Below are 72089 nucleotides of genomic sequence, written 5' to 3'. Positions count from 1 at the left end.
ATATTTAATGTTGTTTTGGGTCAAAAAGTTAGTAGCAAAGATTTGGACGGAAAGAGATGTTATTAATGACGATGATGGGTAAAGTTAGACAACATTGGTGATGTAGTTGTAGAGAACAGTGGTGAATAATGGATATTGCTGTGATGGGAGTGTGTGCAGGTGTGGTGTTGAGTGAGAGAATGGAACTATAACAATGTAGTTGACAGTGGATGTGGTGGAGGTGAGGTGAACAATTAAGGTGAGGAAGGTGAGAGAAAGAGATAATGATGAAGGATATTTAGTCTAAAAATTAGAGAAAGGATAATTTTAATACAAAATTAATATTAGAGATGAATTTGAAGGTAAAATAACCTTATTGAGCCGAAGACAAAGATACTTATTTTATTGCATAAACATAATATATCTTTTTTTTATTATATCCATAATTCTATATTCTAATTGATTAGATATATCTTATTTATTAGATATATGTTAGAGTCTAGAAATATAGAGTATATAAATAAATGAATATGGAATAATTAGATTGGAGTATTTCAATAAAGAGGACTGTTTTGATTTTCATCTAAAATCTTAAGAACAAAAAAATATTTAATTTTTTTAAAATTGTGTTTATTTTTAGTAATTTTTTAAATTTATCATTACAATTTTTTTGTATTTTGAATGAAAAATTCAGCATTTTTTTCTTATGCATTTTTCATTCTTTATAAATTTTTTAAAGGTTCACAAAGAAACATACAAATAAACAGAGAAGGATAAAATGTAGAAAATAAATAAAAAAAGTTCCTAGAAGATCCAAAAGAAAGAAAAAGAAGAGAAAATAAAAAAAAAAGAGAAGAAAAGAAAAAAAAAGAAGAAGAAGAAATGAAGCTCATGAGTAAGATAAATAAAAAATATGTTAGAGATATTTAATTGAATTTGGTTATAAAAATATCTTTCATCTAGTATTTTTATTAATTTTTTATATATTTACGTTCCAATTTTTTAGAGAACTATTTCTAACTAGAATTAAATTTGATATTCATTCATAAAATTTCTTAGTCATTATAATTCCTAAAATTAATGATATATTGGAATAATATTAGTAATTAACGTTCTATATTATTAATATATTATTATTATTCAACCATACTATTAGAAGTAAATTGTTAGAATATAAAATAATATAGAATTTAGGATTTAGAATTTTAAATTTATAATTTAATTTTTGAGAAATTAGGATTTCGAATGTATTATTTTTGTTAGATTGTGTGTTGTTTTAAATTTAAATGTAATAAGGAAGATTGATTTTCTATTTTAAATGTGGAAGAGAGAAAATATGATATTTTAAATCTAAAAATGTGTTTCTTGCATTTATTTAAATAATACAATTAGGTAATCAAGCAATAAACCCAACTTTTATCCAATATAATTAAGACTCATTTAAATAAATACAAGAAATACATCTTTAAATTTAATGTCTTATATTTTTCTGTCTTATACAAAATCAATATCCTTAAAAATTGGTATATTTTAATTTAAAACAAAATATAATATAAACAAAAAAAATAATAAAATTTTTAATACTAAGCCTTAAATTTGATATAAAAATCTTAAATTAAAAATTTAAATTTTAAATTTTAAATTATAAAATTTTATAATTTTTTATTATAACATTTTACTTTTAGTAGTTTGTGGTTGAATAACAATAAAAAAAAAGTTAATTAACAATACTATTTAGATCATTTTAAGAAGTTTGGTGAGTAAGAGAGATTTTAGAAATAAAGTCCAAATTTAATTGAGTTAGAAGTTAATTCTCTGAAAAAAAATTAGAATGTGAATATATAAAAAAGTTAATATAGTTTATATAAGATGTTAAAGGCTATTGCAGATAAACTGATTCTTTTGTAGAAAAGATTTTTATGGAGTAAGGAGGATGAGAGAAATGGTATGATTTTAGTTAAGTAGAAAGTGGTGCAGGCTCCTAAAAGATTAGGTGGGTTGGAAGTCGGGGATGTTATGATTTGCAATTCAGCTCTTTTGTTTAGGTGGTGGTAGCGCTTTTCAAAGGAGGAGTGTCCGTTGTGTAAGAAGGTAGTATGCTCATGTGAATTCAAATGAGCATCTGTTCACCCAGGAATTATCTGCTCGGGGGTCCGTGGAAGAATATTTGTTAGTTACAGTTCATGAAGCTGATAACTGGATTATCTATGAAGATCGGAGATGGGAGAGGAACTAGAATCTGGGAGGATGTTTAGTTTATTGGAGGTTCTTTGAAAGATCATTTTTCAAGACTCTTCTCAGTTTCAAACCAAATAGGATTTGTCACAGGAGATCGTGGATTTTGGGATGGGTTTGAGTGGATATGGAACTTCCAATGGAGGCGAGAACTATTCCAATGGGAGTTGGATCTAGTGAACCTACTATATGATACCTTAAGACTGGTCAAAGTTGCATATGTCAGAGAGGATAGAGTTATGTGAAAATATGATAAACAATGTGTTTTTTCTACTAATTCATTTGTGCAGGTATTGCAGGCGGAAATGGTCCCAAAGGATGTAACAAGCTACAATTTTACTAGAACTATATGGAAAGAGCTAGTTTCACCATGAGTGAAATTGTTTGTTTGATTTGTGTTAATTGGTAGGGTCAATGCAAAGGAGAGACTCAGTTGGTTTAGGGTTATTAACCGACAAGGTACTTTATGTATTTTATGTAATGAAGGTGTTGAATATGGTTACCACTTATTTTTTTGCTGTAGTTTTTTTTGACAGGTTTGGTGTGCATGAATATCATATGTTGGTAGACAATGGTCTTGTTCGGATACATTGAAGAAACATTTCTAAAGTTGGACTGAGATATCAAATAAGAAGAAGGATTGCAAGAGATAAGTAGTGTACTTCTGGGCGATTATTTAAAATATATGGTTGAAAAGAAACAAAATGATTTTTCAAAATAAAGAAAAAGAGATTGAGGAGATTATTAACATGTCTTTCCTGAACTACAAGGAGTGGTTAGATACATACCCCTTTTATTATTAATAGTAATGTGGGAGATGATAAAAAGATATTTACTTTTGTTCGATTTTTTTGTCTTTCTTTTATTTGTTTTGTTTTACCTGTGATATTGTCCTTTATGTTTTACTTTTTGTTTTGAACTTTTTTAAAAAAAAGTTAATATGGTTGATTTTTTGAATTTAATAACTGATTGGAAACTAAATATTTTTTGGTTATATACATTTTTTTTGAAGTAAAAAAGCTCAACATAATAAAGGGAAGCAAAAGAAACGAAACAAAAATTTATAACGCTAAAAATAACAATCCTTAGTTATCTCCAACATTGCCATCAACAATCACAGGGTTCACCACCAATCTACTCATCTTAACTTGTAAAGGATCTTTAATATTATCCACCACACTTGAACCTTGATTTTTGAAGATTTTATCATTTATTTTTAACCAAATTGTCCAGATGACCGCAAAAAAACTAACCAAGCACTGCTTCCATTCTATCTTTCTCGCTGATATATCCATCCAACTTTTATAGTGTTACTTGAGCGTACCTAGAATATAGTCCATATCCTTCCAAGAGCAAACAACTAAGAACACCACACCTGCCAAGTGAGCTCACAACCAATGAACAAGTGAAAAGTAGTTTCAACAGATTTATGACATAAAACACACATGTTATCATTCTGGCCAAAAATACCTAATCTACACAGTCTTTTCCTTGTATTCACCCTACCAACCAGTACAAACTAAGTAAACAACTCAACCCTTGGTAGGACAAATCCTCTCCAAATAGTACTAGTAAAGTTATAGCTTGTGATATCTGCCGGAAGTACCTCTACCTACAATACTTGCACAAAGGAGTTAGTAGAATAAACATTTTTTTATCAAAATTCCAGATCACTCTGTCTTCTCTCTCAGTTGTTAGTTTCACTTATTGCGGAGTCGCATGAGGCTGGTTTACTAGTTCTAGCTCCCATTGAAATAACTCTCGTCGCCACTGAAAATTTCAAATCCACTCTAACCCATCCCAGAACCCACAATCTCCTATGAGAGATCCTTGAAGATTTGAGACCGAAAAAAGTCTTGGAAAAGTAACTTTCAGAACATCACAAGGTAACCAGCTATCCTCCCAGAAGCGGATTATCCTGCCATCCCCTAGTTTCATAGCCAAGCCTCTGGTCATCTTCTCTCTCACTTGTGGCTCTCTGATTTGTAGTTGACAAATATTCTTTCAAAGACCTCCTCTTGTAGGTACAAGCTGATCACAAATCATCTCAAAAGGATTCATGATATTACAGGAACATATAATTTTCTTCCAAAGTATAAAACCCGGTCTAACCGTAATTAATTAAATAATAAATTAAATAGGATCGAATATGGTTAGAAGATTTGGCAATCGAAATTTGATAATTTAAATATGATATTTGGATTCAGTGAATTTTTCTGAGTCGTAAAACATAGTTTTCTGCGTAAAAACGCGCACTGGAATTTTGACCGCCAGTACCGGCTGAGATCTGTCTAGTACTACAGCTGAGAAAACTAATTATAATTAAATAAGGTTAAGAAATGAGGAATTATAATTAGGAAAGGTAGAAATATTTAAAGTGTGATTTAAAGCATTAATCTTAAAGGTTTTGGCTCAAAATTGAGCCAACGGACAAAAATAAGTGAACCAGACCTAAGTGGGGCCAAGACCCAACATATATAAACATTAGTTATGAGTATTTCAGCTCATTTACCCTAAAGAAGGGGGTGTGGGGCGCTGAAATGAAGAGGTGAGGAAGAAGAGAGAAAACCTAACTCTTTTTGATCTTCAAATCACCATAACTTGAGCTACGGAGCTCCGATTGACGAGTCGTTTGTGATCACGCATCGCTCTTTTCATCCTCTAAAATTCTATCTAAGTTTTGTGGTAATTAATCCACTTTCTTCTGCCCAGTTTTCGTTTTCCTTTTTAAATTTGAATTTGGTTTAGGTTTTGAGGCAATCTTGTGATTTTGGTTATTTAGAAGTTCTCTAGTATGAGCCATGGGTGATATTCAATACAAACTTCAGTAGGTTAAGATAAGAAATCCTCCAACCCTTGTGATTTATCAATTTCATGAACCCTAGGTTAATGTATATATGTGAAATTGGTTATGTTAGTGTAATTGGTGATTTTGGACTTTGGTGCACAATTGGGAGATTGGTGTTGCTTGAGGAGCTTTGGTGAGACTTGGAACTAAGGTTGGTGGAGACTTCCAAAGAAGGGGCTCAATTGGTTTGGCTACAAGAGGTACGGTTCAAGTTTCATTTAAGTACCGTGTGGTGTTATGAGAATTCCTAGGCTAGATGCCCCTAGGATTAACTTTGGATTGTGTGAATGGTTGGTGTTAATATGCATAGTTGATATGTAATGTAGATTAATGATTGGGTTGAGAATTGTGTGAATTATATGTTTAGTGTGTTGAGAATTTGATGAATTGGATAATGAGTATTGGTTTGTGGAATATGTATTTAAATTATGAATTTGGGCCAGAGGCCGTGAATTTTGGGCCGGAGGCCGGAAGAGGTAAGGAAGGTAAGTTAATGTGTGTATTACGTGATGATATAAGTAATTGGATGAATTTTAGATATTGAATGTGTGAATAATTGGTTTGGTTATTGAATAATAAGGTTTGAGGAATTGAAATGTGGAATTTGATGATTTTGGGTGAAATTGTGTAGATGAGGTAGGTTTGGTTTTGGTTGAGTGTAATTATGTGAATGTGATTGGTTATGGTCATTTGGATGAGTGAAAATGGATTTGGCTTGTGAAGATTGGAAAAATTGGTAATTTCTATGTTTGGGTAAGAATTGATTTTTGACCAACTTTGGCGGTCCGTAACTCGGTCCACGGAGTTTAGAATTCTTCAAAATTATATTTTTATGAAAGTTTTTTCAATGATCGCACTCCTACGCTTACACGTGGCCGATGCGCACGCGTCGTTTTCAAATATTCACTACCCACGCGTGCACATGGCCGACGCGTACGCATCGATGTGCTGATTCAATTGTCCAGTCAAAGTTCCCGAGAGTTGTGCGGGAATCATGTTGGTTTTGTGCGTGGGGCACAAAACGCACCCACGTGTACGCGTGGCTGACGTGTAGGCGTCACCTTACTTTTCTCCCATCCGCGCATGTGCATGGGTGACGCGGACGCGTCACTGGTACTTGCTGCATTCCACGCGTGCGCGTGGGCGACACGCACGCGTGACCGTGTTTTCACCCCAAGGTTGATTTTTGAGTTTTCAAAGCCAAATTTCAGACTTCTAAGTCTCCATTCTAATCCTTTATGTCCTAAATCTTTATAGTATGCCTAGTAATGAAAGGAAGCTAGGACACGTGATAACTTGCGAATGAAGCAAGTGAGATTAATGATGAGTTATGATTAATAATGACTGTATGAGTTGCTGAGGGTGATGATGGAAATGCGGTGTATGCCATGAGTAAAAGGACTGTATTTGATAGTGACTATTGGTTAGTTATGGGTTATGCCATGAGCCGGATGGCTGCGATAAGAATTGAGTTATGACTAAGTATGTATATGTGCATGATTAATGATCAAATGTGGAATGTGACGTGTGACCCCAGGTAGTAGGCAGTGGCGTTGTCCACTTGCTCCGGGTATGAGATGGGGAAGGAGGATTATGATAATGAGTTTAATTATGGAATTTGAATAAATGTGTATTTGTGATACCTGGATAGTAGCAAGGGGTCATTGTTCGTCCTGCTTGCTCCAGGTTAATATTGAGATTTGATAACAATGATGATTGATCGAGGAGGCTTTAATATGTGGCGATTATGCCGGAGATGCGTATATGATTAATGAACGAATGCGGTAAATGAATACTATTGGAAATGTTGAATGTGAGTATGCTTGTGTTTTCTCTCTGGTTGTAAGGGTGACAGGGCACCGATACCCTCTAATGGCGACAGTGCACCGATACCCTCTAATGGCGACAGGGCGCAGATACCCTCTAATGGTGACAGGGCACGTACTCCCTCTAATGATATAATGCACAACAGAAAGACTGTGCCCGGGTTAGCTACTGGACACGTCGGGTTGGCTTGATAACCGACAGATGATATCATCAGCCATAGGGCAGGCATGCATCATTTGCATATGTTTGAATTGCTTGGGTGTGCCTATTTGTTTTGAATTGCTATATTATATATGCTATATTACCTGATTATGTGCTACTTGTTCTACTTGTACCTTAATTGTGCATTAGTTGTCTATACTGCTTGTGTTTGTACAACTGAGAGGCCCCTCATGCTAGTATCGATAGACGCTGAGGGCTGTTCTTGATGAGATGAATTGATGATGCGATTGAAAAATGATGATAACAATTGAATGAGATCATTTAAGCTCACTGGGTAGAGCAGTGAAGTGAATTCACTTGCTACAGGTGAGGATATGATGTATTGATATATAACTGCTGAAAAAAATTACTGGTAGTGGTTTTGCTTATAACTCTGATTTTGATTCGTTTGAGAGTTAGAAAGAGTTGAGAAGCATGAAGAATAAGTACTAGACTTAGCATTTCCTTATGACAATTGCCTATTTAGGGATTAGCGAGAACATAGGGTGAACATTTGGTGAAAGGAAGTTTAGGATGCTTAGTGAGTTTTTGTTGCAGTGCATTGTATTTATTTGACACTTTTACCGTACTGGGAACCCATGGGTCGGGGGTTCTCATTCTGTATATATCTCTTATTTTTCAGATACAGGTCCAGGTGCTCAGAAGTGAGCTGTGGTTCGTCTAAGAGACGGCGAAGATCTTTATATTCTCTACTTTATATTTTGCTTATAATCTCTCCTCCTTTATTTTGGAAAGCTTACGTTATGTATTGAACTCTTTTGAATTTGCCTATAGAAGCTCTTATGTTTCTTTTAGGAGAGACTAGGAGATACTGTTGTCATCTACTGTTATATTGTACCCTACCCGGCCTGAACTTCGCGGGTTGCGACTAGTGGCTATTTACTTATGTTATATGTGTGTGTGTGTGTGTGTGTGTGTGTGTGTGTGTGTCTGTGTGTGTGTTGTCTATCTCTTAACCTCCTTTATGCCTTTATCATTGCATCGCTTTCAACTTCATGGTTTATCTTTTTGTTGTCGACACGTGAGTGATACCTTTTCGTGATTTTATTTTTACTCTTTTCAGACTTATCGATTAATACTCCTTTTAATTATACTTATATTTATATATTAAAGATCCACCTGAGAGTCGTACCACCGTAATATCATTGACTTATGACTCGAGCATAAGGATTTGAATATTAGGGTGTTACATTATAATATCAGAGAAGTTTGTCCTCGTGACTTTGCAGGATGGAACTGCTTATGCTTAAATGCATACTCTGAGTCTGTGCCTGTGCTAGTTAGGGTATCTAACCGATACATCTAGCATAAAGTCCATGAGTGTACCTTTAGTAATTTGAAGCACTTAATTTGAGATATTGAGTCTGATCACCTCGATATCGCTTGTCTAGTGTGGACAAGATCCAAAGGGTGTCTCATGGACATGAATGAAGTAATCAGAAAAAAGAATTCCCAAGTACGAATCGGTGAGAAAATGCCGTGATACAAATATTAGCAGTGGTATAAGTGGAAATGGTAAGCTAATTTTGGATTGATGAGTGGAACACTTGGAAGTGGATAATTGTTTGAATGATTTGTTTACTTAGGCTTGAATTGATTGTGACTTGACTATTTAGAGTAGAAGGGGCTTGCAATTGACATTGGAATAGTTGGATTTGAATGGGGATAAAAGTTTGTGAACTTGAACACTTGTGTAGGAATTGAGAAATGACTAATTATCAGGAAACTTATGCTATGGGCCTTGAATGATTAGGACGTGAATTAGAATAACATTGGGTAGATGACGAATTGTTAAGTGTTGAGGTATGTAGAATATTAATTGGGTTTGGACTTGGCTGAGTTTGATATTGATCGGCATGTACATGTAGTTATGATGAATGGGATTCATCAGATGCTTAGTATGTAAGGTCATGGCATTATGCTTAAGGAGGAATAAGAGAAAAGTTGCTGAAAAGTGTGTGAAAAAGGTGGCCGCAGAGAAATGAAGTCATAGGAAGCACAACCAAGGGTTCGCACCAAGTGGTCGAGAGCTTAAGAAGAGAGGATACACCCAACACTTTCTCCAAGGACGGAATAACTTTGCAATGAATGAGGAGTCCCAAGGGAACAGTAAGAAAAAATAGACAACGGCTACTTCAGATGTTTTGAGCTGTCAGAGATGTGGAAGTCATCACCCAAATAAGCCGTTCCGAGTGGGGTTAGGTGTATGCTACAAGTGTGGGAAATCAGGGCATATGTCTTGGAATTGTCCTTACAGAGAAGGTCGGGATGCAACCGAATTTGATTCTCATACCCGAGGTAATTGTAAACTAGCAGTTGAATTTCTGACTCCCTTGCATATCATTAATATGTAATATTCATTTGTGATGAATGACAAGTGTTGATAATCGTAAAGTCCAAGTCGACGATTAGTCGCGGACCATTAGTTGTTGAGACGGAGCGATATTTAGTTAACTTAGAGGAGTAGCTAGACTCTTAAAGGTTAAGAATAAGAGAGACACAGCAGAAGCAAGTTGGATTATATCTAAGGGATCGGAAGTGTTGAGAACTGTATGGAGTTATTGTTCGAAACCTAGTGACAGTGAACTACAAGAAAAGAGAATAGAGCTGATTTAACCTTTACTTACTCATCATTTGAAGGGCGAGTGAAGACGAGACCAAATCCCTACACGAGAGATTTTTCAAGACTATCCCCAAAGGAACAACAACAACAATCACCAAGGGATGAGGAATGGAAAGCAACCTTAGAGTGGAATGACTTTTAGGCGATGTGGGAGCTACCATTCGGGAACTCCGTGTTGAGCTGGATTGGGATTTTGCGATAGTTGTGGAGGCGTTGGACACATGTCTTGGAACTATTTTGAGAAGGCCAACCAAAATACTACCAAGGGCCAACAACAAGGTCGTGTGTTCACTGACGGTTTGAAAAGAGGTAAGTGAAAGATTGATAACAACGTGTTACGAGTATGATTAAGTTGGTATTTGGTTTTGGCTATCATAGATAGAAATCCAGTGAATGTCAGTCATGCTAACTTGTGGTTTAGTACTTGAGAAAATAAGTGATAGAACTAGTACTAGACGAGAAATCAGAGTAACGCAGCGAAAACTTGCGGAAGCAGTAACACAGGATAGCTACGAATAGGAGCTGTAAAAGTTTACTATAATATCCTAAGTTTGAATACTCGAAGGGTCTAATGAGTTAATGCGAGTAATGATTCTCAGGTACTTGAATTGATTGTGGCTATGAACTTTGATGTCTCTAAAATGGATGAGGAAATGATCATTGATACGTAATTGGATTTAGATGATGAGTGAGTGCAAGTCGCCATGTTTGAGAGATGAGTACTATGATATATGATCATGGTGATCTTAGATTTAGAATTAATATTTATAATGATTGGTTTCGAAAGATAAGTTTAGAAAACATTAAATTGAAATGCTGATGTTGTATTGAGATTAGTTTGAGGGAACCCGTGAAGGGTGGTAACCCCTAATTTTTAGGGGAGGTGCAGTCAAAATTTTCCCAAGACCTTGAAGGAGTGTTGGTTATGATGTTGAAAATGATTGTGGATTTGAGTAACTTTAACAAAAGAGATGTGTTTTGAATGCTTTTATAAAATACTAAAGAAAAGCGGATTCTTATGATTTTGTTAACCTGTTATTTCAAACTCATTTGATTTCTAAAAATGAAGAGAGTTTTGATTAATTAGTCAAAGACTTTAAAACAACAAGTTATATAGAAGTTCGAGGGTTTAGGAATAAGAAAGTAAGTTTGGAGGTTATGATCGGAGTTGAACTGCGATTAGTGGTAATTGACTTGACAGAGAGAGAGAGAGAGAGAGAGAGAGAGAGAGAGAGAGATAGTGATGGAGTATGATTAAGGTATGGTTATGATTTTTGGTTGATTATAGTGATGTAGGATGACGACTATGATTAATGATGATACTGATATTATTGATGACATGATTTGAGATTTAATAAGATGTGAGTTGATGAGATGATGAAAGTAATGAACGAGGTTGTTAGTCGGCGTTGGACGAATGATCGAGATCCTTGGAGATAAAGGAATCAGAGCGCGGCAACGGAAGCGCACTGAGTAAAAAGACCTTGGACCTACAATGTGTTGGATATAAAGGCAGACTACGCTCACGTACTCGAAGTGATGGATGGAATTTTCGAGTGCAAAAATTTCTGTTAGGGGGTAGAATGTAAAACCAGGTCTAACCGTAATTAATTAAATAATAAATTAAATAGGAGCGAATATGGTTAAAAAATTTGGCAATCAGAATTTAATCATTTAAATATGATATTTGGATTTATTGAATTTTTCTGAGTCAGAAAACATAGTTTTCTGCGTAAAAACGCGCATTGAAATTTTGACCGGTAGTACCGGCTGAGATCTATCTGGTACTGCAGCTGAAAAAATTGATTATAAGTAAATAAGGTTAAGAAATGAGGAATTATAATTAGGGAAGGTAGAAATATTTAAAGTGTGATTTAAAGCGCTAATCTTAAAGGTTTTGGCCCAAAATGGGACCAACAGAAAAAAATAAGTGAACCGAGTCTAAGTGGGCCCAAGACCCAACATATATAAATATTAGTTATGAGCATTTCAGCTCATTTACCCTAAAAAGGGGGTGTGGGGCGCTGAAATAAAGAGGTGAGGAAGAAGAGAGAAAACCTAACTCTCTTTGATCTTCAAATCACCATAACTTGAGTTACGAAGTTCCGATTGACGAGCCGTTTATGGCCACGCGTTGCTCTTCCTATCCTCTACAATTCTATCTAATTTTGTGGTGAGTAATCTACTGTCCTCTGTCCAATTTTTGTTTTTCTCTTTAAATTCGAATTTGATTTTGGTTTTGAAGAAATCTTATGATTTTGGTTGTTTATGAGTGCTCTAGTATGAGCCATGGGTGATATTATTCATTACAAACTTGAGTGGGTTAAGGTAAGAAACCCTCCAACTCTTGTGATTTATTAATTTCATGAACCCTAGGTTAATGTATATATGTGAAATTGGTTATGTTAGTATAATTGGTGATTTTGGTGCACAATTGAGAGATTGGTGTTGCTTGAGGAGTTTTGGTGAGGCTTAGAACTAAGGTTGGTGGAGACTTCCAAAGAAGAGGCTCAATCGGTTTGGCTATAAGAGGTACGATTCAAGTTTCATTTAAGTACTGTGTGGTGTGATGAGAATTCCTAGGCTAGATGCCCCTAGGATTAAGTTTGGATTGTGTGAATGGTTGGAAAATGAATAATGTTGGAAAATGTTGAATGTGAGTATGCTTGTGTTTTCTCTCTGGTTGTAAGGGTGACAAGGCATTGATACCCTCTAATGGAGATAGGGCACCGATACCCTCTAATGGCGACAGGGCGCACTAATGGCGACAGGGCGCAGATACCCTCTAATGGCGACAAGGCGCAGATACCCTATAATAGTGACAGGGCACGTACTCCCTTTAATGATATAATGCACAATAGAGAGACTGTGTCCGGGTTAGCTACCGGACACATCGGGTTGGCTTGATAACCAACAGATGATATCATCAGTCATAGGGCAGGCATGCATCATTTGCATATGTTTGAATTGCTTGGGTGTGAATATTTGTTTTGAATTGCTATATCATATATGCTATATTACCTGATTATGTGCTACTTGTTCTACTTGTACCTTAATTGTGCATTATTTGTCTGTACTGCTTGTGTTTGTACAACTGAGAGGCCCCTCATGTTAGTGTCGGTGGACGCTGAAGGCTGTTCTTAATGAGATGAATTGATGATGCGATTGAAAAATGATGATAACTATTGAATGAGATAATTTAAGCTCCCTGGGTAGACGCAGTGAAGTGAATTCACTTGCTACATGTGAGGATATGATGTACTGATATATAACTGCTGAAAAAGAATAACTAGTAGTGGTTTTACTTATAACTATGATTCTAATTCGTTGGAGAGTTAGAGAGAGTTGAGAAGCATGAAGAATAAGTACTAGACTTAGTATTTTCTTATGACAGTTGCCTATTTATAAATTAGCGAGAACATAGGGTGAATATTTGGTGAAAGGAAGTTTCTTATGGGTCAGGGATTCTCATTATATATATATATATATATATATATATATATATATATATATATATATATATATATATATATATATATATATATATATATATATCTTATTTTTCAGATACAAGTCCAGGTCTTCAGAAGTGAGTTGTGGTTCGTCTGAGAGACAGCGAAGATCTTTATATTCTCTACTTTATATTTTGCTTAGAATCTCTCCACCTTTATTTTGAAAAGTTTACATTCTGTATTGAACTCTTCTGAATTTGTCTTTAGAGGCTCTTATGTTTCTTTTAGGAGAGATTAGAAGATACTGTTGTCATCTACTGTTATACTGTATCCTAACCGGCCTAAACTTCGCGGATCGCGACTAGTGGTTATTTACTTATGTTATATATATCTGTATGTTGTCTATCTCTTAACTTCCTTTATGCCTTTATCCTTGCATCACTTTCGACTTCACGATTTATCTTTTTGATGTCGACACGTGAGTGATACGTCTTCGCTATTTTATTTTTACTCTTTTCAGGCTTCTCGATTAATACTCCTTTCAATTATACTTATATTTATATATTAAAGATCCACCTAAGAGTCGTACCACCGTAATATCATTAACTTATGACTCGAGTATAAAAATTTAAATATTAGAGTGTTATAAAAAATGGATAATCCTCTCTCAAAAATTTCGACCACCATATATTTTGAATTATCATGTCACCAACTCTCAAACTTCCTACCTTCTTGAAAGCCTATATAATTTTTTTTATTCTTAAAACGTCTCCGTACAAATATTATTTTAAATGCATTTCTCGGGGCCTTAACTATTGATGATCATTGGTCGGATAAAAACTCAATTTCATCGTTGACATATGTATTTTATATACAAGTAATTAATTTGATGATTACTTTTTTATAAGTGTATCATTTCATCTTTTGGGAAAAATATTGCTCGGTGTTATGGTCTATATCTTTTTTTGAAAAAAGAACATAAAGAATAATAATTTAAATCCTCACTATTCTTTTGGTCGGATTTTTATTCGTATTCTAAAATAATACATACTAACAATACGTTTATTTTTCCTAAAAGTTATGATAAATTGTTGAAGTCCTTCTTCAAACTATATTATCATAATTTTTTTGGGATTAAAATCAAATTATTATGGAATAGGTACAGCAACCAAAATTCATAATATTTACAAGAATTAAAAGCTTTTTTTTAGGTTATGGGTGATTATTAAAAGCTTATCCAAACCAAGAAAATATAATAGTTAATAACAAATAGGAAAAAGTCTTGTATCAAAATCCAAAAGAAAAAAGTCAACGAAATTTGCGTGAGGAGCATGTTTGCTTATCTTTGATTGGCTATTGCTTCAATTCTTTCCATGTATTTTGTTTCTTTACGAAATTTTTTAATTCGATAAACTAAGATTAATCTATTATTAATTAATAAATTATTATATATATAAAATAATATTTAAATTCACAAAATATTTAATTAAGTAAATGAATGAACTAATAATTCGATCAAATTTATATTAATTTTCGTTCCCATATTATTAATTCAAGCAGTGTTGGTAAGGCAATAAAAAATCAAATTAAAGCATCTAAAATTAATTTATTTTTACATTTATTATTTATTGTTAAAATAATCAAATAATATTAATAAACTATAAATATATAGATAGAATTAAGTCTCAAAATAATCATTAAGATTGATCACTTGCACTAAAAAAAATTTGAGATTCAAATTATACTATAAATATTTTTAAGATTAAAAAAAGATTAATCTTCACTCTTTTTCTTTCGAGTTACTCCTTAATTACATCATAAGTGATTTAGTATATTTTTTTTATATTAGACTAGACAAAATAACATTCTTTTAACTTGATGCTAAATATTCGATAAAATAACATCGTTTAACTTTAAGATTATTTTCTTACGCATAAAACGTTTTGTGATTTTTTAAAATTAAATGACATGTCATAAAATATTTAACGTCAAAACTAAAATATTGTCATTTAGTCCAGTCCAGCATAAAAAAATATGTTAAATTACTCATTACGTGTCAAGCAACTTGATAAAAAATAAATAAATACTAACTTAGTAAATTTTTTAATTTTAAAGACCTTTATAATACAGTTAAAATTTTAAAATTTTTTTTTGAGAAAAACTGACCAATTTCAAAAATCACTTTTAAATTTAACTCTTTATAAATATTAAATTAAATTAAGTAAAATAAGATATTTTCTTTCTCACATTACCGTTATTAATTCGTATTGGTGAAGACTTCAAGCATGAGATGATCGAAACTCATACCTTGCTTCAGGCGCAAATAAAGTAATAGATTAACGAAATTTAATATTATATTGAAACTTAATTCAGTGATGACAGGAATTGAATGAACGCGTATATCACATGCGGCGTAAACTTAGCACATAATTCTTTGGAATAGGATATTGCAATAGGATGGCAAATGCATATACTATTGCAATTCTCACCCTACATAGTTTATTATTTAGAGGTATTTCTTGCTTTGTAAGTTAGTTTTAGAAGGTGTTAAATTTATCTAACCTCAAATTCTAATATAATATTAAAATTTATTTAATTTAATATTGTTAGTGTTTTTGTGGTGATTAACCATGGTATATCTGTTAATAAATTTCTGTAAATTTTTATTAAGATGAGTTATACATGATAATAAGAGAATAAGAGAATGAGGTTCAATTTGGGTAAATAACTTAAATAAGTTTTTTTAGAAAAGGAGCTTAAAGTATAAGGACTTTTATTAATAGTAGCTTATAAATAAGTTATTTTGTGTTTGGATTTTTAACTATAGAAGTACTTATTTTAAAGTTGTAACATTTGGATAAATAACTCAAAAAATACAAATTTTTTGACATAAGAGAATGGATATTAAATTTTTTTAAATTGTTTAGACTCATAATTTAAACCAGTCTCTTTCAAGAATTTTATTTTTAAATTTGCCCAACCAACTTTGTTAAAATGTGTTCCAGGTCTATTTCGAGCCACCATCTCTTCTTTACATATTTTCATGAATATAACAGTATTTCGTTCATTCCAATCAACTTTAAATTTTCTTCCGGACTTGCCACTTTCATGAATTTGTTGGGGAAGAACATAAAAAAAAAGAAAATTATAAAACTAATTAAAAAATAATAGCAAGTTGTATAAAAATAAAATCACATATAAAAAAATAAAATTAAAACTGAGATTTCATAGCATACAAAATATTCCATACAAATTTAATAATAAAAATAGAATGATAAAATGATAAAAAAAAATATTTGGAAGGAATGTATGCTGATTCAGATGGAACAGAAGATGGTGGTGAAGGGTCAATACTTCCAGCAGATGAATCATTACGTGAAAATGGTGGTGGAAGGCCAACACTTCCAGTAGATGGAACATTGCGTGTGAGAATGATGGTGGAAGGCCAGTGCTTCTAGAAGATGGAACCTTGCGTGAAAATGGTGGTGGAGGGCCAATATTTTCAGCAAAAACAGGAAACATTTTTTTACGGAATCAAGAACGAAAGTAAATTTTTTTGTTTTGAAATCAATTTTTTTTTCACAGAAGTAATAAAATGACTTATCAAAAAGGAGAAAACTAAGTCATCTATTTCTACTTCTTCCAAAAGCTATGAATTAACTTTTCGGGAAGTTAAAAGCTCTTCTTAAAAATAATGCCAAACACATTTATCGTAACTTTTTATAATTCAAAAGTTCAAAAAAGTAACTTTTGTGCGTTCCCAAACGGGCTCTGAGTACTTACAAAAGATACTTCAATATTTAATTCATTAAATAAATAATAGACTTTGTAAGTTGTAATAATCTAAACAATATTCTTACTTTTTTTTTATATCTAAAATGAAAAATAATAATGATTGAGTCTCCCAATAATTTTGTCCTTAAACAAAGAATAATAATACATTTAAGCATTTTAATATATATTTTGATGATCATTATTGATAACCTATTTATAACATTCATGACCAAATTATAAAGTATAATTGATTTATAACGGTGATATCAATTAGATTATCCATTATGAATATTTATGCTCCACACTTCTATAGGATTTTATAAATAAAATTAATTTTAGAATATACAAATAACAAAGAAATTATTGAATAATTCAAACATATAACAAAAATAATTAAAAAATCATTATTTTTATAAGTAATAAATAATTTTTATATCTAATAAAATATTTGTCTATTTAAATATTAAAAAATATTCACTTCATCTAAAATCACCAACACTTAAAAATAAAAATATCTTATTTTTTTATGAAAAAGTTTAGGACCAACACTTTTTTAATAATTTGGGCAGTACTTAGTTATTAAAAAAAAAGTGAGTAATTTTTTATTATTGGATATAATCTCACACCATTAAAAATACTATTGATGACCAATTGATGATTATAAAACATAAAACTTGCTGGTCCTAGCACTCTTCTTTTTTTATTAATACTTGAAAAAAATACATAAAATTGATCTTATTTCTAAAACTTTTTTTAAAATATATATTTGATATTGATATTTTTATCACATTTTAAAATATTTTAGAAGCTTATTTTTTTGTGGTTATTTTTATCAGTAATATAAATTTTTTTATATCATTTTAGTAGTTTATCTTTTTAGATAATTTATAAATGTAAAAAAACAATATTACATGACTAACAAAATTTATTTTTTTGGCCAACATTTTAGTAAATTTAGTCATTATTCTAAATTCTATGTACTAAATTCTAAACCTAAATCTCAAATCTAATAATATAAAGATAAGGTGTTGTTTAAAAGTGTTGACTAATATAGATAAAAAGTACTAGTCTCCTGACATTTTTTTATGTGAAATAATTTTCCTCTCTTGAACTAATTTTTAAAATTAAATAAAATTCATTCGATATCAAGATTCAATTTCTTATCATACTTGAATTCTTTTTATTTAAAATAAAAATAATTCTCTAATTTTTGTAACTTGATGGCTATGTTGTTAGGGACGCATGTGAATTGGATAAGATATAATAAAAATATTGATCCAATTCGTATTAGAATTATTGTATCAAATTAAATTTAATAAATACATTTTTTAGACTTACAAATCGGATATAAGATATATATTCAAAATAAATAAATGTTTTAAAAATTTATTTTTATTAAAAAATCAATAAAGCACTTCTTTTTTATTCTTTTAGATATATTTATTTTTAATATAATATTAAATATTTTATTTAAATAACAAAAATAAAATAATATAACATATTAATAATTATTATTAATTAAATAAAATATAAAAATAATATTTTAATTTTTATTTGTTTATTTATTCCTTTACAGATCTACAGATCTGTAAGTACCTACTTAAAATTCACAATTTAATTTTATTAGTGTGTCAGGTCCAAATCAATCAGATCTAAGAAACCTACAAATCAGATCATATCTATAATTTTTAGATCAAATTTAAATAATTATCGCAGAATTATATATGAGATCCGCTCCATAAACAATCCCTTTCTGCATGCTGTAGGGTCAGGGGAGTTGATTTGATCATCATATCTCGATGGTTATACCAGTATGGAAGTGGGAATTTTTATTTTTTATTTTTAATAAGAAAGATCTATTCTTTTTGGTAGGTATATAAAAGAGTGATTAAAAGAAAAAAACGTGCAAACACGAAATATTGTGTCGAGGTTGCAATTTGAGACCATCGAGATAAAAGGCAGGGTTGGTTTGAAATGCTGTTGCTTTGCCCCTTTTGGCATGAAAATGGCTACTAATTAGTCAACAACGTTGCGCTACTCATATGAAGTAGACGGGTAGTTTCCTTTTCTACTTTCCAATGGAGCGTTCTCTACATTGATGAATAAATAAAAGCAGTAATAATTAAATACAAATTTGGGTTTAACTAGTCCATAGCTTACTACAAATAGTCAAATAGACTAGTTCAAAATTATGGTGATAGCTGTGGTGTTTAAAAAATTTACTTAATTAATTAAAAATATAAAAACAAATAATTATTAAATATTTAAACAAAAATTAAATACTAAATTATAATTACTATAGAATTTACCCAAAATTATATATTACCGTTTCACACATACACAGGACATTTTCCCACGCATTGTGCAAAGTGCCGCTTTGGTCAACACGTAGTTTGAGAGACATAAAAACAAATAGAAAAATGAAAAGTAAAATAAAATTCCAATTTGCGAATATCCTACCACCTGCTTAGTTTGACTTGGTGAATAAGACACACATCTTCTTATGTATTAGTACTCTATATATACAATAATATAATGGCCTAATAATATAATATAATATAAGTAGTAACATTAGCATTTATAGGCGGTATCAAATCATCACTATATTCATCACATACAACGCCAAAATTATTAGCAGTAGCAGTTCTAATTAGACTATACGTATATATATTTGGTCTCTAAATTGAGCTAAGAATCAATCTTCTATTCATCTATCTTAGAAAAATTAGGGGTATGCCAACTTTATTGGTTATATGGTGTATATTGGTTGGTGTTCTGGGGAATTTGCAGAAAGGTGAGGGTCGAATTAGACATTACAGATGGGATGTGAAGTACGAGTATAAGTCCCCTGATTGCTTCAAGAAGCTGGTGATCACCATTAATGGGAGATCTCCAGGACCCACCATCCAGGCAGAGGAGGGTGACACTGTGGTTGTTGAAGTTAACAACTCTCTCGTCACTGAAAACCTTGCCATCCATTGGCATGGGATTAGACAGGTACATCAACCACTACAAAAATATTTAAAGCAAAGTTCATCACTCAATTGTTATATTTGTTATAGTAATTTTGTTGCATATGCATGTGATGATAGATTGGAAGTCCTTGGTTTGACGGAACAGAAGGTGTAACTCAATGTCCAGTACTTCCCGGAGACACATTCAAGTATCAGTTTGTTGTGGACCAGGTATAAATGAAATTAAATTAAATTATATTGTTCATGCATGATACATTATTTTTAATTAGCTAGTAAGTATTTTTTGGTTAAATGAATGGGACAGGCTGGAACATATCTATACCATGCTCACTATGGAATGCAAAGGGAAGCAGGGCTATATGGACTAATTAGGGTGTCACCACGTCAGCCAGAACCATTTGCATATGACTATGATCGAAGTATCATTTTGGATGATTGGTTCCACAAGAGCACATATGAACAAGCAGCTGGATTGTCTTCAATTCCTTTCCAATGGGTCGGGGAACCTCAGGTATATCAATCAATTCAGACTTTTCTTTAAATATTTAGGAGTAAATATCTATTTCAAATCCTACTTATTTGCTCAAAGCACCAAAGCATATTTTCACAATTTAAAAATCTCTAGTCGGATTCTAATTATCTAAGTAATTAGTTAAAGTGGTCTTTATAAATAATGATGAGCAATGTTACATTGTAAGTAAATATTATTATTTTTGGTTAGTAAGAATTTATACTCATATTTATAAATGTTTTTTCACACAAAAAAATATAATTTATTTTTATATTTACTAAGATTCTACACACATGAATTAATATAATTTATACTCATATTTTTTAAAATTTGTACACATAAATTAATAAAATATATTTATTAAAAATAATTCAGTGTATAAACTAACTAAATAATGACAAAAAAAATACTAAAAATTGTTCGTCCTCAAAACTTTCTCAATAATAATATACTAATGTATCAAAAGTTATTTAGACTAATTTTTTAAATATTGAAAATTAATTAAATATTTTTAAATTATAAAAAAATATTTTGACCATCCATCACTTTGTTCTCTCATCTCAATGTCTCAAGTATATATTTGGGTTGCATTGGCACAGTCACTGTTGATAAATGGAAAAGGAAGGTTCAACTGCTCTTTATCATCTCCAGTAACTGGAATTTGTAACGCAACAAATCCAGAATGCGCTCCCTATTCACAAACGGTGGTCCCTGGAAAAACATACAGACTCAGAATTGGCAGCTTGACCACTCTTTCAGCCCTCTCTTTCCAAATTCAGGTAATCTAATTCAAACCTCATTTGTCAACGTCTTATTCATTTATTGCGTTGCTTCCATTCGGTTCACATCTACCACATGCATGAAAATTAATTAAATATATTGTGCTTCATATTTTGGCAAAAATATTTTTGTACGGGGAAAATTTGAGTGATATCCATCAAAATGAGGATGTTTTGTATTCTCAAAAATAAAAATATTATATGTATACTAAAATTAATTATTATATATTTATATATAAATATATATTATTAAAATTATTTTTGAATATATTTTATATTTTAATTTTTTACTAATATCTAATTTTAATAGCTAATTTTAAAATGTATAAATATTTTAATTAGTCTAAATTATATGAGTTTAAGATGAATTGTATTTTTTTTAATTTTTGGAAAATGAATTAGTTGGTGCAAATTGTAGTTTTTTTATGTTTTATTTCTTTTTTTTAATAAAAGCGATTCATTGGATAGAATTGTATTTTTCTTTTAATTTTTGAAAATGAATTCATCGAAAATGAGTTATAATATTTTAAAAAATCAAAAAAGAAATTTATAGAGGGTGAATTGTAAGACTTTTAAAGAAGAAATTTTAAAAATAGAATAGGTGGGACAAATTGTGAAAAATGAATAAGTTAGGTTGACTTCTAGATATCACCATATCTGAGTAATTCACATACTTGGACAATTTTTTTTCTGTAAAACATATTACCCAGAGTCGTATTTCCTCTGTTCTGATATATAATTCCATGAAATGTATAATAAGAATAATAAATAAATTTGAAATGCATGCAGGGCCATAAGATGAGAGTGGTGGAAGCAGATGGACACTATGTTGAGCCATTTGAGGTAGAGAATTTGTTCATATACTCTGGTGAGACCTACTCGGTTCTGGTTAAAGCAGATCAAGACCCTAAAAGAAACTATTGGATCACCTCTAACGTTGTAAGCAGAAACAGAACCACACCACCTGGTTTAGCCATTTTCAACTACTATCCTAACCACCCTATGCGCTCTCCTCCAACCCCACCACCAACACCCCCTGCTTGGGACGACGTTAAGCCCAGGCTAGCCCAGAGCCTCGCCATCAAAGCCCGCCAAGGCTTCATTCAAAAGCCTCCAACAACCTCTGACAGAGTCATAGTACTCCTCAACACCCAGAACACCATAAATGGTTATCGCAAATGGTCCGTTAACAATGTTTCTTTCAGCCTCCCTCAGACCCCTTACCTTGTTGCACTCAAAGATAATCTAAAAGACGCATTTGATCAAACACCTCCTCCTGAAGGCTATGATTCTGTTAACTATGACATTTTTAGTGTCCAAAACAACACCAATGCTACTTCCAGCAATGGTATTTACAGGCTGGAGTTCAACTCAACGGTGGATGTTATACTTCAGAACGCAAATACCATGAACAAGAACAATAGCGAGACACACCCGTGGCATCTTCATGGACATGATTTTTGGGTTCTTGGGTATGGAAATGGAAAGTTTGACAAGGACAAGGACCCTAAGAAGTACAACTTGGAGAACCCTATATTAAAGAACACTGTTCCGGTGCATCCCTATGGTTGGACTGCACTGAGATTCAAAGCCAATAATCCTGGAGTGTGGCTATTCCATTGCCACATAGACTCACACTTCTACATGGGTATGGGAGTCGTCTTTGAAGAAGGAATCCATAGACTTGCTGAGAAACTTCCTTCTTCTATTATGGGTTGCGGTGAAACCAAAACTTTTAGACCTTAATTAGTAATAATAACCAATTCAACCACTTACAATCAATATTGTTTCATCTCATTTCACACTTACCTGTATTCTTTTATACGTTTCAATTGTATTGTTATTATATTATTTTATCAATATTGCTTCATCTATTTTTTCCCCTAGATACTCTCAATAGAAAATAGGAAATAAAACGAAAACGAAAAGATCAGATCAACGCGTTTAACCGAACAAAGAATCAACGAACATATTATTACATGTGGATCAATATAAGCTGTGAATTGTTTATCTGAAATAATGCAATTAAAAATCTTGTTCTAATCACAGCACAAGTACTGAATATGATCGTAAGTTTGACTTAAAACTTCTAGATGATGTTTACTGGTTAGGATAATAAGAAGGTGGAAAACTTCCAATTAACCATGGAATTTACCGGAGTCATGGGTTGCCTGGTCAGGGGCATCTATCACTATCTCAACAATAATTAATTTGACATCTAGTTAGTATCACTGGCTATAATCAGATAACAACTTCAACATTTGACAATACAATACATACACCAAATTCCCCAACTACATTGACAAATTACAGTAACAAACTTCCACAATCAATGCATCAACTTGTTCAATCCTTGTCTACCTTGGCAAGCAGAGAAGCGGCCCCTGACTCAGCGCCAGGTGCTCGTTTTCGCTACCAAGACAGCTGGGAGAGAAGCAAGGTCTCCAGTTCAGAGAGACGGAGGATCTCTGAACTAGTATCCTCTGCATCTTTCATAGCCTTCAACCGAGAAGCCTCTCCCACCTCTAATTGCTTCTTCAGCTTACCAGACTCCGCTTGGGATTGACGGAGTTTACCATCCAAAAGAGTCATTTGAGATAGCATCGGCTCCGCCTTCCGAACATTAGCAGCCGAGCGAAGGAAAATGTGATACATGGACTTTGCCTAACTGGCAACGTTGCCATCATGGAAGAAGTCTTCGATGTCTGGCAGGAGGTGCTGATCAATGAAGGCTAGGGCGTCAAAACTCCAATCCATCACAGAAGGCACAGACCATTACTCTTCCATGTTCTCTCCGTTACTTTCTGATACGTGAGCATCTTTCCTATCTTTTTCTAGTGAATTTGTATTTAATTTGTTGAGTTTAATAAAGAATTAATTATCTTTTATCCAATATGGATGCTACTTTGAGTCTTTTGCAATTTTGTTTATTTTAGGTAACATTTGACTGGATTTAGTGGAGTTTCTGCAGCACAAGAATCAAACAAGATGGCAGCGATAAGCGACGCGTATGCGTGACTGACGCGTGCGCGTGATTTGGAGCTTTCCATGGCGACGCGTGCACGTGACTGACGCGTGCGCGTGACTGACGCGTGCGCGTGACTGACGCGTACGCGTGATTTGAAGATTTGCTCAGCGACGCGTACGCGTGACTGACACTTGCGCGTGACACGCGAAGAAGACCAGTGACGCGTACATGTGACTGACGCGTACGCGTGACATGCGTCACGTGCAGAAAATACAAAAAATGCTGGGGCGATTTCTGGGATGCTTTTGACCCAGTTTTCAGCTCAGAAAGTACAGATCAAAGGCTGCAGAGTGAAGGAATCAAGTGGTCCCCATCCATCAATTGAAGACTTGCTGATTGCTATAACTAATTCTGATTTAAATTCAAATTTGATTTTTAAAATAGGAAAAGATATGATTTTAATTTTAGATTTTTAAATTAATTAGGATTAGTTATAAAAGGGGGATTCCATTAGGGAATTCTAGACCAATTTACATTCCGCATTCCATGAGCAACTAAACCTCTACTGTTAAGGTTAGGAGCTCTATCTATTGTATGGATTGATACTATTATTTTTCTATTTTAATTCATGTTTTGATTTATATTTCAATAATTATTTTCGTTCTTTATTTTATAAATTTGGATGGAACAGGAGCATGACCCATGTTCTAATTGAATTCTTGTATAACTTGGAAAAGCTCTTTACTTGAACAACAGCTTGAAAACACATTATCCTGAATTTCTAATTGTTTGTATTTAACGGGATACGTGCCACATAATCCTCTTATTTTTGGATAATTAGGATTCTTGTGGCATATAAACTGGAATTTGATCATCATTCTCTAATTGGAATTAGTTGACCAAGGAATTGGTAGTTGATGAATTTTAGAGGAGACTAGGAAGGTCTAAGGAATTAGGGTCTAGTCACAAATAGTTTGCCATGAATTAAATCTTACATGATTAAAATAAATTAATAAGAAAAATCAATCTAGAAAATAGATATCTCTGAAACCTTAACTATTTCTCCATATATATTTCACAACTTCTTTACTGCTTGCATTCTGAAATTCTTAATTATTGTTTAATACTTTTTGAATACCAAAACACTCTTTTCTGTTTTCCTGACTAAGCTCATCAATCAACCATTGTTGATTGATCCATCAATCCTCGTGGGATCGACCCTCACTCACCTGAGGTATTACTTGGTACGACTCAGTGCACTTGCCGGTTAGTCTGTGGTTGTTAAATCACCGCACCAAGTTTTTGGCGCTGTTGCCGGAGATTGACTGTGATTAACAACTATCAGTTGTTTGATTACTTAAATTAAGCGTTTTAGTTTTAATTTAATTTAAATTTTATTTAAAAATTTTTCGAAAAAATTTTTTCTGTTCTGTCTTCTTTGCTTTCTTGTTTACCACATGGTATGTTTAATTCTGTTTGGTGTTTTGTGCTAAGGAAAAATAATGGAGAGAGATCACATAGGTTACTACTCACACCCGAGTAGTGATTCATATTATAGTGGATGGAGGAACTATCCAAATTTTGGTTGGAAAATTCAAAACCTAAGAAACTTCAATGCTCCATGTTCCAACTACCAAGAACCACCATCTCCATATTCATATGCAGAACCACCATCTCCATATTCATATCAAGAACCATCATCTTTCTACCCATATCAAGAGCCACCATCTTCCTATTTATACCAAGAACCATCCTCTTATTACTCTTATCAAGAATCACCATCTCCTTCTTATTCATATCAAGAACCACCATCAGATATTGAGCTCCTCATGAAAGAATTCCTACATGATATAAAGACGAGTGTCAAAAATATAGAGAAATATGTGCAGACGATTATCAAGAACCAGGAAGAGGAATAAGCAAATTTCTTCTCAAAAGATATAATGCAAGATCCTATGGAAGAAAGTGAGAAAATCATCAAAGGAGTTTATACTCCAATGAATTCGAGAACTTTCCACCCTCACATATGGAAGAAGAGGAAGATGCACAACCTCCCATGCCCTTGGTAAGCAATGAAGAAGAGATTGAATTAGAAGAAAGCTACCAAGAGGAAGAGGTTGAAATTGAGGAAGCTTGCAAAGAGGTAGAAGAATTCAAAGAAGAAGACAAGGGAGTGGAGCTTGCAAGACCTCTTCCAAAGCCATCACCATCCAATACAACATTCAAGTGGGTGAAATTACTATCCTTAACCTTTACTTTCCCACTTGAATATGGGCTACTGGAGACGGATGGTCAACTTAGATCTCTTTGTGGCATTAAGAGTAAAAGGAAGATGGTTAGCGGTAAGAGTTGTCAAGCAAGGTTCAATATGGTTGCATGCTCCAAATTGAAGTGCAAGGATTGGTGTAGAGCTCAATTGAATGGGTCTAGAAGGTTGTTTGGATGTCTCTGTGAGAATTCAGATCGCTTGCCATCCGGTGGGAACAATGGTGATCCACAAGAAGACGGGTGTAAAAGCAAGGTTTGGGACCTTGGAATTCATTCCCACAATCAACACTCTTGGGGCCTTGTCACTTGCTTCAACTTGCTCGAAGGCATTATGCACCTAGCTTGGAATCTCGGTGGCCATTGAAATTACAAACATTGGTGGAGATTCCTGGATCAGTACAAGCACAAGCCACCATGACAAGGAGTTCACCACATGTCCAACTTAAGGACTTTAACTAAAAGTGCTTGGTGGGAGATAACCCACTGTGGTATGATCGCTCCTTTTCATTCTTAATTGTTTTTCTTAGTAGTAGTTTTCTTACTTATTTTATTTTTATTGAGTTCTTAATAATTTTATGATCATGCAGCTATTTTAGAATAGGAACAAAAAAAAAAACACCCGACGCACGAGCGTCCTGACGCGTACGCGTCAGATGGGTGTGCATGAAAAATAAAAATGAACAGAGAGTTGCGCGGGAGTGGCGCAGGAATAATGCCTTTCGCACAAACAAGCCCAAGCGTACGCATACCCCACGTGTAAGCGTCATTCATGATTTTGGCACTCCACGCGTACGTGTCATCGACGTAAATAAGTGTTTTGGCAGAGAGTTGTGCTGGCTTAGGGCTGGAAGTGTGCTAGAAGCACAAAACTTGTTCATGCGTACGCGTCCCTGACGCATACGCGTCATTTGCACAGATAACCATCCACGCGTGCGCGTACATGACGCGCACGCGTCGTATGAAAATATTGGTGCCCAAGCCACGCAAACAGAGAGTTATGCGTGCGGGCGACTGGCTTCGCGCGAATCGCACAAAACTAAGGGCACGCGTACGCGTACCTGCGTCATTAAGAAAATTCCGCGACCCACGCGTACGCATTGCCTGCGCCGCACAACTATACTAGTTCGCCGCCCAGTTTTAATTTTCTTTTTCTCTCTCCCAATTCCTAATTCTCTCTCGTTCTTTTATCCTTTTTCCATCTTACTATTTGTTTTTGTTTTCAGTTCTTCTTTGCTTGAGGACAAGCAAACCTTTAAGTTTGGTGTTGACGCTTCGCTTAAGGATTTTCTGTTTATTCCTATGGCACCAAAAGGGAGGCGAATCATCTTCACTGAGGAGCACAACCTGAAGAATAAAGCGACTGCTAGGATAACTAAGGTGGTTGAGTTCCTTTCATTTTTTTATTCTTCTCCTCTTTTTCTATGTTATGTTCTGGTTTTCTGCTATTTTACTTTATTTGTTGCATGATCCTTTATTAGTTAGAATCCTAGGACTAGTTTAGCTTTCTCTTAATTGCTTTAATTCTGAAAAGATGTCTCATGTATTACTCACTGAGCTTGAATTCAATAAAAAATACAGAAGTGATGTATTGCATGAGAAATTGAGCTAATTTTAAGAGTAGTCTTATTTACTTAAATGTGGTGGTATTAATTGTAATTCTGAATGCATGACATGAACAATGCATATTTAAATTTGAATTAAAGAATGTTGATGTACAAGGAACAGGAATTTAGAGAATTATTATGATTTCTTTGAAATTAATGAAAGTTTAATCCTTGAAGCAGAAGAAACAGCAAAAGAAAAATAAGAGCAAGGTCCAAGGCTCTGAGCATCAATGACTAGGGAGGTCAGACATGATTAAAAGCTCAAAGAGTTGTTTTCCTAGTCACATGCTTGTGGTGTTCTTGTGTCAGGTAATCCTTGAGATAAAACATTTAGAGTCGAGATCAATTGCAGAGTACGCCAAAGGCTTTGAGCACCACTGTTTGGGAGTAACTGGAAAAAAATTAATAATAATGAAAATATTTAGAACTTAAAGAAAGTTCCCCAGTTAAGTACTTGTGGTGTTTCTGTGTCAAGTAATCCTTGAGACAAAACATTTAAAGTCACGGCTAGGCTCAAGGTACAAAGCACCAAAGAAAAATTATTGTGTTCAAGGATTAAATTGAGCTACAAAAGATCAGAGAATTCATAATATTATTCGGATTCTAATTCCAGATGACAGTAACATTCTTCTGATTCAAAGGAGAGTGAGATGCCAAAACTATTCAGGATTGTAGTTGTAAACTCCACTATAAGAAAAGACATGGGCTTAATCAAACTCTCATTATCATGCAAATTCACATCCTAAGCCTATATTAATTTTGGTTGCTTGAGGACAAGCAACAGTTCAAGTTTGGTGTTGTGATGCGTGAGCATCTTTCCTATCTTTTCCTAGTGAATTTGCATCTAATTTGTTGATTTTAATAAAAAATTAATTATCTTTTAGCAAATATGGATGCTACTTTGAGTCTTTTACAATTTTGTTTATTTTAGGTAACATTTGGCTGGATTTGGTGGAGTTTCTGCAGCACAAGAATCAAAGGAGATGGCAACGAGGAGCGACGCGTACGCTTGACTGACGCGTGCGCGTGATTTGGAGCTTTCCATGGCAACGCGTGCGTGTGACTGACGCGTACGCGTGATTTGAAGTTTTGCTCAGCGACGCGTACACGTGACTGACGTGTGCACGTGACACACGAAGAAGACCAGCGACGCGTACGCGTGACATGCGCCACGTGCAGAAAAATGCTGGGGGCGATTTCTGGGCTGCTTTTGACCCAGTTTTCAGCCCAGAAAGTACAGATTAGAGGCTGCAGAGTGAAGGAATTAAGTGGTCCCCATCCATCAATTGAAGACTTGCTGATTACTATAATTAATTCTGATTTAAATTCAAATTTGATTTTTAAAATAGGAAAAGATATGATTTTAATTTTAGATTTTTAAATTAATTAGGATTAGTTATAAAAGGGGGATTCCATTAGGGAATTCTAGACCAATTTACATTCCGCATTCCATGAGCAACTAAATATTTACTATTAAGGTTAGGAGCTCTATCTATTGTATGGATTGATACTATTATTTTTCTATTTTAATTCATGTTTTGATTTATATTTCAATAATTGTTTTCGTTCTTTATTTTATGAATTTGGGTGGAACAGAAGTATGACCCATGTTCTAATTGAGTTCTTGTATAACTTGAAAAAGCTCTTTACTTGAACAATAGTTTGAAAACATATTATCCTGAATTTCTAATTGTTTGTATTTAACGGGATACGTGACATATAATCCCCTTATTTTTGGATAATTAGGATTCTTGTGGCATATAAACTGGAATTTGATCATCACCCTCTAATTGGAATTAATTGACCAAGGAATTGGTAGTTGATGAATTTTAGAGGAGACTAGGAAGGTCTAAGGAATTAGGGTCTAGTCACAAATAGTTTGCCATGAATTAAATCTTACATGATTAAAATAAATTAATAAGAAAAATCAATTCAGAAAATAGATATCTCTGAAACCTTAACTATTTCTCCATATATATTTCACAACTTCTTTACTGTTTGCATTCTGAAATTCTTAATTATTGTTTAATGCTCTTTGAATACCAAAACACCATTTTCTATTTGCCTGACTAAGCTCATCAATCAACCATTATTGCTTGATCCATCAATCCTCGTGGGATCGACCCTCACTCACCTGAGGTATTACTTGGTACGACCCGATGCACTTGCTGGTTAGTCTGTGGTTGTTAAATCACCACACCACTTTCCTTAATCAACCTCTTCCGCGTCTTACCTGCCTCGGAAACAGGAACCTCCACGACTTCCACATCGACCTCGGCACCAGCCATTCTGGTTGCAATCACCTCCTAAGAGACTGTCCGCGAGTTCGGCTGAGGCACGGACTGAGGTGTTGACGGCAAGGCTCCACCACCCTCTCTCCCGACATCTTGGGTTAGGGCAGCCTTCAACCTCGCAAGAGTAGTCTGACTACCAGCCATCTCAATTGAAAGAAATAGGAAATTGCATCAAGTTTCGAACTAGGAAAAACATAGAAATAAAAATAGGAGAAAGTAACAAGACCCACCGACATAAGATCGACACACTACCGGATCACCTATAACATCCTGGGATTTAGTGGCATGTCCCCAAAAATTGCAACAAGCCGTCGACAAGATCTCTATTTTCGGGATAACAACCCATCATAGGTGATCCGATCGTCATATACGACGGGCTTGCGCTAAAATTCCAATGAGTGGCGAAGCGACATTCCTCTTAAAGGTCAACCAGAAGGGATGATGCCCCCGAGTAGGTCTAACTTTAAAATATTCCTCCTTAAAACCGTAAAAAGAATTTTTGAATAAACCAAAGATCCACCTATTTAAATAGACCCAGAACGACATGTAGCCCTTCTTATACTTCTCCTCCTTGGTTGGAAAAGTGCACAGAAAAAAATAACCTATACACGAGCAGAAAGCTCTAGATACTCATAGACTAGCTCGAAAGCCCGAATGGCCACCTAACTATTTGGATGCAATAGAGATGGCGCCACCAAACATTGATTCAACAGAGTTTGAACAAACGCAGAAAAGGAAAGCCACACCCTCCAACCGTGTGAACATAGACTTGTAAACTCACATTCAGTCGATGACTCGAAAAGTTAGGATTTATGTAACAAATCCTCTCATCCATCCTTGGAAAGTAAAAACTCATACCGAACCTCTAAATTAAAACCCCAAATTAGGCTTGCCAGCGTGTTAAAAATTTGTCTACATTAGCTTTTCAATGGCGTTTCATTGACAAAAATTATTTGAAAGACAATTCTGAATTTGAAAGTACAACTTCAAGAATAAATATAAATAACTAATAATTTAAGAGATTATTATGGAGTTCGAATATAATTTTAAAAATCACTTTAAAATTTAGTTCATCAATGATCATATTATTACATGTAGATCAGTATAAGTTGTGAATTGTTTATCTGAAATAATGCAATTAAAAATCTTGTTCTGATCACAGCACAAGTACGGAATATGGTTGGAAGTTTGACATAAAACTTCTAGAAGGTGTTTACTGGTTAGGATAATAAGGAGGTGGAAAACTTCCAATTAACCATGTGGACTTTACCGGAGTCATGGGTTGCCTGGTCAGGGGCATCTATCACTGTCTCAACAAGAAGTAATTTGACATCTAGTTAGTATCACTGCTATAATCAGATAACAATTTCAACATTTGACAATACAATACATACACCAAATTCCACAACTACATTGACAACTTACAGTAACAAACTTCCACAATCAATGCATCAACTTGTTCAATCCTTGTTAACATATGACATACTATAACATCTCTCTCTCTCTCTCTCTCTCTCTCTCTCTCTCTCTCTCTCTCTCTCTCTCTCTCTCTCTCTCTCTCTCTCTCTCTCTCTCTCTCTATATATATATATATATATATATATATATATGTATGGTGTGTGTGTGAATAAGTTGACAGAGGAGCTAATTATTCCATGCGACCTTACCTCCTTCTGTCTCATTCAGTAGATGAGAATGATTTAGAAGAAAAAAAATGCATGATATTTAGATATATTCAGTTTTAATTATCCTTCTGATTACTAAATATGAGATATTTATTAAGTATGATGAAAATAATTATTAAAGGAATAAATTACTAGATGTATTATTATTATTATTCTATAATTTATTATTTCCCCTTGATATATCCGCATCGTTGACGCAAAGTCGTCTCACATCACAATCCTCAACTAGGTTGTTATAAAAAGTAAAAAAAAAAAAACACTTAGATAAAAATATTAAAAACATTTTTTTAAAGATATCTTTTAAAAATTAAAATTTAATACATATAATTAATTAAATTATATTATTTTTATTAAAATTAGACTGACAGTTTAGTCAAAATTAATAAATTAAAATTTGAATTTATTTAAATTAATATTTTTTTTATAAAAAAATGACTACAATATTTTTATTATAAAAAATAACTAAAATATTTTTATTATATATATATTTAAAAATTTTAAATTCTAATCTTATGACAATGGAGAATAAAATGGCTAAAATTTAGGATTTTTAAAATTAATATATATAATAAGAGTATTTTAGTCATTTTCTATAATAGGGATATTGTAGTTATTTTTTATAAAAAATAATATTAATTTAGATTAATTCAAAATTTAATTCACCGTTTTTCGGTCAAATTAATTTGTTTGGCCTAATTTTAACAATTAAAAATAATACAATTTAATCGATTATATATGTTAAATTTTAATTATTAAAAATATCTTTAAAAAAAAGACGTTTTAGACATTTTTATCTAAGTGGCTCCTAAAAAAATGGATTCATTTTAATATTTTGAATTACATAAATTCATACCGCTAAGCATCACTTTATTTTGAAAAGAAAAAAAATACTATATCTACACAAAAAAATAATTATCAAATCAACTAGTATATATTTACGTATAAATATTTATATTATTTATTTATTTTAATTTATATTTTATAATTTAATATATATTTTATATAAATAACTGATTTAATAACTAATTTATTATTTACACTTAGTATAGTTGTATTTTTTTATAATATAAAAATATATATTTTATAAGTTTAATTCTAATGTATTGTGTAAAAAGTTATATATGATCGTCTAATTATATTCTATATATAGATAATTTTTTAAATAATAAATTTTAAAATTAGACATTTTTATTGATGTGATAATATATAATTAGCTATTATCAAATTCTGTAAGGAATACGAAGAGGCCAATATTTTTAGTATAAAAAAGTAAAATGTTAGCTAATGTTAATTTAAATGTATAATAAAAATAAGAAAAAAAATATTAATCACCAAATAATTTCCAATTTTATTAACAATACGTGAATATTAAATTTTTTATTTTATTATCGTCAAACTTTTATTTTTTTAATGTGCATTTTAAATTAAAAATAAAAATATATTACACGTGATACTTTTTACAAAATATAAGCAATTATTTTTATATAGCTAATATTCTAAATCAGTTTCAAAAAAAATTCAGTCAGATAAGCAATCAGTCTACTAAACTTTTATTTTATTAAACAAATTAATTTTTTATATCATATTGTTTGTCTTTATAAAATGAGTGATCTGAACATTTTAAAATTTTACAAAAACTATTATATCTTTTATTAAATAACAATAGAGATTGATCTATCTATTTTTTTTTATCAAAATTTGATGTAAAAATTAATTTATTTAACAAAATAAAAAGTTAAAAATTGATTTAATAATTAAAATTAATTAAAAATTAAATTATCTGACTAAAAATTTGTAGGAACCATTTAGAATATTCCTCTCTTTCTATATAAAAAGTTGTACAAGGGATAAACTGACCGGAAATAAGAATAAAGAATCCCATTTTAAAAGTTTCATTTGAAGTCTGGACACCAATTAAGGTTCGTTTAAAAAACTTTAAAAGTAATTTTTTTTAATTTTTAACTTATAAAAAGTAGTAGTATTAATATTTGGTATAATTTTTAAAATTAAATTATAACTTTCTAAAAAATTATTTAAAAGTTTATAGAAAAGTTAAAAAAAATAATTTTTCATAATACTTTTATTTTTTATTATATTTCTTTAAAATAAATATTTTTAGAGTTAAAAATTTAAATACAAAATAATTTATTTATAACTTATTTTTAACAAAATCATTTATTATTTAAATTATTTTATTAAAAAAAATTAATTAAGTTGGTTACCAAACTGAACCTAAGTTTAAAATGAGCGAAATTGTGAAGTTTCGCTAATTGGTAAATGGAGAGCGGAAACGAACTAATTCCGGTAGTCATCGTCCAAAGTAAAAGCTTATCTGTCGGCTGTAGTTTTTTTTTTTTTTTTGAAGAAAAAGGGTCCGAGTGTCCGATGCAGTCAATGCTTTATAGATGGATAGAATCACTGAATCAGACTGAATAAGAATATAAGAACGATTTTTTTTTGGGTCAGATAGAAGAACGATTATGAACCATCGCCCACCCCCACAAAAAAAGTAACAAAAAAGTTCAAAGGAACGCCAAAATATAAGTATAGAAGAACGATAAATTCATGGATGCATGGCCCATTAATTATGTTTTTTGACGGTGAAAAGACAAAGAGCCTTGTCCATAAAATGCGAATAATGCCGGTCACCCAGACCAAGTCGATTACTGTAGTACTTGACCTTGAAAATACGCTCGGGAATGGACCAGGCTCCTACTAGAGCAAGATCAATACTTACAGAACTCTTCTTTTTCCCAACTCCCAGAGCCCGAAGGAAAGACCTATGCTGTTCATGATGAATGATTGAGTGAACGACGTTGATGGATGAGATTTTTTTTGAAATTTGCTCCATTAACCAGATAGTTTTGTCTACCCAAAAAAAAAAAAACAGATAGTTTAAAAAATTCATGTAATAGTAATATTATATATATATATATATATATATATATAATTAAAACAAGAAGTAGAAATCGTCCTTAGAATTGTGTTGGTGTGGTTAAATATCAAGTAGAACTCAGAGATGTGAAATGAGTTTATACTTTATACGCACGGTGTAGTACAGTAACCAACTAACTGAATCCTGTTACTAACCAACTTTCTTGCTGCGACGTAACTCCCTCTCAGATACTACTAAGTCCTAACACTAACTGAATGATAAGTGCGGCACATTTTCAGTTTTTCACCACAACCTGATTTATGTTGTCTGGGGCCGGGAGTGGATCTCTCCAATGAAAAAAATTGGATAGTATTCAGTGTATAATTTCACCATTCATTGTTTTCTCTCTTGTTAATTTCTAGTCTCACTTATAAAATTAAAAGTGAGAGATCACACTTTATTCTCTCAAATAGAAAAAAAAATAAAGAAGATCCATTTCCTTTTGGGGCGTGGCCTCGCTCTGTTTATTAACTCAAGAAAGGCAAAAGGAACAATTCTAAAAGGGGTATTACCAATTTACCATTTGACAAATAGATGATTGTCTTAATTTCCCAACGAGAAACCGAAGCATAGCTATACATGCACCTATTAATTATTGCAATGCCAACAAGAATTTATTTTGTAATACCACATTTTCTCAGTCGCAAAATTTGTAATCATTGAAGATATCATAAATTATGATAGTTGACATAATACATATTTTGAAATAAACAGTAAGTAAAATTAATTTAAATCTGGCTTCAGGACAAAATGATACTACATTATCATGCATGATTCTAGGAGCAACTATATAACATCTGATTACAAGGGAAGAAGGGCACAGGCAGAGCACTGCAATATAATGAGAGCATATGAATAAAAGGAGAAACGTTTCTTGTTGGCAACACAAGATCTCCTGAATATGCATGTAGTATAGTCAAGAAAACAAAGATAATTAATAACAATGAGCAGGTAAGGCAAGAAATCTCCAGAATCTGAAATTAAATCTGAATAACAGCGTTTTATTCAAGGAACGTAACGTCATAACGAACATATCGAGGGCTCAAACTGATGATGAGCATTGGTTCCAATCTGAACAAACTAAAATGAACTAAGCGACACTAGATGTATAGCTGTGAGCAAAGAAAAGTGTCACAGACCAAATATACAAGTTTATTTCCTTTCACCAGAGAAACAAACAGGAAACCTACCTATCTTCAGCAATCTTCAGCACGCATCTCACGATCATCATGACAATCACAGTAGTCTCACAGGCCGTGGTGGTCTTCTATCTCCACCATTGGCTTAACCTGAACCTGAGGCATTGGTGAGACGCCACAAGCTCCGTGTCCATCAAGAATAGAACAGGTTCCTTCCGTAGTCTGAGTCTGACCACCAGAAGCAGCTGCATTACTCGCTCCTTCCGAAGCAGCTTCACCTCCTGATCCTAAGATACTGTCATAGGCCGCCGCTACCGGATTGATATGCGGAAAAGGCAAGTACACGCCGTGGATGACGATCTTGACGTTACGTATGACGTCAGCAACCTTGACCCTGACGTAGTTGATTCTCATCGGCGCCATGGTAACTCCTCCACCGGAGGTTGTTATCAGCAACGGCTGGCCACGTTCCAAGGTTGGAAGAGCAGTTCCTACTGGAAGCTTCTCCAGATCTGCGATCGACAAGTAGTGGTTCGGCACGATGTGAAACCTCACGTTGCTGATGTACGAGTGTGAACCAGAGAAGATGGAGAGGTCATCCACGGCGAACACGGTCATGTTATTGAGAGTTACCAGCTCCGCGTACTTCACCTTCATAGCTAGCGCTAGGATGCTGAAGCCGTTGTTGCGGAGCCTGAGCATGGCGTCCCTGAGCATGAGGCGCATCACAGCTGGCTGAACGGTGGCGCCGGGAGTTTGGAGATGCTGACCGGAGCGGTGATCCGGATGGAAGGGAAAGGAGAGCGACGTCATCCTCTCCACGTCGCAAGAAAACGGAGACAGAGGAGAGACGAAGCCTTGGAGACCGTGAACGACGATCATTCCGTTGTTGAAAAGATCCGGCTGCGTGATCTCTACGCCGCCGATGAAGACCTTGGAGGCGGTGGTGTTCGGTTGGATCGAATCGGAAGTGACGGTGATGCAGCGTCCAGGGCTCAAGGTTTCAATCTTGGTGCCGAAAGCGAGTCTGCGAAGGTAATCGATGGTGAACAGGCCTGGAACTATGTGCTCGCGGAGTAGGCTGGGAACGGAGCAAGAGAAGCATGTGCGGAGGGAGGAGTCGGAGGGAGCGAAGATAGTGGAAGGACCGGTCCAGGCGGTGGAAGCGGTGGTGGCAGTGTCGGAGAGCGACGGCGCCGCCGTTGCTAGCTCGTGAAAACCGAGATGTGAGAGGATCGGAGGCAGCAGAGCCGTGTGAGAGAAGAACGAGTGTTCTTGGAGATCATTTGGAGTTGGCGGTGGCGTTGAGAGAGTTGAAGGCGTGAATGATGCTTCGAGTCCTTCAGTAGCAGTGACTTTGGCGCCGCAGAGCATAGCGGCGAAGGAGATTGCAAAGAACAGTGCGAATCGCTTGGAGGAGGTGTTCATGGTCGAGAGAGAAAGGTGATGAATGAATTTCTGAGGTGAGTAGTGGAGAAAGAGTAGTGATGAATGGAGTTTTAAAGTGAGTGAAAATGGAAAAAATGAAGCAAGCGAGAGGTGCAGAGGTATTTATACACGCGGGGAAATGTGATGGCGGGAAAAACGGTTATGAGATGATTGTTGCTCGTTAGGGGAGTGTTGTAAGGCGTGCGTGTTTGTTACGCGATTGTTAGAACGTTCTCGAATCTCTGATATTTTAATTCTGTTATGCATCCTTCACTGCAAGATCACTAGCTCACTACTCCACAATTGTGAAATCATGTGCATTACCCAAACCGAAAATGCCAAGTGCCTTCGATTTAAGTTTTCTACAATAAGATTGAAAAATGGTGCTCCTTGTCAGATTATATATACTCAACATAAATATTATGGATTATTACAAGGCCACCTTATTACAACAATTACAATAATGTATACAGGATCCAAAATTAAATAAATTTGGTGAGATTGTATTTTTTAAAAATTATTTTAAGTGTAACCTTTATTATAAGTGCATGTAAATTTGGAGTTGGGAGTGTTATTATGTTGATAGAGATATGTTCGTCATTTTACATTATACGTCCTCCATTTTTCTTTTCTTTTTGAAAACGAAGTCTTGCATTCCCTTTCGTCTGCTAGCTGCTGCTGTCGCCGTGGGTGTGTTACAATATTTTCGTATTCCCCCAACTTGCACCATATTAATTTTTCATAATAAAGCCACCAACTTAAAATTCTTTCATTTGTTAACTATAATTTGACATTTGTTTGGCAATTTTTTAATGGATTTCAGCGCATTTACATTGATGTAACATTGATTTATAAACAAGTAATATGACGGAATAAAACTGGATTAAGTATATTCAACATACAGTAGTAAACTGATTTGTATCAAGGGTAATTGATAGGTTTTTACTATTTATTTTTTTTTAAATTATATTCATAATGTGGTGAATGGTCGTCAGGCTTTCGCTTTAGATTTGAGAGCATATGCAGTGTGAAGCAAGCTCATTATTATTCTACTATGTAAATGTTCACAAAATTTATTATTTTTTATTTAAATCTTAAATTGTAACAATATTAAAAAATATCGATCTAAAATGTTAATTATTAATATTGATATATTCCTCGTAAATTAATTAGTATCTAACCTGGAAGATAGTAGGAGAGTAGCAGTATTTGGTTTTCATTCCTGTTATCCTGTAGCTGTAGGGTGGGTAAAGATATTTTATATTATTTTCAAAAATAATATTATTAGCCAATTATCCAAAAGCATTGGTGTGATATTTCATATTTGGTTTTAGGTGGACCCAGTCCCGGGTTTGATATCCTGAGGGAGCCATAGAAAAACTTGGAGGTGGAGGCTTCATCTTCACTAGCAGATAACTGTAACAAAATGGCACACTCACTTTCTTCCGTTGCAACGGGTCCCAAACTGGGGTTTTCTTACACTTGTCCATCTTGTATTTGGAAACCGAAGCCTAACCCCAAGGTTACTTGTTCAGCACATAAGAGTAATCCATTGGCTGGTATCGGAATTGGGATTGTAGCATCTTCGGTGGTGGCCTTAACGCCCTTCAATGCTGACGCCACCAGAATCGAATACTACGCCACCACGGCTGAGCCCTTGTGCGAGTACAACTACGTTAAGTCCGGCCTCGGTTACTGTGACATTCTCGAGGGCTTCGGCGATGAGGCCCCCCTCGGCGAGCTCATCAATGTTAGTTACTGCTACCCTGCCATGCCCTCACTTAGTTGGTTAATTAGTTACGGTTGTTACTTGTTATTGTTGTTGTTGCTGCTGAGGGAATGATACCCTGCGCTGCAGGTTCACTATACCGCAAGGTTCGGGGATGAGAGAGTGTTTGATAGCAGCTACAAACGTGGCAGACCTCTCACCATGCGCATTGGTGTTGGCAAGGCAAGTCAACTTTTTTTTTTATCTTTTAGCGAAAGTTAAATTATTGATTTCACTATAAACATGGTTTAATTAATTAATTGCTGAGAGCTGAGTTGAGTTGGGACTTGGGACTAACTATTCAAGTATGTATTTGTTAAGGAAAAATATAGGTAACTAATAACATTTTTGAACAATGTGTGAACAATGTGAATTAATAGGGTTAAAAGAGTAAATTTAATGAGTAGCATTAAATTAAGGTGTAGTGTTCTTGTATTTGATTGGTGATTGTTCATGTTGTTTAAGATAATCATTATTCCCCTAGTACTCCCCATTTGTCAAGTGCAGGTGATTAAGGGGCTGGATCAGGGAATTTTAGGTGGGGAAGGAGTGCCTCCAATGAGGATAGGTATGCAATATTTTGAGTTTCTTATTTCTTATCTCACTTGCGTCTTATCCATTTTCAATGATTTAATGATTTACTTTTTGACCAGGTGGGAAACGCAAACTCAAGATCCCTCCAATGTTAGCTTATGGCCCTGAACCTGCTGGATGCTTCTCAGGTTATTTGTATTTCATTTCATCCCCTGGCTTACTTGTTTCAGAAAACGTTTTTTTTTTTTTTTATCATACTTACTCCATCTACATGAGATTTTTTGTGTTATTGATTGAGATTTTGACTTGGTTTGTCATTTTGTTTATAGGTGACTGCAACATACCCGGCAATGCAACTCTTCTATATGACATTAATTTTGTTGGTATTTATTCTGGTAATAGAAAGTGAAGGAGGTCCAAATTGATCAGATACATATATGCATACGAACTACACATGGATCAAGTGAGTTTCCTTCATCCTTTTAGAATACTAATTAACCTTAGATTAGATTTCTCATAAGAGAGTCATTGATAATTAACTGTGAGTGTATTGCTAATTGTCTAATTTTATCTTATAATAGCGTAAAACCTTTGAAACTATACATAAAAAATGGTGTTACTTCTCTGGTCTGGCTTATATCTAAAAAATAGGAATAGTTTTAACTTTTAATTTTCTGATAGTCAAGAGCAATGAAATGCCCCTTTTTTTTTTGGGCTAGAGAGTGTTGATCAAATTGTTTGGCAGAATCTCCTTCGTGATTCCAGCTACCTCAAGTTACTGTTCCTGGTTGGTGCTGTTGGACCCAACTGATCTCGATGCCCTTTTTTTGAGAGCAGCGAGCAATCTTTCCTGATGACATAGACTACACAAGTGGTGTATCTCTGCACATTACATATAATTTGAGAGAGAAAATTCATCAATTCTTCACATCTTGTCAATACTACTTAATATGCTTTTATGCATGGATGGAGCAAACCTTGAGTAGTTTTTTTTTGCACATCTAAAATAGCTAATTATAAAATGATGTTGATGGGGGGCTGGTAATATAATAATAATAAGGATGATGATAATAAACATCAACCGAGTAATGAATGCTGTCGGATTCTCCTTACTGGCCAGAGTTACACTTTGTTAGGATCTAGTAAAGGCTGAGGGAAATACAGAAAAGGCAAAGCAAAAAAAAGGTAAAGATGATTCCAACCTCACGTTGATTGAGAGAAAAGGATATGCCTTCCTTCTTCATTATTGTTCCAGTTCATTATGGAACCAAGATGGCTAGGATTTAGAAATTTAATTTCAAGTATGAATGTTTTCTTGAACACGAGCCCCAATGCAGTATCTCTTTCGGTGACAAGAGGGGCCGAATGCTCCAGAACTAGGCAGCAAGCAATCGTGCCTAGTACCCTAAATTGCATTTATTATTACGATTTTGGAGATTCAATCAGGAATTTGACTCGAATTTACTATTTTTGACTTCAACTAAACATGCTTATTTTACCATTTCAACCTTGCTGGCCCAATCTATTTACAAGGAGTGATTATTTTACACGCAAGCCAGGTCCATTGCAGTTAGAAAAGAAGGCCATTACAACACAATAACAATCTCTTGACTTCAGATCAAGGCCCACCAGAGCCATCTACTGCAAGAAAAGTAATAGAGTGCACTGTGAACAGTTCAGGACCATTGTAGCGAAAATGAGGAAAGCACTGATCATAATTCACAACAACGTCTCTTTGTCATTAAAAGAAAAGTGTACATACACTCGTCGAGAACAAAAATAAAAAGGAAAGAAGAAGTTATTTTTGTCTACATGATGGAGCAGGCATTAGGGTTGTCATCACTGAAGATGTTGATGTAAGGATCTTCATATGTTGCAACAGTTGCAGTGGCAGCAGTGGTCTCAAGTCTTCTAACATGGCCAGGAGGGGCCTTTTTGTCATAAGCATGAGCAGCATATGGCTGAGCCACCAAGTTGTAAGGCACATAAGGCCAAATCTCAGCTCTCTTCCCTGTTGACTTAGCCTTCTTCAGCACCTTGCTTGATTCCACATACCCTGTTACTGTCACCTTCTGCTGTTTACGGTTTATCTCCACTGACTTTACCCCTGCAATTCACAGTTTCATTTTGAATTGAACATGCAGTGGAAAACAAACAAAGAAAGAATGTAAACTCACCACTCATTGAAGAGAGGGCTTTCTTGACCTTGAGCTCACATCCATCACAGTCCATTCTCACCTTAAGCTCCACTGTCTGCAACTGCTTCTTCTTCTTCTTGTGGTGGTGCTGGCTACTGCTCACTAGATCAGACAAGTACTCCAGAGTTCCAGAAACTCCCATTTCTCTCTGTTTATTCACAACTCAAATATGAGAATATATGATCACAGTAAATAACTAGAGAAAAGAGGGGAAGTAAAGGGGGTGTGGTGTGGCAGGATACAGGGTAGCATATATATGCTATATTGAAAACAGAAAGAAGGTTACAAGGAACTTTCTTCAAGGAAAAAATGGATTCCTTCCTTACCTTGTAATAATGGTTGCTGCTCTCTGCTCTATGAAGAAGTTGTTTATTTTGTTTGAGATCTTTAAGACAGGACATACTTATAGACGAGTTTCATCAGATTCAAACAGAGGAAAGGTCGTGTGGCCCCCACCCAACACCAGTAAACTTAAGTGCCCTCTCATTTTGCTTTTCAGATCATATTAAACACCATAACATAAATAGTAGTATTACAATTTTGATAACAGGCCTTTTTATTTGTCAAATGTTTTTTAAGGTGGTGATTCAGTCCACAAGACTTTTTAACAGTTTCACTTCACAGTATAAACAGAGAAACGTCCAGCCTTAATCCTGTGACTATTTATGATAATCTTTTACTGTTTTAAGAAATGAAGAATTTTGATTTAAAATATTAAATTTTTAAGTAATTTGAGAAATGAAAGTGGAATGAAGATAAATCGCTCGTTTAATAGAAAGAATAAAAATTAGAATGAGATTTAATTCTGATACCATATTAGTCCATAGATTCTTTTTAATATTAAATCAGTAAAAGAAGTGTTGAGTTAGCTTTAACTTGTCATGCTGAACACAAGGCTAAATGGTATTTCTTTTTGGCGTTAAATAAGGCAAAAACGAAAAGACGAAAAAGAGTTTATATGTAGTGATATACAAATTGTTTTATCTCTCTTTATTCTTTAAAATAATCTCATTTTTGTCTTGTTTAAACACCAAAATGAAATGATATCAATTAACCATGTGTTTAGCGTGAGAAATCAGAACTAGCTCGACATTTTGTTCATTGACTCAATGTCGAAAAAGATCCAAGGATTAATACGGTGTCTGAAGTTGAACTTTAGGACCAGTATAATAATTTAAATCTAATGGACTAAAATAGTAAAAATCATAATTTTAAAGACTACTGTCGAGATTTAATCAAAATTAGTATAAAATAATTATTTTAAAAAAGAAAAATATAGATATCAATATACTATCAATTAATTTATTACCAATAATAATTAATTATTATAAAAAGACACATGTATAAGAAGATATATTAAGGAGATACATTTATAAAGTATTTTTATTAGACATATTCATAAAAAGGACATTTTTATTAGACATATTTATAAAAATACTTCTATTAAATACAGTTATAAATAAAAATTGACAAAAGTTAATAGAATCTTTGTTGGTTACGCAGTGGAATTGTTTTAAAAATATTTAATGAACTTATAGTTTCTTATATACACGTATAGAAACTTGTTGTTGGGATATAAAAGGTTTTCTATTAATAGATAAATTATATTATCAAGTTGAAGCAGATAAGAAAGAAGAAGTTATTGTCTTTGGAGATTAACAGTTATACCACCAGGTCCGAGTAGATAAGTTTATGTTTATTATATTGTTTATATCCACTTGGGTTCGATCTAATTTATATACATATGAAGAAAAAAGACACTCACAAAAGTACTCATAAGTAAATGACTACGCACATGTAAGTATAAATATATTGCATGCATGTCCATATCAACCTAATTAGTTTACATAGAAAAAAAGGTTGAGATTCGTTAATTTTAAACTAGTTAACCAAAAAATCATGATCAACAAAGTAATCTGAGAACTTCATACATGCCTTTTTCTTCTTTCTTTTTTTCTTTAAATATATAATTATGTCAAGGGTAATTGAAACGCTTCATTGCGCAAAAAGTGTAAAACAGTAAGTCCTTTTTCCATGGAAAAATTGTCAAACTATGAAGCTTTTTTAATACAATTATGGACCCGCGTGTCCCTTTTTATTTCGTTTCTTTTCATACTTTTTCCTTCCCTACCTTGATTTTAAACAACGAACCTTCTAATTTTAATTTCACTCGAAACACACCTTATAACATGTTGATAACTAAGAAGATAATTCAAGTGCCAAAACACCTTTTCATGAAGTGAAATCCAACGGTTAGTGAAAATGATTTTTATATCCCTATATGTTTCCCGCGCAAACCCCTTTAATAAAGAATGTTTTGTACCAATAATTGGTGCAAATAAATTTTACAAAAAAAAAACTTGTACCAATATTACAACTTTGCAAAATTTTGTTTATGTAACGAATTTCAGAATTTGGTTCATCAGTGACAGAAGGCTGAAGCTACGAACGCGTTTGGTTGGAACATTCACAAGCACAGCTGTGTTAGGAGTTGGTGCATGTGTAATGTTGAATTCCGAAAAAAATGAGTATTTAGTTTTTGTTAATGTGTATTTTAATACAAGAATCAAAGGAAGACCACGGTTTTCGAAGCTTCTTTGATCCACCACCTCAAAGCCAATTTTTTTTTTAATTTTTTAATTAAGAGATCGAAGAGAAAGAGGACAACCTATATACGTTGTTTGATTACTAGCTAGCATTATCCAAAAGGAACAATTTCTTAGCTTACATATAATTTTTGGCGTTAATAATTCTACTAAATAATTACATTAAATCAGTGATTGTTGTTTTAAATGGGAACCGTATGCTTACCAAAACAAAAACAAAGAGGAATTCGGGTCAGACTTAGTTTTCCAGATACTTTTTAGAACCACTGCAAATTTGTAAACATTTCCTTTGTTTTTATTTATTTGTTGTTGTTGAAAAGAGGGGCTAATTTTTTTTTTTTAATATTGGTAAAAAATATGTGTTACACACTTACACCAAATTATTTGACTTCATGTGAATTTTACTTTGCTATAGAAAATTTGTTTTACTTTTCAGAAGATATTGATGTTTTGTCTAAAAAATTGTTTAATTAATTTAAAAAAAAATGTCATTGACATTTTTACTATTTTTTTAAGGTGGAAATTCAGGTAAAGTCGATTTCACATGAAATTGATGATTGAGAGTCGTTAGATGATTTGATTGATTTGACTAAATTTTCATCTAATGGCTCTCAACTATCTACTTCGACTGCACTTGAATTTTTACATCTTTTTATTTTAAAATTATTAAAGTATAAAACGCACTGTCGTTTTGTTTTTATATATGTTTTTTTAATTATTAAAATAGAAAATGGCGTTTTTTAATTAAAGTTACGATGTTTTCACAGTTTAACACAACACATGTTTTTTTATGAAAATTCAGGTGCAGTTTTCACCATATTTTTTTCGTTTTTGCTTGGTTCTCAATTATTGACAACCAAAATTTATATGTATATGGTATTGCATATGTTTAATTTGAGTAAGATTTTTATATGAAAATTCATGTAAATTGTCTTTTTTGTTATCAGCTATCGGTTTAATCATGTCTCAAATAATGGAGTTGCGCGTCTAAAAGAAGAGTACTGGTGGTAGCAACAAAAGCAAGGAGAATAATAAAGAAAAGAAAAGAAAAAAAAATTGTTAATTTGACTAATTTTATAGGTACGTTCCTTATACTACCTACTAGCTACCTACTTTATTTTATGTTCGCCATACAAGTATATTATTTTGAGAAAGGAGGAATTTTTTTGCTACTTGTGATTTTTTTTTTGTCTAAATGGTTTAAAAGTAAAAATAAAAAAAGTAAAATTATTTATTCTTTTATTTGTAAATTTTATATTTAAAATTTAAAAACCATAAAAATAATATCTGTAGTATTTTTTATATAAATTTTTGTATATATTTTTTAATATTAAAAATATATTTTTATTCTTTATTAATTGTATTTAACATTAAAATAAAACAGGAGATATCCAAAAATAATATACACAAATATAGTACATATATATAAACTACTCTATTATTTTTTCCCAATATTCATGTCGCTAGACACATAGCATCATTCAATGCCTGTCTCTTAAACTTTGGAGTTGATACCATACGTTGATGACAAATAATAATTGCTATAATAAACTTAGGAAAGTGGATTTAAATATTTAATGGTTCCTCTAGATTTGAAAATTAACATAGCGCATAAAACAGATCACTAAAATTAACTATTAATATAAAATATATATTAAAATATAAAATATATATTATTAAAAATAAATTAAATTTTATATATATTAATATAAAAATATATAATAACTAATTTTAATATACAAATATTTAATAATATTAGAAATTTAACTTCCATTCAATTATTCAAGTTTATTTTTTTTAATGGATTTCTGTTAAGTGTTATGCATTGTTATGAATTATTAGAGTATATAGTATTGATATATAGAGTTTATTTTTTTTTTCTAAACAATAATATATAAATCGGAGGATAAAATTTGTGAGGAAGAGAAAACTTAGCCTCTGATTTATGCTTAAACATGATTGATGAATAAATTAAACTCTAGTTATTGTGTGTGCAATTTTTTTTTTTTTGTCAAATGTGTAACAAATCAAAAGATAGATTTTATAGTTAAAAAAATAAAAAAATTTTAAAAATCCAAATCAGTGGGTCAGAAGTGAAGATTAAAAAACCTCCGATTTTTGTCATACTAAATCAAACCCTTCAATTTGTTAACACTTGTCTTCCTGATTAACCCTCAAAACTCTAATAATGATGGATAACACATCAATTTTTTTAATATCAAAATTAAAAAATGAATTATCAGCGTCCAAACATATATATATATTATATGGTGGCCACTATGGCCTATTATATCTACCTGACTCAGCCAATTCCACAAAAATGTTATACACACTATAGAAATTGTTGCCTCTACCTAAAAGACGATCAATATATTTACATATATAGTGGGTGCATATATATGGACAAAGCCATCAGTAGTACAAACCTTTATGGAATTTGGAGTTAATTCTAATCTTTTTTGATATGTTGGAGTTAATACTAACGCAATACAACAAAATTAATTAGTACAATAATGGCCATTGTTAAACGCTATTGGTTTAAAAAAAAAGCAGGTCGAAATGGACATATATAATGAGGTTAGAGACCATGCGTCACCCTTAGAGGTTAGAGAATTCTTCAAATAGCCACAATGAGGTCAAATTGATCGAGATGGCCGACGTACGTGTATTCAGATTTAATTATTGAATGTTAAATAAAATGCTAAACATACAATTTGTGTTATGCAAGTTGCTACTTCTATAAGCTAGAAATTAACATGGCCTTCTGGATAAGAGTGAATGACCAATGAGTTATCTACTCAATAAAAAGATAAACAATAAGTTATTTCTGCTTCTTGATGAAAAAGTTTGAGCTTTGTCTGTCATAATTTTATATGCATTATTAGTATAATCGCTGCTTTGATTTACATTTTAGTTTTGAAATATTAATCTAATCCTATTTAGGGATAGATAAGCTAAGGGTAGGGATGGAAGATTGATCTATTTTTTCAATAAAGCTAGCATTATTAAGGGGATTTCAATTTCAAATATATCGAATTTTTGTAATGTTAAAAAGATAAAAAAAAAAAAATAGTCATGCTATACATATAAGTCGTTTTGATTTATAAGTCTTATAAGTTGGACCAACCTAACAGAAGCTATACTTATCCACAAAAACGTGTTAACACGGGCATCACATTTTCAAAGCGCTCCTTCACCATTAAGAACAACACTTCTTCTTCTTCCTCCATAAAAATCATAACTGTTATTTTTTCTTCGCGTTTCTCCTCCTCCTCTTCTTCTTCCTTCTTCTTCTCCTTTTTCTTTGTGTTTCTCTTCCTTTTTCTTCGCGTGTTTTATCTTCATCGTCGTGTTTCTCCTCCTTCTTCTTTTGATTTTGCAACATTATGTATTTTTTTTGTTTGTTTGGTATTTTCCTCCCAAAAAGAATTATGAGAATATGAAATAAGAAGATAATAAGAAGAACAGCAGAAGAGGAGGAAGAAGATGAAGAGTTCTGAATTATGTAGAACTTATCAGAATAAAAATACACCCAAATATTTTCGTGTTACACCCAAATATCTTCATTTTACACCCAAATTTGCTACAAATACAGAAATGAGTTATGTTATATGTATACTAAAATCAACCACCAAAGTCAGCCACCAGTATAAAATACATACTGGAATACAAATAATACATTGAAAATAAATTAAAACACACATATATTTATACACAAATACATTAGTGCTTGATTTTAGTGGCTGATTTTAGTGTACAAAAAACATTTTTGCACAAAAAAAATATTTTCGCATTTTTTCTTCTTCTTTTCCTTATTTCTTTCTTTCTTTCTTTTAGTTAAATAAATGTAAGTTCATCCTCTTTCAAAAAATTTTGCAGCATTATGTGTTTCTTCTTTTTCTTTGTTTGATTTTTTTATTTTTATTCTTGTTACGAAAGTAAAACAAGAAGAAACTTGAAAAGGTAAAACAAAAAGAAAAAGATGAATAAGAAAAAAAAGAAGAAGATGGTGATAATGATGAAAAAAAAGAAAAGAACCAGCAGAAGATGAGGAGAAAGAAGAAGAGTTCTGAATTATACAAAACTTATCAGAATAAAAATACACCCAAAATTTCTTAAAATACATCCAAATATTTTCGTGTTACACTTAAATATCTTCGTTTTAGACCCAAATTTGCTGCAAATACAGAGAAATAAGTTATGCTACGTGTACACTAAAATTAGCCACCAAAGGTAGCCATCAGTATAAAATACATACTAGAATACAAATATACATTGAAAATAAATTAAACAACACTTGTATTTATACACAAATACATTGGTGACTAATTTTAATGGTTAATTTTAGTGTACAAATAGCATTTTTGTACAGAAAAATGTTTCCTCTAATGCTGTATTTTTTTCTTCTTCTTTTTCTTATTTCTTTCTTTCTTTTAGTTAAATGAATGTAAGTTCATCATTTTTTTAAGTAATTTTGGAGCATTATGTGTTTCTTCTTCTTCTTTGTTTGATTTTTTGTTTTTATTCTTGTTAAGAGAGTAAAACAAGAAGAAACTTGAGAAGGTAAAACAAAGAAAAAGATGAATAAGAAAAAAAGAAGAAGAAGATGGTGATGATGATGAAAAAGAAAGAAGTAACAGAAGATGAGGAGGGGGAAGAGAAAGAGTTCTAAATTATGCAGAACTTATCAAAATAAAACTACATCCAAAATTCTATAAAATACACCAAAATATCTTTGTTTTATACCAAAATTTGCTGTAAATATAGAAATGAGTTATGTTACGTGTACACTAAAATTAGCCATCAAAGTCAGCCACCAGTATAAAATACATACTGAAATATAAATATACATTAAAAATAAATTAAATCACACATGTATTTATACACAAATACATTGGTGGCTAATTTTAGTAGCTGATTTTAGTATACAAATAGCATTTTTGTACAGAAAAATGTTTCCTCTAATACTATATTTTTTTCTTCTGAATTGAACCACACCTCAGCCACTTGATTGGATTCAAAACAATAAAAGGAGGAGAAGACTTGTATGAGAAAAACGCTTGTATGTGGAGAACAAACTGCTCATCAATGTCATAGAAGGGCTGAAAAATACACCCAAAATACACCATATTAAAACAAGCATAAACTATAGAATACAAATAGAACTATAAAACCATCATAAAAAATAACAAAAATCAGATTCATGAATCATCATTAAACAGAAACTAAAATAATTCAACTAAAAGAATAAGACAATTCATCCTCAGTGAGATGAAAAGTTATAAACTATAAATGCACCCAAATTTTCCTAAAATGCACCCAAATTTTCCTAAAATACACCCAAATATTCCTTATTTACACCCAAACGTCTAATATAAAATGTAGAAAATTCATCAGAACTAGTACATTAGATTCAATTCAAACAAAGAATAATAAACAACAAATTTCACAGACAAGATTCACGCATTATTCAACAACACAATTATAAACAACTAACTGGATTCAAATTCAAATTCAATTATTAACTGGAATTAAACCACACCTCAAGAACTTTATTGGATTCAAATTCAAAATTTACTTCGCTCTGGTTCAGCTGATAATCTGAAATTGAATCATCCATTATCTTCAAAACGATTTCAGAGCTTAATTTCAGAAACAATGAAAAACGAGAAAAACGAAGAAAGAGAACAGAGAGAAACTTACGTAAACGACGAAGGAGAAGGAAGAGAGAAACGCACGAAAGAGATCGAAGAGAGAAGACAAGAAAACGCAGAAGGAATTCAAAAAAGGAAATGAAATCCTTTCGAAAAAGGAATTTATATATTTGCGCGTTGATTAATTGAAAAATCTATTAAGAATGCGCATGAAATATATATGCCATAAGAGGCGCATTTTAGGGATTAGGAATTTTTAGAACTTGTATGACTTGTATAGTGAAAAGGCTTGTATGTGGAGATTAATAAAAAAAGATAGTCAAAATTTATCTTATTTATCATTCATTAATTATCACAATAATTAATAAATACTAGATAAAATAAGTTAGGGCTGTTTTTGACTAAGTTTCTTTAGTTATTAAATATTTCCGATTTTATAACGATAAACAGGCCCAATAAAGCAAATTTGATTTAAATAACTTCACCATCCTGCATGGCCCTTTTCATATAACATCAACACTATAGAAAGCTCTCACTTTTGGAAAAAGTAGGGTGCAAAGAGAAAGCAAAGCAAGGGTAAAAACAAACTAGAGGCGAAAAAAAAACGCACCATCAAAAGCATAGTAGGTGAGAAATGAAAGAGAAATATCCATCAACAATACCAAAATATCTATACGCATGTAAGCTTTGTATTTTGTGATAACATCACTTATTCCAAACTTAAATTAATAAGTAGAAATATATTAATAATTATATATCTAATATATTCTTTTACAAAATAATTAAAACATCAACTCTATGTGCATGTATAAGTTTATTTATTTTTGGTTTGCTTTGAATTTTAAATTTTTAATTATAAAAAATTTAATACCATATAATAAAATTAATTATTTTAAAAATTTAAACTAAATAAAAATTAATAAATCATTATATATTTAACCGTCTAAATTATTATCAAAAGCAATAATATTAATAATTATTAGAGGTAGATTGTTCAGATCCTGTGTGACATAGGCTTTATATAACATTTCATCGACCATCATATATATGAAGTAAGAACTTAAAATCTCGTACTACATCATTTGGTGCATCACCATATGATCGTATTACATTATTGTGATTACGATTTGCATCATTTTGCAACGAACCATCAAAACAATTTGAACTTTGATGCAAAAAGTTTGAAATCAAAACAAAATGTTCCAAAAAATGATGAAAATAAAGCTATAATATTTTTTTTGTATATCAAGTTCATTCACCTTCTTTCACTTCTTTAATTAATTAGCTAACTCCATACTCCCAAGGTACATACAACCAACTCATTATGAACATGGAAGTTCAAACTTCTAGAATTTGTTTAATTTGTCCACACGAGTGGCACATGATTATGGATTTATGTCTATTAAACGTAGGAAAAAGCTACATGAATATATTTTTCATTGTGAGTGCTTTGGTTCCTTTTGGATTGTAGATTGATTCTTTTTTGTTTATGAAAAGGAGACACTTTAATTTAGGAAATGGGGAGGGAAGGTGGCGTAAGAACACCTCTCTAGTCCTTTTTCATCATTCCCATTGCAAGCCACTTATATAACTTTTTAAGCTTCTTTCTTGTTCTGCTCCTTAATTTTTCATTCATACCTTCATGCTTCATCACTTTTGTATGCTAACAAGCTATCTTAATGAAACTAATTTGATTGCTTCCCGAATTTCAACTTTAAACATACAGATAATTTTAAATTACACATAATCTATTCAATTTCCATGTCATTTTTTTAATGCACCAATATAATAGACGACAGTGGAGAGGACGTGCATGATTGTTTTATGGAAAAATCATACTGATACCCATAAACTCCAGTTTCTTTATAAAGTATATATAATAGCGAATACATTTTAATGTCACTTTAATAATTTATTTTGGTTGAATATCTGTCACTCTCACATGTATATATCTTACAAGTAATAATAGAATTAATTGCTACTTATTAATGAACGAGTTTGTAATGAACTCTTAATTTTGTAATGATAGAGAGACAATAACCCAAAATTATTTTATTTAATTTAATATTTATAATTTTATACATATAATATTTATAATTATATAATTATTATTTCTAATATTACTCAAACAAAAACAACAACAACAAAGTTTTGTTCCACTAAGTGGGGTCGGCTACATAAATCAAACAATGTCATTGTGCTCTGTCATGTATCATATCTACAGAGAGATCGTTTACATGTAGATCTCGTTTGACCACCTCCTGGATGGTCTTCTTAGGTCTTCCTCTGTCTTTCGCTCTTTGTCCATCTTCCATCTCATCCACTCTCCTGACTGGATGTTCTATCGGTCTTCTTCTCACATGTCCAAACCACCTGAGACGCGATTCAACCATCTTTTCCACAATGGGTGCTACTCCAACTCTCTCCCTTATATCTTCATTCCTTATTTTATCCAATCGCGTATGACCACTCATCCATCTCAACATCTTCATCTCTGCCACACTCAGCTTATGTTCGTATTCCCCTTTAGCCGCTCAACACTCCGTACCATACAGCATAGCCGGTCTTATAGCGGTGCGATAGAATTTACCTTTAAGTTTTAAAGGCACTTTTTTGTCGCATATAAAACCAGATGCACTCCGCCATTTTGACCAACCTGCTTAGATCCTATGATTTACATCCTGTTCAATCTCTCCATTATCCTGTATGATGCACCCAAGATACTTAAAACTTTTAACTTTTCGTAGGATGTTTTCTCCAATCTTCACCTCTATATTGAGGTTTTCCCTTCTCAGAATGAACTTACATTCCATATATTCCGTCTTGCTACGGCTTATGCGTAGACCATACACTTCTAAAGCTTCTCTCCATAACTCCAACTTCTTATTTAGGTCTTCCCTTGACTCTCCCATAAAGACGATATCATCGGCAAAAAGCATGCACCATGACACAGGCTCTTGGATGTGCTCTGTAAGTACTTCCAAGACTAATGTGAAAAGGTATGGATTTAAAGATATCCCTGGTATAATCCTATACTAATAGGGAATTCTTCTGTCACACCACCTTGGGTCTTCACACTAGTTGTGGCCCCATCATACATGTCTTTAATTGCCTGAATATATGCGATCCTTACTCTCATCTTTTCTAAAACCTTCCATAAGACCTCACTTGGTACTCTATCATACGCTTTTTCCAAATCAATAAACACCATATGTAGATCCCTTTTATTACTACGATGCCTCTCCATCATCCTTCTTAATAGGTATATCGCTTCATTGGTAGATCTTCCTGGCATAAATCCAAATTGGTTCTCTGTTACTTGTGTCTCTTTTCTCAACCTCCGTTCTATCACCCTTTCCCATAACTTCATAGTATGACTCATAAGCTTAATCCCTCTATAGTTTCCGCAACTTTGTATATCCCCCTTATTCTTATAGATAGGTACCAAGGTACTCTTTCTCTACTCATCAGGCATCTTTTTTGACCTTAAAATCTTATTAAAAATCTTGGTTAACCAGTTGATGCCTTTTTCTCCAATACCCTTCCAAACCTCAATCGAGATATTATCAGGTCCTAATGCCCTGCCATTTTTCATCTGCTTTAAAGCCTCTTTTACCTCGAAGTCTCGAATCCTTCGATAGTAGTCAAAGTTTTGATCTTCTTCCCTTGTGCATAATCGACCAAGGCTCGGAAGATTCTTCTGTCCCTCATTAAATAACTCGTAGAAGTAGCTCTTTCACCTTTCATTAATCTTCTCCTCTTGAGCCAACACCTCTCCATCCTTATTCTTTATGCACTTAACCTGATCCAAATCTCTCGTTCTTCTTTTCCGACTCTTTGTGATTCTATATATATATATACCTTTTTCTCCTTCTTTCGTGCCCAAAGACTGGTAGAGACCCTCATATGCTCTTATTCTTGCTTCACTTACAGCCACTTTTGTCTCTTTCTTATCCGCCTTATATTTTTCCCAGTTATCTACATTGCGGCATAAAGACCACTCTTTAAAGCATTCCCTTTTTATCTTTATCTTTTCTTGTATACTCACATTCCACCACCAGGACTCCTTGTCTCTTGGTCCTATTCCTTTAGATTCACCAAAACTTTCTTTTGCTGTTCTTCTGATAACTTCTGCCATCTCTCTCCATATCTCTTCCGCACTTCCATTCCCATCTCACTTTGCCTCTTCTCCTACCCGTCTTAGGAAGCTTCTTTGTTCCTCACCTTTCATCCGCCACCACCTCGTCCTTGGGTTCTTCGTATGATGTCTTTTCCTCAACTTTTGCTCAACGCGAAAATCCATGACGAGCACCCTATGTTGTGTTGTCAAACTCTCTCCCGGGATAATTTTACAGTTAATACAAAATTTTTGGTGGACTCTCCTCAACAAGAAGAAGTCGATTTGAGAGCTTGTCATGCCACTTTTATAGGTTATAAGATGTTCGTCTCTCTTTTTAAAACATGTATTTACGATGAGAAGATCAAATGTTGAGGAAAAGTCCAAAATAGTTTTACCCTCGGCATTGATCACCCCGAAATCATGACCTCCGTGAATACTCCCATATCTAGTCACTTCTCTCCCGACATGGCCATTTAAATCTCCTCCTAAGAAAATCTTATCTCCCAAAGGTATGCCTTGAACCAAACTCTCTAGATCCTCCCAAAACCTTATCTTGTGTTGTTCGTCTGAACCCACTTGCGGTGCATAGGCGCTAATCACATGGAAAACACCTCCCTCCACCACAAGTTTGATAGAGATGATCCGATCTCCCACTCTATTGACATCCACTACGTCCTTCTTCCACTGCTTATCCACAATTATTCCAACCCCATTCCTATTCTTCACCTTTTCTGTATACCAAAGTTTGAAACCAGAAGTATCCAACTCCCTAACTTTTGCACCAACCCATTTCGTTTCTTGTAGGTACATAATGTTAATCTTCCTCCTTGTCATGGTGTCCACCACCTCCATGGACTTTCCTGTTAGAGTGTCTATGTTCCATGTCCCAAATCTCAACCTTCTATCGCTTCGACCTTTACCTTTTACTTTATGAACTAGCTTATTTACTCTCATCCGTTCACGAAAACGCGAGAACCCTTGCTCATTTAACACTACATCCGGGCACCGATGCAGCGGCTCTTGCTTTGACACCGTACTCGAGCCATACGGCGCGTTGCTTCCCGGCAACGACCTAATTTTAGCATAATAATGTCTTTGATTCATGTCATGGGGGTTCGGCTATATTTTTATGTTGGTTGCCGAAGACCTAACACAACCCTCCTCCTTTATCCGGACTTGGGACCGGCTATGTACTGCAAATATAACATAGACGGAGTTTCTAATATTACTCAATCATTCTAAAATAAATAATAAATACAAAAGGAAATAAACAGGATTAAGAAATACAAAATAAAATAATATTAAATTACTTTGAACTAATTGTCTTTTAAATATTTTTTAAGAAAATTTTAGGGGACCAACAATTTTATTGAATTTTAGCCAGCATGTAAATAACAGAAAAAGGTGAGCCATTGGATGAAATCTCACACTAATCTCATACCATTAAATCATTATTGATAGCTATTTAATGGCTACCAATCACAAAAGTTGATGGCTCCTAACATTGCTCTATTTTTTATACCTTGCTACTCAATCAAGTTGGCTGAATGGTTATTTTTATTTTGTTGTAAAGCAGTAGTAGACACGACACCAGTGAATAAGTTTGTTATTGAAAAGCCAATTAAATACATAAAAACTTGAGCTGGAACGCAATATTCAGCAAGATTAGGTGAGCGTATAATGCAATGAAATATTGGTTATGACAGAGACATAATAAACTCATAATTGGGCTATGACTGTTGCGATTAACATTTGTCCTTGACTATGCATAATGGCATATGTCAATCATGCCTCCTTCAACTACAAGAGCAATGAAGACCAGAAATCAAATAACACGTTGGATTGCTAGTGTAAATTAGTATATTTATAGATAGATAGATGGCAAATAAGACGTTGTACTTGTAACTTGTAAGGTAAGGCACCAAGAATCACAAAACAGACTCGGTATTTTTTCTTTTAAGCTTACAAATAACAACACACAAAGAATCATACAAGAAAAGCCGAAGTAGGCCTTGATCTTGGTCCCACTATTGTTTATCCTGAAAAACGAAGGATCAGCTTACAAAAGAATATTCTGACAAAAGTGAACTATAGCCCCTATATACACATGAAAAAATACATCCAAAAATTTCTTCCCCAGCAAGTAAGTATGTAATGTTCCTAATCTTCCAATTTACTCAGCAGCTGCAGCAGCAGCAGCTTCAGCAGCATTAACAATGGGCTTGTTAGACCACTGAAATTCTATTTCTAGATTCCTTGGGGGCCCACTTTTACTTTGAGGCAATAGAGCATACTCTCCAGCTACTGCTCCAAGCATTACCACACGATCAATTTGTATTGTTACTTTTCCAAATTTACTCTGTCACCAAATCCAGATCAAGATAGTATAGTTAAGACTTAGTTGAATGTATTATCATTACTCATTACACTGCATTTAAATTAGTATAATGTTTGCACTCATTTACCTTTCCCACTTTGCTCTTGTTTTTGCATGAAATGTGAAGCTTCTGGCCTTTTGGAGGACTCTCAAAGGACCATGAAAAGCTCTCATCCCATTCTGGATTAGGGCCAGTTGACACCACCTGCTCAACACATCATCATCGGATGTTAGTAATTTTATCATGACAAGCTTATACAGAAACCACATGAAGTTCCATCTGGAAGATCATTCACAAATTTCATATACATCATTTCAAATCAATCTGGAACTTTTAAGTAGCTCTAGATAGAATGCCATAGCTTGTTAAATTTGTGTACATTTGACATAGAGAGACAGCCCTGAAGATAGTAAATAACATAAAAATTATTACCTTTGTTTGCCTGGGTGGGGTGTTTCCCAATGTAAGTTTACAGTAGACACTTGGGTTTCCGACGGACTGCTTCATATTGTTACCACGCTTGATGATCACCACCAATGTCCCCGGCAAACACTGCAACAGAAATTCTGCCTTCTCCTGAAACCGAGGTGGGCCGGACTGGATCAAGTACTGCAGGAATGGAATAGCATCGGCAGCTGCAATTGACTGAGCTCTTGAGACTTCGGCAGGGCATGCCGACCAAGCTTGTCGTAGTAAAAAAAGTGCATCCAAAGCAGCCTCCTGACAAGCCTCTGAGCCTGTCTTTAAGGATGTAACCAGATGGGGGATGCTAAGTGTTGCTGGTTCAGTTGCTCTCAGTCGTGGGAAGTTGCTGAAGAGAGAATTTAAGGCTTTCAAGTACTCCTCATTCACGGTACCAGAGGCCCATAAATCTTTTTCAATAGCAGCTGCAAGAACATTAAACTCAACATGTTACCACATGAAATCAAGAGATAAACAAAGGCAGAAGGGAAAGGTGTCCTTGTTTGGATGGTAAAAGCCTAAAAAATGTTCAAAGAATAATCAACATCATGAGTAAAACCAGGATATTCTATTTGCAGGTTTCAAAACTACATTCCTTGAAAAGAAAAAAAGGTGGTTGTAAGGTGCCCAATTGGCTAAATAGAGAACATTTCTTAAAAAGGAAAGTCATTATTACCAGTTATTGCTCTGACTGTTTCACTGGAAGCATACTCTTGAATTGTATTATTTGAGAAGAGAAGTTTAATGAACATTGCAGCCTGAATGGATGTATCTGGCTCACTTGAACTTATCAGATCCAATACAACCTGAACACCACCAGCCTCTGCAACAGCTCTCCTATTCGAGCGACTATACATCACAAGATTTTGCAAAGCACAGATGGCCACAACTTTCATTTCTTCTGTCGGTTGTTCTTCGAGAACATTCACTAAAGCACGACATGCAGAAACTGCATCAGCTGTTCGAGCAAGACCTTCATTCTGAAACAGATCCCCAAGAGCTAAAGTCGCCAATAACCTTGCCTGTTGTGCTTGAGTTTGTGGATCCAAAAGGTACTGGGATAATGGTACAATGGCTGATTTAGTGACTTTTGTTTCTCGGATCTTTACATTGTTCAGCAATACTTCTAAGAGTCTAGCAGCAGTTTCCTCACACTGATGAGACCTTAGGAGCTCCAAGAGTGCCTCTATGGCACCACTTTCAGCCATAGCTACTGCACTAGTTCCATCATCACTTTCCAACACCAGCAGAGCATTTAATGCACCAATAACTGTGCTCTCTGAGCCAGACCGCAGCAACCTTACCAACACAGCAATAGGCACTTCCAAGTAGAATTCAGAACTAAATTGCAGAATACACGACAAAACCGAGGCAGAAGACTCCCATAAGGCATGTGGAATGGAAGGATCGGCTTGCAATATTACTTTGGAAATTTCAACAACACCACCCTCTTTGGCAATTTCATTTGGCCATGTTAGAGCAATACTAACTAGAGCCTTTACAGCTCTCTGCTGCAATATGTGTATACCAGAACTAAGAACTCGTATAAGGGGACCAATTACTTGCTGCGTCACCGGATCCTTCTGAAGGTGTTCTTCTACAAGTAGATGCGAAAGAAGCTCAGCAGCCAGCTGTTGCACTGCTGGTATTGGAGAATCGAGCAAGGGGATAAGTGGTTCAATAACTTGGCGAGAACTCAATGTATGGTCTGCACGACATTGTGGATGTTCCAAGATATTAACCAAAACCTGCAATGTGCTATGCAGTCCTTCGGGCATAAATTCTTGTCTTGTCAGCAACATAAACAAGGGTTCAACCACTTTGGCAGCAGATTGTCCTTTAGCTATGGTAGCATTATTGGTCAATATACGCAACAATTCTGCAAACGCTGCACATAGATAATCGGGTGCTTCGTGTAAGATGCTAAGTATGCTTTCAACCACTCCAGCTTTCACCATTTCCATTTTACAAGCAGGCCTGTCTTTTCCTAACTTGACTAGAGCTCTGGAAATGGCCTCATGCAGTAAATAGTTCCGACCATACAGTAGGCCGACAAGAGGAACAACTGCACCATGTGCAGCAACTAGTTCAGCCAGTTGCTCATCATCTACAAGCCTATCCAATGCCCGAACAACTGAAAGCTGAGCAGGACTAAACTCAGTTACAAGGAGAGAGACTAGTGGTTCGACACAGCGGGCAGAAGCCATTGTGGATCGAATCCTTGTATTTCCAAAAAGTGCACAACATAATTCAGCAGCATCCCCCTTGAGTTCCACTGAACAATCCGATGAAAGGATCCTGCAAAGAACATCCACTGCATTCATCTCAACATCTGCAACAGCAAGTGCTTTTGATGGGTTTTCATTCAGTAACCGAACCAATGCAGCAATTGCAGCATGCTGCTCTCTCTCTGAACCAGTACTAAGAATCTCCACCAAAGGTTGAACAGCTTGGCGAGCCATCTCTGCATTTCTAATGTGATCAGCAGTGAATAAACTTTCCAAGGCTTTTGCAGCACTTAACCTGGCAGCTCTTCCTCCTAGCCGTAGGACAGCAACGAGTTGAGCAACAGCACCGAATGCTGACTCATGTTTTCGTATATCAGCAGTGCTAAACAGAATTCCTAGCAGATCTGTAGCAGCTTCTTCAGTTGCATCTTGTGGACTTAGTGAAAGATACTTCGTAAGTGCTTCTAAGGCTCCAGCCTCTACCATTATAAGCTTATTGGATGGGCAATCTCTACCAAGCTGAATCAAAAGCCCAAGTGCTAAAAATGGGGCTCCTGGGCGATCTGGAATTGGTTTGAGCAGATCAACAAGGGCAGGCATTGCCTTCCGAGAAGTGGCACCAACTCTTATATCATCAACTCTAAACAACCTCTCAAGAGCAACTTGATCAGGATAACGCACCAACAAAAATTCTTCTGACAATTCCAGAAGATCATGAATATCAGTATCAGCACTGCCAAGCAAGGAGATAAGTCCACCAGCTGCACCAGAATTTGCTACAGACAGAAGCGTTCCCCTGCTACCGTTACAGACAAGGCTAGCTATTGCTTGTGCAGCAAAATATTTGTTTGCTAATTCTTCTGACTTCAATAAACTGGCAAGTGCTGGTACAGATTTTATGGTTGCATGTGTGCGTATGATATCTCTATCTTGAAATAGTATTGCTAACAACAAAGCACAAATCCACATGCTGCTATCTTCTTTGTAGTCAATCTGCAGTTTCACCATAATGAAGCAGATAGAGGTTATTATACAGAAACAATCAATTAATAATTTTTAATTGAAGTTAAAAATAAAAATGACAGGGCTATAGGTCACACTTTCAGTTCAATTTAATTATTCGGCAAAATTTCAAGATCTTACTTTGTTTCGATTATGGCAAAAGTTCATGCAAACAGTTACAGTGCTATATCATAACTAGGAACTTTCTTAATATACACTGAAATCACTGTCTCTTGAACTAGCATGTTTCAAAAATATAAATATGATTATCAGATGCATATTTGTAAACTATGTGCAATTCAAGTGACAGTGAGCATATGTAATGTCTATATTAAAGGGATGTACTGTGGAGATTTGAAACTTAATGCAAGTTCTATAGGACTTGATATTTTGAGGATTGATGTTAATTTTTGGAGCGCAGAAAAGAAGCTTCAAGGGAGGGGAGGTGCAGGGTTTAAAGCATAATTTGTAAATTACAATCTTACTATGATCAGAATCTGATTGGCTGAAACTAGTGTAGAATAAAGCACTTAAATACCTGGGAATATTGTGAGAAACAATTTGAGATCCTGTCAGTTAGAACATCAATTGCTCCAGCCTCCATTATGATACTTCTACTTTTTTCATCATGACAAGCAAGAATAGATAATAACCATATAGCTAAGTCAGCACCAGATATAATGGCCGTGCCAGTGTTTGATTCACCATCATTGGCCTCTTCTTGTGTACTCCTGCATATGCTGATTAGCTCCTTCTTGTCATCACCTTGATTACCCAGAGAAGGCTCTGCAGAAATATCAACTAGAGACCGAATAAGATTAGCACACAAGTTTGATGAATTGAGATCCTCCATAAGTCTCTGATGATTTGCTTTTGCTGCAGAAATTAGAAGTGCAGCTCCCCCAATTTTGACCTTCACATTTGTGGAACTACTTATTCTCTTAGCTATTGAAGATATACATCCAGATGCAGTAACAACATTGTCACCTAAAACAATAGGTAGATCCTTGCATAATCGAGACAATATCTCAATAGCTTTATCCTGCAACATTGGTGCTGAATCAACAATAGATAAGACTATTGGACTTATGCTCTTTGGGAATTCAGCCAAAACTGCACAAGCCGATTTATTGTGTGTGCTGGACTCTTCTGACCTGGACAGAATGGCAAGAGCTTCTAGAGCCTCTGATGTGGCAATAGATCCACTAATAGCAGAATCTAAGAAAGAAACTAATGCAAGAACAGTGCCAGCACGATTTACGCAATCGGTTACGTCAGAATCAACTTTCCGGGAGTGTAAGAGGCGAGCAATTGCTGCAGCTGCATGGGCTTTTCCAGAGATTGTGCCTTCACGTAATACTTTGGTGGCAGGCAAGATAACTTCTTCTGTAACAGCTTTTTCTGCAATTTCACTATCCAAAATAATGTTTGCCACAGCACATGTTGCCATCTCTGCAACTTCCAAAACTGAAGAGTTAGCGAGTGCAACTAAGCGGGATAATGCAGGTCTAGCAATAGCAGCTACATCCCTGTTTTCTTTGATGGATAGAAATATTGAAGCCAGGCAGTGTGAGGACTCCATCAGGATACTTTCAGATTCAACATTAATCAATTTCAGGGCTGAACTAAGAGCTTTAATAGCAATGCTGCTTTCACGAATGTCTTTCCTTGATTCAAAAATTCCTGCCAGAGCTGATGCTGACTTTGCCTGAGTTTCTTCCTTGGTAGAACTCAGCAATGCTATCATGGTATCAAATGCATCACTAGGAGCACTACCTTCACGTAGAATGTCACTAAGAGGTGCAACAGAAAGCATACTTCTCAAAGCATCCAGAATGTAGATCTTAGATTCAGGCTGATCACTAGTCAATAATGCTGTAAGCTGACTGATAGTCGTAGTATCAGATTTATGAATTAAATGATTTAATGTCTTTGCTGCAATATCCTTCCCATTTGGGCTTCCATTCTTCAATAGCCACAACAATGCAGGAACAGCATCGGCACTTTCGACACATGCTCGTATGTCTTCACTGTGGTTGCACAAGTTCTTAAGGATGGTTGCTGAGTCTTCCTTTGCTTTTGCAGATCCTGTCTCTAGAATTTGAACAAGTGGAGGTATACCGCCAGCAGCAGTAATGGCCCATTTACTTTCATCATTTTCACTAGTTAGAAGGCAAAGCAAGGCAACTGCACATTCTTGCTGCTGTTCTGATGAAAGCCCAAGAAGAGATATCAATAGTTGAATTCCTTCACGGCCTTGAATTGCACGCCATAGACTGGCTTCACCATTGCACAAGGTCAAGAGAGATTTTGTGAGCTCATCTTGCACTTCATTGGAAGCCATTGTTATCAAACCAACAAGCAAATGTTTTGCACCAGAATTCGCAAGTTTAAGCGAGAGTATGGGATTTCCATACAAACTAGCAAGCGCTTCAATGGTCCGTTCCTGAACAAGGAAGGGCAAGCGAGGTTTAAACTGTTTGAGTAATGTTTGTTCAACCACTGAAGGATCTGATGCTCTAGTAGATTCTGCCTTGTTATCATATATCATGAGAGCTGAAGCTAATGCTCCTAATGTGTCAGCAACCTGGGTAGGTGTGGTGCACGAGTCAAGGCTTTGACCAAGGCTAGATATGACAAAAGACAAACCACCAGATATGTTTGCTAGAGCACACATTGCATTCTCCTGTAATGCTTGAGCACACTCACCTTGCATGAACTCTTTGGAAGGAGCTATTGTGGCATTGATTAATGCAGGAATACCATTAGCATTTGCTATCTCTCTTCTTGCCTCTTTGCACTGGGAAGATAGAGACTTAAGAGCACCAGCTGCTTCAGCCCTGACAGAGTCATCATTACCAGGGCCTAATAGTTTGAGGAGTTGTTTTGTCACGTCTGCTGATAACACCTTTGAGCATGCAGATGCATCCTCCATCATAACAGAAGCAAGCAAAAAACACACATTAGCTAAGGTGCCAGGCTGTCCTGTTGCCAGTAACTTGACTAATATGTCCACTCCTCCAGCTTGCATGGTTGCACCCCAGAATCCCTCAGTATTGCTGGCGAGATTTTTCAATGCTCCAGTCAATAAACTTTCGACTACATTTGCTGATTTCAAGCCCTTCTGCAGCTGCTGCCAGAGCACTGGTACAACACCTTCAGTTGAAAATATTTTCGAACCAACATGATCTTTCACACCATCTTGAGAGACAGCATAAATAGTCTTGGCAGCAGCAATTTGCCCTTCCGTGGAACTAGACTTTAGAAGACCAAGCAACGGAGGAATGCATCCTCCAAGCAAGACTTTCACCCTCAGCTCATTTTCTTTACAAAGGGTGCCCAGGACAGTTGCTGCCTGTATCTTTACATTCAATGAACCCGACCGAAGAAGGGAAACAAGTACTGGAACTGCTTGAGAGTGAGATCCAACAGCACTAAAAGCATTTTCTCGCATCTCTATAAGCTCCAATAACTGCCTTAAGGAATACTCTTTCTCATGTGCTGAAGATGAGCTCTGGCGCAGTTGTTCAATGCACTGGGCAACGCTTGCTAATGTTCCATCTGGATCCTCCATGCTGCTGGTTCGATCCCTGCAAGTGCAACCAGTTAAGAATGTGCAACACCAAGGTTCTCAGACAAATTTGAAGTTCCTTAGTCCATAAAGAATCAATTCAGATATATATACTAGAAAGTTGTCAGCATCCTAAAGGATAAAAAGTAAAGTATATTTGGAATGTGAAAGCAAAACTAACGCAAGAGACATATTTGACATTGTAACCAACCTCAATCCCATCTTTAGAACAGAATGTGGAGTTGGGGGCTCTGAATCTTGAACCCTTCCGTCACCATTTCGTTCCTGCAATTTAAAGTGACAGCAGAGAATATCAAATTTATATCTGCATGTCTCTCAGTACTTTGATTGACCAAATTGACTTACTATGTTGACACGACTAACTAAACACTAATATCAGAACAATATAGAATCCTAGGATTTTTGTTTCTTCTCCCTATTCATAATGCCAAGGCACAAAAAGCTCGATTATATTAACAAGAAAATATAAAATTTCGGAATATTTAAACAAATAAAATAATTTCTTCTTGATCTTTAATGGCTTAGGATGGGATCTTACTGAAGTACAACAGATGGAAATCTGATAGGAAGTAAAATCATACAGCATTATGACATGTTGGCGAAGAACCACATAACAATATAAAGGTTATTTGCACCGTTAAACAGAACTATCTATGATAAATACTTGACCATTAGACCCTTCTAGCTATACTAACTACTATTATTGTGTAGGAGTATGATGAATTCATGATATGAATATGATAGCTGAAGGCACAAACATGGAAAAAACATGAAAATTATTGGAAGTACCATATCATTTGAACCATGGGAACTGCCATTGCTGGCAGGAACCCTCCAAGTCACTGTGGTCGCCAGCTTGACTTCAATTCAGTATCACTGCCAATCAGATCAGCCCCAGATCTGCACTGGAGACACACTCAGAACCTCATTCAAAGCCCCCAGCAGCTGAAAAGAGAACCTACCATCAAATTAAAGCTTCAACAAAGTCATGGGCAGAATATAGATCACAGATACAACCGTGAATTATAACACTACATAAGCAAAGCACTAATGCAATTATGCAACACTGAAGGAAGCTCATAAATCTGACAAATTTAGACCCAAATTGGACAAGTCATGCAGAAAATGATGGGAGAACAACAACCCCAGATGAAAAGTAAAATGCTTTATAGAATGTTAGTGGATGAGAGATGAAAGAGCTTACAAGGAAATGCACGAATGGTGGGAAGATGAGTGCATGAAAGTGAGTGAGAGAAGAAACTGAGGAATGGTATTGGGAATTGGGAAACTGAAAGAGATGAGAGGGGTATAATGGGGATGATGTTGATGCAACTATCAAATTCTAATGTATGGGGTTTCGTAGAATAGAAGGGAACATGAAAAGCAAAAAATAAATAAAGAGAAGATGCTAGCAACAACAATAACAAATATGATTTGTTTGGGTCTTACGTTTTGCTTTGATTTTCTTTATTCATGGAACCGTGAGTAAAAGAAAGAGAGTAGCGGTTGTTTTTGGTGCTGCCGTGAATGGACATCATCCGCATCCACCGACAAGTACCAACAGCAAGACTCTTACCACTTGACAGCTACATTCATTAACCGTAAAACTGCCAACTAAATATCCATTAACACAACACAACTTGTTACACAAAAAATGAATTAAAAGAGTATAATTGAAGCGTCATAATGTTTGTCATTAGTATTGTCAGGGAATTTCTTTCAAGTTTGAAAGTTAATAACGAGTCGCTTCCTTCTTATATAACGTTGATGGTTTATTTATTTAACAATGTTATACATGATTTTAAACAATTCCCATAAAATCTTAAACTAACGATTCAGAGTTGATAATTAATAACAACAACAACGGTTTACAAAAAAGGTAAAATAATTAACTGGAACCAAACTCTAATAATGCATCACATGGGTTTCCTAAATAAACATGGAAATTGTTCAGTAAAATGAAGGGCCATTTCCCCAAAAATGTAAAATAAACATGTTAGTGTATTAATAGCCGTTCCGTTAAATTGACAATGGCGGAGTGCGACTGTTGATCACAACAAAACAGTATTACATTAACATTAGTATTAGTATTAGTATAGTAGTAGTTATATTTAAGGCTAGAAGTGAGCCGAGTTGAGTTGAGTATTCGAGTTAAACGAAGGTCAAGTTTGACTCATGAAAATTAAATTTTACTTACAACTCGATTCATTAATAATCGAGCTTATTTCGTAAATTCAAGCTCAACTCAATGAAAGAGATGACTCAATTAAATTATAACTTATATATATTAAAAAATATTTAAAAATTTAATTTTATATATTATTTATCTATTAATTATAATTTTTTTATTTATATCCTATATCAAAATTATATATAAAAATAATTATAAAATTTTAAATAATTAAGAACAATAATATATATATAAAAAATTATATGTTACTATCATATAAAATTATTAATATGTATATTCTATATATATTTAATTTATATTTTTAATACTATATATATATATATATATATATATATAATTGAGTCACCTCATAAATTAATGAGTTGACTTTATTTAAATTTAAGTTTATTTTATTTAATTTATGAACTTAATTTTAGACTCAAATTTGATTCACTAATTCATAAATCAGGCATGTTACACATAAAAGCATTTTTGACTTACAAGCTATACAAGTTGGCCCAGCCCAAAATAAAACCACGCGCACTCACTCTTTAGAATGGAACGTCAAACGCACGCGTCTCACACAACGGTTGCGTTTTTCAAAACACGCTCGTTATGGCACACTCTTCCTCTTCTTCCTAAAACAAAATGCAAACCATCAAGTTTCAAACCACATTCGAAACAAATTACGATTCTGAAGAAACGTTCCAACTCCTCGCGAAGAGTAGAAGAATTCAAGAACAAAAGATACAAATTTTTATAATAAAAAATCAGAGAAAAAAAAAGAAGAAACATTATTCAAGGTAACGTACTGTTTTACCGTTCTTCAAAATTTTTCACACATCTGTTTCTGATTTCGAAATCGAAGCACTATATCGTCAGTATTTCTTGCTCTGTTTCTTCTAGGTTTTACTGTTCTTCTTGTTTTAGATCTCATATTACTGTTCTGATGAAACTGTTCTTCGTTTACGCTATCTTACATACTTCTAGTGAATGCTTTAACGTGTGTTTTGATTTGTTTGGTACATATTTTGTGCATGTTTATATGTTTTTAAGTAGGTTTGTGTATGTTTACATGAAAGACTCTTCCTCTTCTAACTGACTTTTAGGTGTATATGGCGAATTTTTGGGTGTATATGGCCGATTGTCGGGTGTATATCTCAGACTTAGCATGCGACTGTTGCTTCTAGTGGTATTTTGAATTTAAATATATTTTTGAACTCATATAATGTCATATAATCCAAAAAATGTAGAGGTGTATGGGACTGATATATACTAGGAGTTTTGAAGTCTAACAGTTACTATTCTAATTGTGTTTGACCTTGTAGTATCATTTTATGGTTAGCTAAATTGAATATGATTTTGAACTGATTTAATTTTGTTTAATTAAGAAAAAAACAAAATAGATATGGGACTGGGTTTAGGTGTATGTGGCTGATATTGGGGTGTATCTGACTGGTCTATGGGTGTATGTCTCTGATTTTTAGGTGTATTTTTTATCTATTGATAGTATCTCATTTTCATTGCAGTATGGGAGTGTATCTGACTAATCTATGGGTGTATGTCTTTGATTTTTGGGTGTATTTTTTATCTGTTGACAGCATCTCTTTTTCATTGCAGTAAAAATGGCAAGCAAAAATCAGCGTGGAAAAAAATACAATATAAGCACAAATATATATATCTTAGAACAAGTCAATTTTTTTAATACAAATATATCTTATTCTAATTACTCTAATTTTGCTTTGTTTACAGCAAACCAAAGACTTGAAGTGTGCAACCCATTTTTTGAGTGAAAATTTTGAATAAATGAGCGAAGAAAAGAAAGCAATTGTTTGGGATTTAGGTTTTGGTGGACTGATGCACATCCCGCCAATGAGGGTGCATCATAAACTACTAAAGGAGTTGGCTAACTCCTTTAAATTGAGGAAAAACACACTTGAAACCAGCTACGATTTGTTTAGAGTTAAATCCAACACAATAGAGATTGCGCTTGGCCTCAACGCATCAGGTAACTCATTACAAAAAACCTCTATACTTCCATTCTTCGTAATATATTATTCTACTATCATATAATCAAGAAACAAATATAGGTGTATATGAGTGATGTTGGGGTGTATATGAGTGATGTTGGGATGTATATAAGTGGTATGGGGTGTATACGAGTGATGTTGGGTGTATTTCAGGTGATTTTCAGTTTAAAATTTCTTTTTTGTAGGAGATCTATATTTTGATAAAGTCAGTTATAAAGAACTTTCTGAAGAGAACAAACAGATTTTTAAAAGATTCCAGGGGAAGACTCTAAGAAGTCTGACGAATGAGATGATGACTAACAGAGTCTAGGTAAACTTGTGGAGCTGATCTAGACTCAACTCGTAGACTCGTACGAGTTTACATGATATACATTTTTTATAATATATATATATATATATATATATATATATATATATATATTTACTCAGATATAGACATTCAAACTTAACAATTTCAACATCAAAACACATAATAAATTAACATAATACTACAACTACAAGTTACAACAAGCACTCTAGATCACACATTTAAATCCTTCACAAGTATGTATCTAGTTCAACATAAAACACACAATCACACAATCAAAGCTACATATGACACAACCAAAACATAAAAGAAAACAACAAAGAAATAATTAAATGTTCTAATAAAGTATAAAACTCAAATTCTCCAATATCTTCATCTTCCATGGCATCAACATCATCATCTTCACCATTTTCATCAGAAACATCATTTCTTTCAGGCTCAGGTTCAACACGGCCAACAAAATTATCATCATCATTCACATGTTCATCTTCTTCCTCTATTAAATTTTATTGTGGATCCCCAATAAACTCATTCTCACCTCTCTCACCCATGTTGAATTCATTACTATTCATACTTGGAATAGCAAATTCATTACTATTTGGATCATCATTAGTATTGTCATTCGTTGGCAAGTGAGAATGCTCAACACTTTCAGCAATATTTTCATTAACATCTTCAGTTATCCACTTATCATCAGAATGCACTGCATCAAATTCAAGTTATGAGTTTTTCTAATTTGCTTGTCCTTTAACTTCAAATTATACATCACATACACTAAATCATTCATTTTCTTTTGCTGCAACCGATTTCTTCTCTTTGTATGAACCTACAAACATATAGTGCCAATAGTTAATAAATATACAAAATTTAAAATTAAAATAAATAATGAATAGTTCTAAGGATTAAAGAATCACCATTTCAAATGCACTCCAATTACGCTCATAACCAGATGAAGTATAAGTAAGTTTAGAACTCGGATAGCAAACTTCTTTAGTTCTGGACAACTATCTCCATAGAAGTCCCACTACTCAGCAGGTAGCATGGTCTTCCTACTACTCTTTGCAGTTTCATTACCAAAGAGGCCTCTAGCATAATGAAAGTCAGGAAGCTGTAAATCAACCTTTTTTCTTTCTTCCTGGTTAGGAACCAGTTTTTTCAAACAACTATATAGACCAATCTTAATGTCAGCATCATCAACCATGAAATTAGGTTCATAGTGATAATGAGGATTAAGATAATACGCAGGAGCATGCAATGGTCTATGCAGTTGACTTTCCCACCTTCCATCAATAATTTTCCATATAGGTTCATAACTAAAAATAACAATGCAAATGAATAAAAATAAGAAAATTAAATAAATAACTAAATATAATAAGAAAATATGATAAGATGATACATCGATAATCAAATATTAAAGCTTTCAATTAGTCAAGACTCAAGATTACCTCTTTTTAACACAACCAAAGTTAGTCTTGATTGTTTCTTTGGCTTTTCTCATTCCTTCAAAGATGAAACCCATGGCTGGTTTTTCATCTGAATCAACCAAGCGAAGGATTGTAATGAGAGGAGCAGTAGCCTTGAGGCATATGACAATATTCTTCCATAGCCTACTATCCAAGGCCATGTTTTGGACTCTTATTCCTTCAGGCGTTAATGCAACCTTAGTTGTCTTCCAATTATCAGAAGTAAACATAGTCATCAACAGTCCTTTATTATCATGTAGACAAGTGAGAGTCAAATAGGCAGTGGCAAATCTTGTGGCACCTGGCCGAACCAAGTCCTTTCCCTTTGTAAAATTTCTCAACATGCTAATGAGCATACTCCGGGAGTAGATAAAAGTGGTGATTTTTCTTCCCTTTTTATGGTTTTTTCATGCACCTTTAGCTTCTTTTCAAAATCCGCCAATATCAAATTAATGCAGTGTGCAGCATATGGTGTCCAGTACAAACTTTTTCTAGTCTCCATCATTTTTCCTCCAGCAGCCTTATAATTAGCAGCATTATCTGTAACAATTTGGACTACATTCTCTTCGCCAACAAATTCTACAGCATCTTCTAACATTTTGACAGCTTTATCCGTTGTTTTTGATATGTCAGAAGTGTCCAATGAATAAAGCAAAATTTTTCCTTTAGGGCTGTTCACCAAGAAATTACAAATACTACGCCTTTTTTTTATCAGTCCATCTATCCGACATGATTGAGCAACCAGTTCTCTTCCATTCTGCCTTAAACTCGGTAAGCATTTCATCAACATTGGTCACTGCTTTCTTTAATTGGGTTTCTCTTAACTCATGGTAAGAAGGGGGTTTGTAGCCAATTTCATATCTCCCAACCATCTCACTAAACTTTAAAAACTCGGGATTCTTAATAACATTGAAAGGAATAGCACTTGTATAGAAAAATATGGCATATTATTGATCACATTGTTCCTTTAGATCCTTCTTAATCATTTGATTTATTGTTGATTGAACTTGAGCCCCTTTTTCCTTTTGTGACAAAGTTGCGAATATCTTTCCCCTTTTGTTGAGAATTGTCCTTCTCCTTTTCTGTTTGTTCAGGATAATCCTCATTATCACCGAATCTTCTCTTTTTTAACGATGCTTCTTTAGCCTCCATACAGACTTTCAACATTACAGCCTTAACTTCTTCAGGTACTGAAGCACAAGGCTCTGAATCCTCTTTAATACCGGGAAGATGATGCTTGAATCTATAAATCCCTCCACTTATATTCTTTGAGCAAAAATTACACTTCAATTTTTTACCATTGTCTTGAACATCATTCCCATATTTCCATCCTATATTACTTTTATTTTCAGTTGCATTTTTCCACCTAGAAACAGCAGGTGTAGGTCTAGGAATACTAGGAAGCAAAGACCCTGTCCCTGAACCAACATTCTCAGACATTTGTATTTTTATCCCTAAAAATCAACAACCTAGATAACAAATTGAGATTCAGATTATCCACTAACTAAATTCATATTCAGATTATCCACTAACAAATTCAAATTCAGATTATCCACTAACTAAATTCATAACTAACACTAACTAAACTAACACAGTAACACTAACATTTCAAACTTCAGAGTTTCAATCAGATATTCAGACACATTAACAAAAAAAACCACTAACTAAGTAAGTATTAAGTAACAGTTTAAAGTTTAAACCAAACAACTAGTAAAACACAGTACCACATGTTTTAACCATGAAGCATAAAGCAGCATCAGTTTAATTTTTTTTCAACATATCAAATCTCATTAACCAATTCTGTGTATGATTTAAACTAAACTAAAAAAATTTAAAAAGTTAATATCAGAAGTTCAGAACCAAAATTGCAGAATTCATACCAAAATTGTTAATATTTGAATTTGTTTAAAGAAATTACCTTGGAGAACAGGGCAGAATTAAAGCAGATCGGCAGTGAAGAACAAGGACGACGAACAGGGGAGGGGAGGCAAACGTAGTGAAGCAGAACATGGGCGAGTGCGACGGTCGACG

The 72089-nt window shown here is 33.9% G+C and overlaps 5 protein-coding genes across 12 annotated transcripts; 2 read left to right on the top strand and 3 right to left on the bottom strand.

Annotated features, from left to right (window-relative positions):
* Window positions 1–19498: 19498 nt before the first annotated feature.
* On the top strand, window positions 19499–23099 carry LOC112791254 (L-ascorbate oxidase). The gene is made up of 5 exons (XM_025834011.2): window positions 19499–19957; window positions 20053–20145; window positions 20240–20446; window positions 21046–21225; window positions 22015–23099. Exons 1-5 carry the CDS (start codon window positions 19694–19696, stop codon window positions 22969–22971), a joined length of 1701 nt encoding a protein of 566 aa, XP_025689796.1. The 5' UTR covers window positions 19499–19693; the 3' UTR covers window positions 22972–23099.
* A 15636-nt stretch (window positions 23100–38735) lies between these two features.
* LOC112791252 (photosynthetic NDH subunit of lumenal location 4, chloroplastic) lies at window positions 38736–42715 on the top strand. Of its 5 annotated transcripts, none has more exons than XM_072233443.1 (7): window positions 38736–38789; window positions 38881–39296; window positions 39405–39497; window positions 39822–39882; window positions 39968–40036; window positions 40178–40311; window positions 40594–40833. In XM_072233443.1, the coding sequence occupies exons 2-6, from the start codon at window positions 38973–38975 to the stop codon at window positions 40255–40257; spliced, it is 627 nt and encodes a 208-aa protein (XP_072089544.1). In that variant the 5' UTR covers window positions 38736–38789; window positions 38881–38972; the 3' UTR covers window positions 40258–40311; window positions 40594–40833. The 5 variants fall into 5 exon arrangements, with proteins under 5 accessions (XP_072089544.1, XP_072089545.1, XP_025689793.1 ...); XM_072233444.1 differs by having other exon boundaries at window positions 38753–38789; window positions 40570–40833; XM_025834008.3 differs by lacking the exon at window positions 38736–38789 and having other exon boundaries at window positions 38812–39296.
* Window positions 41564–42512, bottom strand: LOC112791253 (heavy metal-associated isoprenylated plant protein 23). Its single transcript, XM_025834009.3, has 3 exons — window positions 42373–42512; window positions 42026–42194; window positions 41564–41955 (listed from the first exon to the last, which is right to left on the bottom strand). The coding sequence occupies exons 1-3, from the start codon at window positions 42445–42447 to the stop codon at window positions 41657–41659; spliced, it is 543 nt and encodes a 180-aa protein (XP_025689794.1). The 5' UTR covers window positions 42448–42512; the 3' UTR covers window positions 41564–41656.
* A 13553-nt stretch (window positions 42716–56268) lies between the features above and the next one.
* LOC112791250 (protein CELLULOSE SYNTHASE INTERACTIVE 1) lies at window positions 56269–65839 on the bottom strand. Of its 4 annotated transcripts, none has more exons than XM_025834003.3 (8): window positions 65538–65839; window positions 64878–65033; window positions 64279–64352; window positions 61035–64086; window positions 57943–60487; window positions 57237–57691; window positions 56892–57008; window positions 56269–56785 (listed from the first exon to the last, which is right to left on the bottom strand). In XM_025834003.3, the coding sequence occupies exons 2-8, from the start codon at window positions 64878–64880 to the stop codon at window positions 56600–56602; spliced, it is 6432 nt and encodes a 2143-aa protein (XP_025689788.1). In that variant the 5' UTR covers window positions 64881–65033; window positions 65538–65839; the 3' UTR covers window positions 56269–56599. The 4 variants fall into 4 exon arrangements, with proteins under 4 accessions (XP_025689788.1, XP_025689789.1, XP_025689786.1 ...); XM_025834004.3 differs by having other exon boundaries at window positions 64878–65046; window positions 65538–65809; XM_025834001.3 differs by having other exon boundaries at window positions 65293–65613.
* Window positions 65840–69101: 3262 nt separating this feature from the next.
* Window positions 69102–70848, bottom strand: LOC140183576 (uncharacterized). The gene is made up of 5 exons (XM_072232031.1): window positions 70474–70848; window positions 70041–70264; window positions 69624–69908; window positions 69399–69421; window positions 69102–69298 (listed from the first exon to the last, which is right to left on the bottom strand). Exons 1-5 carry the CDS (start codon window positions 70846–70848, stop codon window positions 69102–69104), a joined length of 1104 nt encoding a protein of 367 aa, XP_072088132.1.
* Between the last annotated feature and the right edge of the window lie 1241 nt (window positions 70849–72089).

This window comes from Arachis hypogaea, chromosome 3 (assembly GCF_003086295.3).
Source record: "Arachis hypogaea cultivar Tifrunner chromosome 3, arahy.Tifrunner.gnm2.J5K5, whole genome shotgun sequence".
Lineage (NCBI taxonomy): Eukaryota > Viridiplantae > Streptophyta > Magnoliopsida > Fabales > Fabaceae > Arachis > Arachis hypogaea.
This window is presented reverse-complemented; position numbering and strand designations above follow the sequence as displayed.

Excerpts from the sequence above, each read along its gene's own strand:
- LOC112791254 (XM_025834011.2), top strand. The coding sequence starts at position 19,694 with ATGCCAACTTTATTGGTTATATGGTGTATATTGGTTGGTGTTCTGGGG. Across the intron at positions 19,958-20,052 it reads ATTGGCATGGGATTAGACAG|ATTGGAAGTCCTTGGTTTGA; the intron begins GTACATCAACCA and ends ATGTGATGATAG. Across the intron at positions 20,447-21,045 it reads AATGGGTCGGGGAACCTCAG|TCACTGTTGATAAATGGAAA; the intron begins GTATATCAATCA and ends GCATTGGCACAG.
- LOC112791252 (XM_072233445.1), top strand. The coding sequence starts at position 38,973 with ATGGCACACTCACTTTCTTCCGTTGCAACGGGTCCCAAACTGGGGTTT. Across the intron at positions 39,297-39,404 it reads CCCTCGGCGAGCTCATCAAT|GTTCACTATACCGCAAGGTT; the intron begins GTTAGTTACTGC and ends CCTGCGCTGCAG. Across the intron at positions 40,037-40,177 it reads ACCTGCTGGATGCTTCTCAG|GTGACTGCAACATACCCGGC; the intron begins GTTATTTGTATT and ends TTTTGTTTATAG.
- LOC112791253 (XM_025834009.3), bottom strand. The coding sequence starts at position 42,447 with ATGTCCTGTCTTAAAGATCTCAAACAAAATAAACAACTTCTTCATAGA. Across the intron at positions 42,195-42,372 it reads GCAGCAACCATTATTACAAG|AGAGAAATGGGAGTTTCTGG; the intron begins GTAAGGAAGGAA and ends GTGAATAAACAG. Across the intron at positions 41,956-42,025 it reads AGCCCTCTCTTCAATGAGTG|GGGTAAAGTCAGTGGAGATA; the intron begins GTGAGTTTACAT and ends TGTGAATTGCAG.
- LOC112791250 (XM_025834003.3), bottom strand. Across the intron at positions 60,488-61,034 it reads GTTTCTCACAATATTCCCAG|ATTGACTACAAAGAAGATAG; the intron begins GTATTTAAGTGC and ends GTGAAACTGCAG. Across the intron at positions 57,692-57,942 it reads AACAGTCAGAGCAATAACTG|CTGCTATTGAAAAAGATTTA; the intron begins GTAATAATGACT and ends ATGTTCTTGCAG.
- LOC140183576 (XM_072232031.1), bottom strand. The coding sequence starts at position 70,848 with ATGTTGATGAAATGCTTACCGAGTTTAAGGCAGAATGGAAGAGAACTG. Across the intron at positions 69,909-70,040 it reads TTTGGTTGTGTTAAAAAGAG|TTATGAACCTATATGGAAAA; the intron begins GTAATCTTGAGT and ends TGTTATTTTTAG. Across the intron at positions 69,422-69,623 it reads AAGACCATGCTACCTGCTGA|GTTCATACAAAGAGAAGAAA; the intron begins GTAGTGGGACTT and ends ATATGTTTGTAG.